General features: G+C 46.9%; 5 protein-coding genes across 8 annotated transcripts; 2 read left to right on the forward strand and 3 right to left on the reverse strand.

Moving 5' to 3' along the window:
- The first annotated feature begins 1,132 nt into the window (after positions 1–1,132).
- Positions 1,133–6,712, forward strand: LOC112896574 (probable WRKY transcription factor 32). 2 transcript variants are annotated; one of them, XM_025964591.1, is made up of 4 exons: positions 1,133–1,781; positions 3,397–4,052; positions 4,141–4,287; positions 6,004–6,712. In XM_025964591.1, exons 1-4 carry the CDS (start codon positions 1,227–1,229, stop codon positions 6,395–6,397), a joined length of 1,752 nt encoding a protein of 583 aa, XP_025820376.1. In that variant the 5' UTR covers positions 1,133–1,226; the 3' UTR covers positions 6,398–6,712. The 2 variants fall into 2 exon arrangements, with proteins under 2 accessions (XP_025820376.1, XP_025820377.1); XM_025964592.1 differs by having other exon boundaries at positions 3,403–4,052.
- A 105-nt stretch (positions 6,713–6,817) lies between these two features.
- LOC112896575 (photosynthetic NDH subunit of subcomplex B 1, chloroplastic) lies at positions 6,818–9,209 on the reverse strand. The gene is made up of 6 exons (XM_025964593.1): positions 8,469–9,209; positions 8,019–8,209; positions 7,650–7,907; positions 7,438–7,555; positions 7,232–7,317; positions 6,818–7,142 (listed from the first exon to the last, which is right to left on the reverse strand). The coding sequence occupies exons 1-6, from the start codon at positions 9,054–9,056 to the stop codon at positions 6,965–6,967; spliced, it is 1,419 nt and encodes a 472-aa protein (XP_025820378.1). The 5' UTR covers positions 9,057–9,209; the 3' UTR covers positions 6,818–6,964.
- Positions 9,210–21,000: 11,791 nt separating this feature from the next.
- On the forward strand, positions 21,001–24,501 carry LOC112896952 (transmembrane 9 superfamily member 9-like). Of its 2 annotated transcripts, XM_025965088.1 has the most exons (8): positions 21,001–21,266; positions 21,847–22,011; positions 22,100–22,209; positions 22,297–22,405; positions 22,489–22,601; positions 22,707–22,860; positions 23,000–23,712; positions 23,906–24,169. In XM_025965088.1, the coding sequence occupies exons 1-8, from the start codon at positions 21,150–21,152 to the stop codon at positions 23,946–23,948; spliced, it is 1,524 nt and encodes a 507-aa protein (XP_025820873.1). In that variant the 5' UTR covers positions 21,001–21,149; the 3' UTR covers positions 23,949–24,169. The 2 variants fall into 2 exon arrangements, with proteins under 2 accessions (XP_025820873.1, XP_025820872.1); XM_025965087.1 differs by having other exon boundaries at positions 21,007–21,266; positions 23,000–24,501.
- Positions 24,502–30,512: 6,011 nt separating this feature from the next.
- LOC112896953 (putative receptor-like protein kinase At1g80870) lies at positions 30,513–32,714 on the reverse strand. Its single transcript, XM_025965089.1, has one exon. It carries the CDS (start codon positions 32,712–32,714, stop codon positions 30,807–30,809), a length of 1,908 nt encoding a protein of 635 aa, XP_025820874.1. The 3' UTR covers positions 30,513–30,806.
- Positions 32,715–37,803: 5,089 nt separating this feature from the next.
- LOC112897589 (DNA replication complex GINS protein PSF3-like) lies at positions 37,804–41,912 on the reverse strand. 2 transcript variants are annotated; one of them, XM_025965933.1, is made up of 7 exons: positions 41,757–41,912; positions 41,515–41,559; positions 41,353–41,424; positions 40,915–41,018; positions 40,397–40,489; positions 38,454–38,593; positions 37,804–38,345 (listed from the first exon to the last, which is right to left on the reverse strand). In XM_025965933.1, the coding sequence occupies exons 2-7, from the start codon at positions 41,557–41,559 to the stop codon at positions 38,215–38,217; spliced, it is 585 nt and encodes a 194-aa protein (XP_025821718.1). In that variant the 5' UTR covers positions 41,757–41,912; the 3' UTR covers positions 37,804–38,214. The 2 variants fall into 2 exon arrangements, with proteins under 2 accessions (XP_025821718.1, XP_025821719.1); XM_025965934.1 differs by having other exon boundaries at positions 41,515–41,618; positions 41,757–41,777.
- Positions 41,913–70,229: the final 28,317 nt, after the last annotated feature.

Consider the following 70,229-nt stretch of genomic DNA (forward strand, 5'->3'; position numbering starts at 1 on the left):
AAATTGCCTTCCATTGCATCTCATATTTCACTTAGCTTCCCCGGACCCATGTCAAAAAATGCAAAAACGGACGAAATTGCCCTTGAGCACACTTGACCCCATCGACAAAGCTCGTAGGCCCCATCTCCAGTCCAGTTTTCCCTCCTGCCTCTCTTGTTCTTCCGGTCTCCTTCACTCTCTCACTAGTTCCTACCGAAATTGTAGATCGGGCACAAGCCGGCGAGCGGCACCATGGATGGCGAAGCGAAGGGCCGACAATGGGAAGGCTGTGGGCGCTCGAGCCGGTGGCGTGGAGGCCGCGGGGACCTAGGCCGGCGCCGCGGAGGCTACAGGCGCCATGGCTAGGGGCTCCTAGGCTAGCCTGATGGCCACCATGGATGGCAGGGTGAAGGGCCGGCGGCAATGAGGCCGCTTAGGCTGGTAGTGCGAAGGCCACGAGCAGTCAGGCCGGTGGCACAGAGGCTGTGGGCGCCATGGCCGAGGGCTTCCAAGCGATGGGTGACTTCCTGGATGGTAGCCCGATGGGTGTCATGGCCGGCGGAGTGAAGGACGCAAAGGCCGGCGGCACAGAGGCCGCGGACTGCCTTGGGCGGCGGCGCGCAAGTTATGGGGATCGGGGCCGGCGCCATGGCCGGGCCCTCCCTGACTTGCAGCCCAAATGGCTCCCTGGCTGGTGGGGGCCCCTGGCCTCCCCTCAAAAGACTGTTCCAACGGAAATTCTACTCCCGATTGACATAAAAAAAATAAGAAGAAAAATAGCTTCATATGGATTTGAGGGGCAAATCAGTCTTTTCATAATCAACCTCACGGCATCTATGTATCAAACTCACGGCAGTGTCATACGAGGAATAAAGATTAAATTTAGGATAGACAGCGAAATTTTTCAGAACTACGGAAAGAATTAACTCATCTTAATGTCAAATAAGGGAATTTTGTCGATCGGAGTGGCGGCGAATGCTTTTAACTGTTCGAGTCCTCGACGATGACCCCTTCTTCTGTAAATAACGGCCGTTACCCCGTCCGTGCCGTCCCCTTGTAACTGTAACGGCCGTCACTCCTCCGTCATCTCGCTCCCGCTCCGTTCTTCCACTCCACCCCCGGCTTTTACTACTCCCTCTCTGCTGCGGTCAATGTCAGTCAAAAAGCTCCCCCCCCTCTTCCCCTCCTCACCCACCTCTCGAACTCTTCGGCCCTCCAAACCCTAGCTTTTGCCCCACCTTCCCTCCATGGCCGACGGCGATCCGGAGCCGGCGCCGGCCAGAGAGAAGCCTTCAGCCCCGGCGGCGGCTGTCGAGGTGGAGGAGACGCGGCCGCCGCCGCCGGAGCCCCCCGGGGGTCTGGTCGACGAGAAGCGCCAGTCCAAGGAGGAGGCGGCCGCGGCCGAGGTGGAGACGCGCCCGCCGCCGGAGACCCCCGGGGCGCCGCCCGCTGAGAACCGGGAGAAAGAGGCGGAGGCAGAGGCGAAGGAGAGGAAAGAAGTGGAGAAGGGGATGGGGGATGAGACGACGGAGACGAAGGAGAAGCGGGGGGAGGAGGATAAGGGGAAGGGTGAGAAGCAGGGGAAGGAGAAGATGAAGGAGGAGGAGGCGAAGGAGAAGGAGGCGGCGAAGGAGAAGGCTGAGGCGAAGGGGAAGGTGAAGGTACATGCGGTGGTGAAGGTGGAGGGGACGGAGAAGGAGGTCAAGCCGACCCGGCGGCCGGCCGGGGCCAGCGCGGAGACGCCCATCCTCGCGGTGCCGGTGGTGGCCGTGCCGTGCTTCATAGCGCCTTCGGGTTTTGCAGTGCGTCTGCCTTTCCTCACTCTTTGAGAGTATATCTTTCTCTGTCGATAGGCCGTGGATGAAGTTTCTAAGCGCACATTTCTGAGCTGATTTGTTTGTCGACAAAGTGATACTTGATTCATATCCTAGTTAGACGATTAGAACTGATGTTAAACACAGTATATGATGTCACCTGTGATAGCCAGTGCTGGAAATGGTGCGAATTATTTTGGCCGCATATATGCAGTTTTAGGTATATGCTAGATTGGAACTACAGATGTCGTGGCAATACAATATAGAGGAGGATTGACACTGGTGCGATGCTGAGTGTAATATGCTGCAAGTCGTGCTTTAACTTTAATATGCAGCCGCGTACTGCTAGAGATCTTCTATTTGCTGTAGTTCTATTGCTTTACCATCTTCTGATATTGGTGCCCTTGTAGTTAATTCACGTGTGGTCAAACTGATACTTGGTCTGTGTTCTAGCCTTCGTACTGAATCAGAAGTATAATAAAATGTAGTAGTAACACGAGCAGTTTGGAGTTCGTAGTATCCATAGGTTCTTGTGCAGTTATTCTGATAGGCCTTGCAATTATATTGCAGTTCTGTAGTTAATAATTTATTCATGACAGTTCAGTGATATTCCTGCAACATATTTAGATTGAAGCCCTACATGGATTCAAGATTAACCCTTTACACTACAAGGTGTTAGGATTGTATAAGATGATAACAAAGCGACTGAATATGTTGCAATCTCACTCGACTGTGAATAAATTGTTAACTAGGGAGGACTATCTGTTGTTGAGGAGAACTAACAAAACACAAACTTAAGCAAACCCTCTAATTGGATTTTTCGCTTTAAAATTGTGATATTTACACATTAACATGCTTAGAAGAGTAATACAACTAAAAACTTTAACAGTTTCTGTAGGAGTTTGTAGTTTCTTCAAGTGTAACATAACAGCAAACCGGGCAGTGTTTTAAAAATTGGCTATACTCAACCATGTAAAACGAATGGCTGCCTCTCCCTTTTACTGTAAAATCAGCGGTTAGGCCAAACTATTTCCCATTATACCATACAATTACCTCTAAGTCGGTGGTTGGTCGATTACTGGTTACCGAATTTTTGGGACCTTGAATCCAGGCACTCCTTTTTTATATGAGCACCCAACTTTATATTATAGATGATATTCGAAGTTCTTATGCAAGGTAGTAGTATCTTTGTTATCCTACAATGCAATCTGCATGTCCTTTTCCTAGTAATTCTCCTTAAACATGAAGATGATACATGAGTTGAGTCCATGCATTTCAGATTACTGGGTCATCTTCTGTTTCATGTGGTAAAATGCTGGATTAATCTTGTTCAACATATCCCAATATCTTGAATTCTTTTGTGTGTGTGTGTGGATTAGTACTCGCTCATATTTGAGTTTGTCAGATCTCTGTCATTGATGGATTTGGTAATTAGGCTGTCTTACTTATAGCGTGCCACATAAGGCATTGCTAAATACACTGCTTGCTACTTGGTTGTCATGTCTTGTGCATGTTATCGTATTTTTCCTCCAGTTCTATATAGTGCTTTATTTTGGTGGATTACTTAGATTTTGTAAATTTTTCTCTCTTTTTTTAATCTTAGGGGCAGTTTGCAATGACACATCAAGCAGCTTTGGCAAGTGTAACAGCACAGGCACAAATGCACTTGCAATCCCCGACCACATCTACATGTTCAGAAGCGCCATCAAGTCCATTTTATATAACACCAAGATCTATAGTGCCGCTGCAGCAATCACCGTCAACTGAAGGAAATGTTTGTAGACAATTAGCAGACAAGCCATTTTCATCGGAGCCAAAATCACCCCACCTTGTAAATATGGTGGCTGATGGCTTCAACTGGAGGAAATATGGCCAGAAGCAGGTGAAAAGTAGTGAGAATTCCAGGAGCTACTATAGATGCACTAGTTCAGGTTGTTCAGCTAAAAAGAAGGTTGAGCATTGCCCTGATGGCCGTGTCGTGGAAATCATTTATAGAGGGGCTCATAATCATGAACCACCTCCAAAAACTAGATTTGCAAAAGAAAAGGTGACTCCTATTAGTGTTCCATCTGGAGGTGAAACGTTGAGACTTGTGAATACAGAAATTTTAGAATCCAGTACACCTACCTGTAAATCAGACCATTTTGCTGTCTCAGAAACCTGTGAGCAGCAGCTCTTTTGCTCGAGTGATTGCGAAGGTGATGCTGGTAACAAATCTGAAGATGAACATCCTAGTGCAGAACCCGTGCCGAAGCGAAGGTCATTATACTGTTGCACTATTTGCTTTGTTTATGTTTATGTTAATTAGTTTTTCTTACCTTTTGTTTCTGTTATGTTCTTTGAGCAGGGTGATTGAAACCACAGCACCTAACTTAACCCCAGTTCTCAGAACTGTTAGAGAGCAAAAGATTATTGTGCAGGCTGGAAAGATGAGTGATGGATACAGATGGCGCAAGTATGGACAGAAAATTGTTAAGGGAAATCCAAACCCCAGGTGGGAAGCCGCTCTTTATTGTTAGTGCAATAACAACAGTTACAGAGCAATTTTACACCATCCTATTTAAAATCAGTATTGTGTACTGTTAGTTTTTGAGGATCTTTACCCATTCTCTCTATGCTGCTGTTGTTAAGAATGCACGTGCCAATTGTTCCTGCAAATATCTTTCAACAAGCTTCAGGCTACTGTTATGGGTTAGATGCTGATGAAGTCTTAATCGTGTTAGTGATAAAGTTCTTTTATCTTCGTTACATGTTTTGTTGCCATCACCCATGTTCTTTTGAAATCATTGTAATGAGCAAGCTTTTTTTATTAGGATAAACTGTTATTTGATGTCCATAACTAATTAGTCTATGTAGGTACCATTTCATTTTATTCTTACTTGTTCTAAAATTACACAAACCTCCCTGTTATTGCACCTAAGAAAAGGGTATGTTCCTCCCTCTATATAATGCTTGGTCAGCTATCCCATTGACCAGGAATCGAGGAGTTGATCCCTTAACCCTTCATGCTATGTATATACTCCCTCTGTCCCAAAATAAGTGTAGTTTGAGAATTCAAAATTTGTCCCAAAATAAGTGTAGTTCTCGCTTTCCAATACAACTCTCTCTCTATCTCTCTCCTCTACCCCTCCTTAATTCTTGTGCCCAACTTCTAAAACTACACTTATTTTGGGACGGAGGGAGTACATATTAATATGATCATATGAGTTCTTCCACTTGCAATGTTCATCGAGTTTGGGTTCAACTAAAATATGAGGGTGGTTTTGTGTGGTAATTTAGAGGAATGGGTGTTTGTATATCAGCATTGAGCTGTGGAAATTGTTCTGCTAGATGGGCAGTGGAGACGCATTGGGAGCCAGGTGTTGGACCTCCATTGTGCACTCAATGTTCTGTATTACAACTTAAACTAAAAGTGATAGCACTCATCTCTGTTGGTTGGTGCTCCCTGTGGGTTTGTGGTTGAAAATAAGTCATTTAATTATTTGTTCCAATCTGTGCATTGTTTCTGTTGGTATGATCACATATGTCTTAAGTGTCCAATTTTCCCTGCTCATTTTTGTTAGTTGTCTTCTATAATAGCTTCCATATGAATATGTTACAGATGCATTTTCCTTGGTGATATGTTGTATAAAGTCTCACTATCATGATACAAGTAGTTGCCAATTGCCAACGAAAACTTGCCAAAGAATGAATGTAGAAATTCACTAACTGTACTGTGGCTCAAATACAAAATTTAGTAAACATCTGTCATGGCCATGCAGCAGTGAATGGATTGGATAGTGTGGGTTGTCACCAGCCATTCCTTGGCTGGTTTCTTGTCCATGGTGAGGGAGATGACACTGGCAAGGCGTTAAACAGTATGATTGGCCTTAAGCATGTATATAGCCTGACAAACTTAATCATCGAGCTACCCTAAACCTTTTCTTCCTACAAACTCTTAATATATCCCTAACCAAACAAGTCTCAACTAACTAATTGTGGACTGGCTGTAATGCGGTTGCCTCATGCTACGGATTCCTGTTGGCAATTGTTATTGGACATGACTAAGATACTTGTGATGGCATATGGCTATCAGTTTCATGTGCGCGAAACTAGTACATTAATTTTCAGTGCACATTCTTCCCCAAACCCCTGTTTATGATGTTCTGCCGATGTCCTGTTTTACTAGGTACTGTTTTAATTAAATTGCTCTCTGAACCAACCTATGCAGGAGTTATTATCGCTGCACACATGGTGGGTGTCCTGTCCGTAAGCATGTGGAAAAGGCACCAGATGATGTCAACAATATCGTTGTAACTTATGAAGGTAAACACAACCATGATGAACCATTTAGAAGCAACAGCATACCTGTGTCTGCTATCAGTCCACCAGTGGCAACCATTGAGCAACCCAACACATCAACCACAACATCAGATGAGAAACCCCCAACCATCACTCAGAAGGATGCCTACGGTGAGTCTGATAAGGAAACTACTTTGGAATTCGGAGGTGAGAAAGCACTTGAATCTGCACAAACACTGCTCAGCATCAAAACTAATTCCGAGGACATGAAGAACTCTGTCCTGAAAGAAACTTCTTCTGCAGTTCCTGTCCAAAACAGCTGAATTCTGCTGAGATAGGGTGATTCTATTGACGTATTAGCCTGTGATATTTGTTGGTTGTCTGTTATTGTGTTAGCTTGTGTATGAGGTGAGGGTTGGCGTTCGGCATTCTGTGGAGCACCGGGGGAAAATTTGAGGAAACATTTAGGCTCTGGAACCCATGACTGGTCGTGTACCTGTATAGATTTTCGATCCCTAGTGTGTATAGGTACTGTATTTCTTACCTGAGGCTAAGCAACAAAGAGACCCGATGACGTGTGGAGTTGTTCTTCAGAACATTGTGTGCTGTATTGTTCAAGTTCCATTTATTGCAGAGCTGATCTGAGATATGGTGATTTATTTATCGGTATGACACCAGAAGGCACATTGTGTATGGTATTTACAGTTGCAATCGCTGCAACATTCTGTGTGAAGTCCCTCTTATATCTTAGTAATCCATAAGCTGCATTTCATGCTGAAATCTGAATTGAAATTGCACGATGCACTGAATCATGTTGTGAGCGTTGTTGCTCATATACATTCTCTCTGAATTTCTATGTACAAAGCAATTTGAGATGATCTTGTCAGCAGCTACTTTGCCAATGCGAAGCTTGGAGCAGGCTCGAAGTCCTTCACCGCCTTCTTCACAGCCTCAACGTCGATGTCGATCAGCTTCCCTGTCGCTGACGTGATCACGGTGCAGCTGCCCTTGTCCTCCATGTACGGCAGGAACAGCCTCGCCTTCTCAGCCGAGGAGAACAGAGCCACACTGGAAGAAGAACAAAGACCAGAGCATGGCATGAGGAAGAGGAACCAAGAACTGCAGACACTGATAGATATGGTAAGTTTCCTCCTCACCATGGCTTGTCGCGTGCGTTGGCGAGCTGGACGGCTGCTGTGTTGGTTGCGACCACGCCGGCAGAGTCGTTGATGAGGCAGGTGAGCTTGACAGACAGTCGGACAAGGCATGGTAAGAACTCAAAGAGTCATCTCTGAAATGTTGTATTCCACAATGTATGAAGTTTTCATGGAGGGTGGACAGATGGGTCCATAACCTCCTATACCTGGCCTGGGGTGGTGAGGAACAGGATGTTGGTGTCCTCACCCACCTCCTCCTCAATCTCCTCCCTGTGCTTCTCATGGGGGATCACGAACAGAGGCTTCAGCCCCTTGTTGTCAGAGCTGCCAAAAAGATGGTGTGAGCACTCACTGGTCACTTCACATCACAGCTTCACAATTCCAGCCAAGGTATGACGACGGGAAGCGAACGGCGCACCTGATCTCCTTGGCTATCTGAGCCCAGTGCGCGAGGGGCAGGAGGCAGTCGTCGTCTCCCCTGGACTTCATGCTGGCGACGGAGTCGGAGGCGATGCCGTGGACGACGACGTACTTGCCCTTCTCGACGCCGGCGCTGTCGTACTTGCCCTCCACGTACGCCCGCAGCTTCTTGGAGATGGACACCCGCAGCGGCGGCGTCGGCTGCTGGGGCACGTTCTTCGCCGGCCGGCCGATCCACTCCAGCATCTCCTTGTACCTGACAGAGTCGTCCTGTTACTTGAATTTAAGTTTCAAAATTGGCACATATAACTTGTCTGAACATTCAGACGGCCGGGCATGGTCTTTGCGCTGCGAATGGTGATCTTACATGTGGTATCCGCCGTCGGAGAGGTTGGTGGTCGGCGCCTTGAACATCTCGGTTAGGAACAGCCCCGCGCCGACGCTGTTGACGTTGGGGTAAACGTAGCCGATCTTGTCGCGCGCCGACGACATGAAGAGGAAGAGCGAGTGCCCGATCCCGGCCAGCCTCGTGGACAAGATCAAATCATAGTACCTATTCTGCCAATTGCAAGTTTGCAGCAACAACGTCACGAGGTTCAGCCAATCAAAATGTCGGGACGAAGCTAAGAGCAGCACAAAGTGGACAGGTTTAGCAACTCAAATTTCAAAAAAGTTGTGCCTATTTTCCACAATCACTCATCGAATTCTGTCACTAGCTGATTATAATCGCAACAGAGGATTGAACCTTTCTCTGTTATTACAAACGCAATGGAGGAAGAGGACCCAATTGCAAGCCCAAGAAAAGCAGCAAGTGTACCTTGAGGATGCCGAGCTGGTGCGTGTACTCGGCTGGCTCCGGCCAGTCGTCGTCGGGGTCGTAGACGGTGGCGTACCTGACGTTCTTGCACATCTCGTAGACCTGCTTCCCCCTGGCCGACGTCACCACGTCGATGAGCACGCCGGGGTAGCGGTCCTTGAGCATCTGCACGACGGGGAAGAAGAGCACGTTCTCGTACACGCCGCCCGACACGACGCAGCAGGCGCGCCGCACGTCGCCGCGGACCTTGGACGCGAGGCTGTCCAGCTCCGGGTTGTACCCCTGCGGGAACCGGAGGAACCCGTAGGGGTTGGCCGGGTCCTCGGGCGGCCGCGGGTCCTCCTCCTGCTTCCCGCCGGCGAACATGCCCTGGTAGTCGAACTCCTCGTCGGGCCCGTCGTCGAATGGGTCCAGCCACGGGTTCTTCTTCTTCGCCGACCGCGCCACGACGCTGCCGCGGCGGTGGCGGTGGCTGGTGGAGGGGAGGAGGAGGAGGTGGTTGCAGCACGGCCGTGGCGTGGGGGGCTTCGCCGGTGCCCGCGCCACGGCATGGGTCGTCGCGGGCGTGGTGGCCATGGAAGTCGACATGGTTGGCGTCTGCTTGGCAGAGCTTGCTTCTTGCTCAGCTCACTTGCTCTTGCTCTTGAGCATGTTGATGTGTTGCTCCTAGCTAGCTTTGGATATTGTTGCTGCTTGTATCTGTCTGTGACTGTTTCTTTTCCGTTTTTTTTTTGGGTGAGGGAAGAGTGGAGGGAGAAGGGATTGGGTTTGAGCTTGGATGTGTGGACGAGGAGGGATAAAGTGCATGCTGATGCTGCCATGCATCCGGGCTTTGTTTTTTGTGCTCCTCTCTTTTGGCGTGTATCTCGGTTGGGTGCCGGGTGCCAGCTCAAAGCCAAGTGCATCCTTTTCAAAAAAACAAAGCCATGTGCATGAACCTTGCAACCCATCATGCGCTGCATGACATTGTAACATTGAGTGAAGGAATGAAACAAATTCTTCAAAGGCGAAGTTCTTGAAATATAGAGATAACACATTATCACAAATTTTTTACCTTAAATAAATATTGTTCCATCTTAATGAAAGCGTCCTAGCCCCACAGGAAAGATGATATGTTTAATATATATAAGTTGTATCTTCACAAACAAAATGTTTTAGCTTAAATAAAAGATATATATCTTTATGAGAAAATCGTTCTAGTTTGAATATCCGGGTTTAGTGATGCCATAATGCTCGTGTCAGATTCGGAGCCACGGGATTGCGCATTTGGTATAGACTTTCTAGAATATGGGACAGGGCACGTCCCATACCACATGCTCCATCCCATATCCCTGTTGTAACTACTCGGATACGAGCAGAACTAATCGAAACAGAAGAAAACTACCCGAGTAGGACTTATGAGCTCGTATCTAGTATCTGGCTAGGATTTTCATTTAACCCTGTCCCCCAGACTATATAAGGGCGGGCAGGAACCCCCTCGAAACACATCAACACCTAAGGCAATACTAACCAACACACAGGACGTAGGGTATTACGCATACTGCGGCGCGAACTCGTCTAAATCCTGTGTTCCTTGCACCTTCGAATTTCTGATCTCGGCGACACCCTACCTACAATCCATCACCTCGGGGTATCCCTCGATGGGCATGAGGTTAAACACTGACAGCTGACGCGCCAGGTAGGGGTATTCATCGAGCATCCACCGGAGAACTCGATGGATCTTTCGACTTCACCAGTGCTGTGCTCGACTTCACCAGTGTTGTACTCAAGGAGATGTCCGTTTTTGACGTGACTTCAACTCGTGCTGCACCAGGACTCTTCCAATCGGACTCAACCCGGTCAGAGGAGGGGTGTACCTGATTCCCGTTCGGGCTACGCAACGCGGCCGCCGTGTACCAAGAGGCCATGCGATTTGAGTCCCTCTCCGACTTAGAGGAGGACTTGGATTGTCTACTCAAGATCGAAGAAGGAGAAGCCACCGCACGTCGGGGGGCTCCCGTCTTCGACAATTTCTCAGACTTCGACAACAACGCTATGCCCTTATTAGGCAGTCACCACGCCCTTATTAGGTGGTCACCACGGTCCGAAAATCACATCAACCCTGTCGGGCAGGCTTGTGTTCCGGGAGGGCACGAAACCCCCCGAACTACATGACCTCAGCCCGTCATGCTCCGAAACTTACCCCGGCGAACTCTCGTTCCAAGAAGGCAGGCCCCTCACGTCTTCCGACGAGGAGGAAGGCCTATTTGCCCCAAAAACAGGAACCCATTCGCCGGATCGAGAGGCATTCATGGTCTGTATCTCAGAAATCCAGCACATGGAGGACGAAAGCCCAGAGCAAGTCCAGTTGAACGACTACTACATCAACGATGACGACTACTTCTCCGACACTCCTGATCATGATATGAACACAACGGATAACTTCAGCAGCAACAAGCTACCTGACCTTGCTTAGGACGCCACGAACGTCGTGAAGACAGAAGATGAGGACAATGCCCAAAGGCAATGTCGTAGGCTCAAGAACGCCAAGAGCGCAGAACGAAGGCAGCGCATCACGGAGCAGCAGCAGTCGCCGCTTGGCAATCTCTACGATTTTTCTATGACCGATCTCCACAACATCATCAACGTCGGCCGGGATGCTCGCAATATCATCATTTCCAGGCAACAAGAGCATGCAAAAAGTAGAAGCTTACAGCCCTACCAACTACCACATTCCTCAAGACTACTTGAGCTCAACCCGGAAACGCAAGTCGGGCACCCATAACGCAGTGATGGAACGTCCAACTCAAGGGAAGAAGAATCTCAGTTCACAAGAACGCTTCAAGAAATCCCTCCACAGTTTCTGACCATGGCATCCAAGTGCTATGCACTCCATGTTTGAATGCCTCCATCTTCGATGGGCAGTGGGAGCTCCACCACTCAGGAAGGCTGGGAAAAGAAACAACGAAGAAAGGTGACAAAGCTACTCGGTTGACAACACACGCGAAGACTAAGACCCGATTCGAGGCGGTTTCTCTAAGGATTTTTTTACGTAACCATTGTTTCAGGGATGAAATCCCTGAAACAAGGGGTTTTCAAATGTAAACCCAAAAATCCTATTTAAACCACTCTATCATGGAAGTATATGATTTAGTTTAGTAACTTTGTTTTTCACCCAAGACAAGGAGTGTCCGCTCTGCGTCAAGCACAATCACCCTGATGGCCAAGAAATCTTGAGTTCGTGCAACATTAAGACCCGTGACGGTTTTACCCTTACTGCTAGACGTACGAAGGCATTGCCCGGTGGAAAAATCATCAACTTTGGGAGTTTCAGCCACAAATAGTCTAGAAGGATCATTTGGGGGTTGCTACCACCAACTGCTGCAAGATTCCACAAGATCATGGAAAATTTCAATAACTGCTCCGAGTACTAGTCTCATCGCAGACAGTAGCTCCAGACGACTTCTGAAGGGGTTCACACACCCATAATCCCAGTAACACTCCGAGTATTGGTTCCTGACCAGTACTACGCACAACTTTCGTTACTAAGGGGGCATTACACCCATGATCCCAGTAGCACTCTGAGTACTGGTTCCAGACTAGTACTACGACGTGTAGCTTCAGTTACTTCAGTTACTGAAGGGGTACTTACACCCATAACTCCAGTAACAATCCGAGTACTCTGAGTACTGGTTTCCGACCAGTACTACGCGCAGCTTCCGTTACTGAAGGGGTACTTACACCCATAATTGAAAGTGCATTTGGCCCTCTAAGTGGGTTTTGGTGTTGATGACATGCATAATTAAGGAGCTAATATGTTTATCAAGCTATGGATAGGTTAAAATTTAATAAAATAAAATATTTGCGTAAAAAGACACCAATTTACTTAATAGACGGTGATGGAGCTTAAAAGAAGATCTTTATTTATTTTATATTTTGAATTTGAGTATAGGAGACACCGTACTATTAAGAGGGATACGAGAAGGTGACTTGAAGATGTTAAAGTGCTTAATTGAGATGCTAACTACCCAAGAGAGACACAAATCACACACTTGTGCATCTAGTTTTATCACTGTCTTAGTGTGTGTCAGAAGTTCCGACCATGGGTTGGAAGTTCCGCAGTTCCAACAGGGGGTCCTCAGCCGGTTATTTTAATTAGGGTCGGAAGATCCGACCCTGTGTTAGAAGTTCCGACAATCACTTAACCAGCTCACTAACGGCTAGTTTTTGGGCTTGGGTATTTATACCCCCTCAGCCCCTCCTTCATTTATTGCTGACCTACACAAGAAAAACACCTCCTTGAGCTTCCAAAACACTTCCCCAATCCCTCCAAGAGCTAATCTTTAAGTTGATTCGAGATAGGGCTTCGGTGAGAGCAAGATTGAGCTGCAAGACTTGAGCACTTGAATGAGAAGGTAGCCACGTTCATATCAAAGGCACTTGAAGCATCTTCATCGACTCGATTCATGTTTGTTACTCTTGAAGCTTACTTCTAAACTATTTGGTGTCGCCCGGTTGAGTGTCTTCTCGTGTGTGTGCGCCCCGAGAAGTTTTTATTATCCATCCTTTATGGATTACATAGTAAGTGACTCAATCCTCCTTTGTGGTTGATTGAGTGAGGTAAAGGGTTAGTGGAAGACCTGGCTCTTTGTGAGCTCCTCAATGGAGACGTAGCTTCCTTAGTTGGAGTTAACTTCAGGAACAAAGCTCTTGTGTCTTGTGCTATTGCATTTATTTAGTTCTTGTTGATCTAGAGTTTGTTTTGTGCCGATATACGTACTCGAGTTGTTGTGCTTGCAAAGATCACCTGCAGAAGTCTCCTAGTGTCGTTGTGCAACTTTTGGTTCAGCCAGGTTCTACAGTTTCAAGTTTAATTTTGAATTTCCCTTTTGTCGGAAGTTCCGATCCAGTGTCAGAAGTTCCGATCCTATACAATGTCGGAAGTTTCGATAGATTTAATTGTTGCGAAGAATTTTTTCAGGTTTTGCATATACACCTATTCAACCCGAGTACTGGTTCCAGACTAGTAGTACTACGCGTAGCTTCTATTACTGAAGGGGTACTTACACCCATAACTCCAGTAACGCTCCGAGTACTGGTTCCTGACTAGTACTACGCGCAGCTTCCGTTACTGAAGGGGTACTTACACACATAATCCCAGTAACACTCCTAGTACCGGTTCCAGACCAGTACTACGCTTAGCTTCCGTTACTGAAGGGGTACTCACACCCATAACTCCAGTGACGCTTCCGTTACTGAAGGGGTACTCACACCCATAACTCCAGTAATGCTCTGAGTACTGGTTCCCAACCAATACTATGCACAGCTTCTGTTATTGAAGGAGTACTTACACCCATAATCTCAGTAACACTCTGAGTACTGGTTCTAAACTAGTACTACGCGTAGCTTCCGTTACTGAAGGAGTACTGACGCCCGTAACTCCAGTAACACTCCAAGTACTGGTTCCCGACCAGTACTACGCGTAGCATCCATTATTGAAGGGATACTTACACCCATAATCCCAGTAACACTCCAAGTACTGTTCCAGACCGGTACTACGTGCAGCTTCCGTTACTGAAGGGATACTGACACCTATAACTCCAGTAACACACCGAGTACTGGTTCCCGATCAGTATTACACATAGCTTCCATTATTGAAGGGGTACTTACACCCATAACTCCAGTAACACTCCGAGTACTAGTTCTCAACTAGTATTACGCGCAGCTTTCGTTAATGAAGGGGTACTTACACCCATAACTCCAGTAACACTTCGAGTACTGGTTCCCAACCAGTACTACATGCAGCTTCTGCTGCTGAAGGGGTACTTACTCCCATGATTACAAAAACTCTCCAAATACCAGTCACTGACCAGATTTCAACACGACTCCGGCTCGTGCTGCGACGACAATCTCGACTACTCAGCCCAACTTCAACTCATGCCTCCACACCGCTACCGACCTCAAGTACTCGTTTGGACTAGAAACTAGTCAGAGTGGGCCTCACACCATCAACAATTAGTCGCAATCAACTCTAACTAGTCGGCTTCATCGATGGTCCGTCCACTGCAAAGCCAGTCAGGCTGCTCCCTTTTTGGTTCCAGATTTAGCAGCGACTTGGCCAACCCGCAGGCTTGGAGGCTGGCATAGCCGACCACTTGGTGTACCTACGGCGGCTCGTCTAGCTCCCATACTTGGGGGCTGGGCGCAACAAGACACTCAACATGCTTTCGGCGACTTGTTTGGCTCCTATGCTTGGGGGCTGGGCACCAAAAACTACTTGGAACACAACTTATGTGAAGATTGAAGGCCTAAAGGTAACCCTAGGTTATCGCGCGGTTAGATAACCAGTGGCGGCCTACAGGTCCTTTGGGATAAAATTTATTTCGAGCGATAATTTAAGGTTTCTTTTGGAAAGTTATTTGCTAAACCATTTTTTCAGGGATGCGATATCGAAAAAAGAGGTTTTCAAATTTCTGAACCAATTTAAAATCTTAACTTATTCTACAACGCATGCCACGGTTCTTTGGATCTTTTTTCCAAACCTTGGGATTTGGATTCAAGGTTCGGGGGCTATGGAACACATATCATCGACGACTTATTTTTTAAATTTTTGGAAGATAAGGATATAAGATTCAAAACTAATTTGACCCTCCGCCTGATTCTTCGATTCAATTTAAGCCTCGGGGGCTACTCCATGTAGAGTGCGAGTTTCATCGCACCCCATATAAAAGAAGACTTGAAAACTGCTCGGGGTTTGAGCACCTCACAGTCTCGATGCAGCCAAGGAAGTACTAGGAAGACACGTTTAAGACGAAGTTCGGCAGAACTCGAAGATGCCTTCAGAAGTACTCGGAAGCCTGCAGCACTCAAATACGAAAAACTCGGGGGCTTGTCAGACCCGGGATCACGGGACTGCGCACTTAGCATAGACTTTCTAGAATATGGGACGTGGCATGTCCCATACCATATAGCTGTTGTAACTATTAGGACATGAGTACAACTAGTCGGAACAGAAGGAAACTATCCGAGTAGTACTCGGGTAGGACTCCTGAGCTCCTATCTGGCTAGGATTTCCATGTAACCCTATCCCTCCAACTATATAAGCCGGCTAGGACCCCCTCGAAACACATCAACACCTAAGGCAATACACATCAACACACACAACGTAGGGTATTACGCATACTGCGGTCCGAACCTGTCTAAATCTTGTGTTTCTTGCACTTTCAAATTTCTGATCTCGGCGACACCCTACCTACGATCCCGAAAGTATCCCTCGGTGGGTTTAGAGGTTCTATCATCTCAGGGGTATTTCTCGGTGGGCTTGGCATATCTGACGCCCATTGCCGGTCTCTTTGTGCCTGTCCTCCGTCAAATTCAAGGGTCACGATGAGTTCGCAAACATCCAAACCACCGATGGAGGAAGCTAGTAGGGGCGCCACAGCACTAGGCGTTAGGCCGTTTTTGCTACGCTAATAGACTACTGTAGCAAGAAAGGCGTGCAGCCAGCCTATTACACCCACTATTGTGTGTCTGTCCTAGCTCCGCGCTTGATCCAAAACTTCTCCGACCCTAATTGGTCGCCTCGACGCTGGACTCACTTGAGGCTTCTGAATATGAAGAAGGTGCCTAAACATAAACATGGAGCACGAGTTGCCTTAGGGATCATGATGTCATAATTTGAGATCATCATATATTTGGCACAATCCATAAGTTAACCAAGCGGAGGCTTGTACTTGGAGCAAGTCTTGTATTGAATTTGCTTCCTAAGCATGATAGTTTACTAACTAGTAATCATGTGAACGAGTTTAGAAAGAAGCACCATTTGTTACTTTACGATTGAAGAAGAAAGGACTTCCATATGTATTTTAATTTTATTTCAAGCTATTTTGGCTCTTTCTTAATTTCAAAAAACAAACTAACTCCCTAATTTTGGATCACAGATACACAAAGATGTTACATTAAATTAAATTGAGCTGTTTACAAGTTGTTGGACTAATATGTACCCACCTTCCAAGTTGTTGTGTGGTGGGTGTGTAATTTACTCTTGCTAGAACATGTGGCGCGCTTTGCACGTTGTATCATAACTACAACAATAGAATTATAGAAATGAATGTGCATTTTCAACAAAGACATGGCCAAAAAGAGATACAACTATGCGACTTTATAAATCTGGAAAGAGGCATATAAAATTATGTACCTAAAATCTATTCCATTTCCATACAAGAACCTAAGTACATTCCACTTCATAGCATGGTGCATCAGCCAACACTCCAATTGTTGTTGATTTACTTACTACTCTCTCCGTTTCAAACTACAGATTATTTTGGTATTTCTAGGTGTATAGTTTTTTCCATGTATCTAGACGTAGTGTATATGTAGATTTCTAGCAAAAATTATGCACCTAGAAATATCAAAATAATCTATAATTTGGAACTAAGGGAGTAATAAACATTTGTAATTCATCAAAATTGACACTCACCCGTTTTCCATCCTATTTCTATATTTTTTCTGTAAATACAGAAAGTGGTGTGATAATGTACAAATATGAGCGGAACGGGATTTTTCGTCCGTTTTCATCCGTATCATAACACCAATCAATCACACGTCTAAAAACTATATAAAGATTTACTATAAATCTTAGTGATATATTGTGTACTACTGGAGGCCAAAAGTCTAAAATCTAATAAACAAGTTCATACCTATTGAAGAATACCAAACCATATATCATCAATAATTGCTAAAATATTATATAACTGCTACAAAAATTATATTTGAAAGTAGTAATAAGGCTAGTGTTAGTAATAGTAATGTACTTTTAAGAATATCTCTTTCAGCATCCGATGGATCTCATCTTTACCCTCAACAACATGCTCTTTGTTATCATCTACCACAAAAATGACACCTTGTAGGTATATTTAATTTGGATGTAGACCTGTAGTGCCTCCCAGCGGCATGAGAGAGGAAGTAGGAGAGAGAGTGAGGGCTCGTTTGGTTTGCTGCCCTACATCCCAGCCAAAATTTGGCTATAGCCAAATCTAGGCAATGGCAAAACATGGTAAAAAATTATGTTGTTTGGTTTGTAGCTATAACAAAATATGGTCAGTATCATGAAAAATGGTGTTTGGATGAAAGCCATGCCAAATATTACCACAACCATGAGAATGTCATGTAGAACCCACATGTCATCATATTTCTTCTTTATTGAAACATATTCATGTGTGATCTTGTTTTATAGATAAAATCATAAGAATATTATGGTGAAAACAAATTGAAAATCGGATATATAGTTTAGTAGATATTAGCAGCTTAAGTTCCATAATAAAAAAAATCGAACCACGGGCCACCAATGGATGCTTGACAACTCATATATGAAATAACAGCTATGCTGCCAAGCCACGAAGCGGGAGGCCGGAGCACCCTCTGACGCCACGCGTGAGCAGTCAGGCCGCGCCTGCGGGTGCATGAAGCGTGGAGAGGGGAGGAGAGGAGAGGAGAGCATGGCGGCGACGCTGATGGATACGCGTCCATTTTCACCAGTGAAGCACGGAGAGGAGAGCAAATGCGAGGGTCTTTTAATCATTCCGACTCCGATTGATATGGGCTGGGTCCATATTTTCTAACAGAATCATGAGGTCAGAATTTGAGATCATCATATATTTAGCACAAGCAATAGGCTAATCAAGCGGAGGCTTGTACTTGGCGCAAGACTTGTATTAAATTTGGTTCCCAAGCACGACCGTTAGCTAGCTAGTAATCATGTGAAGAAGTTTAGAAAGAAGCACAATTTGTTGCGCTACAATTGAAGAAGAAATGGCTTCCATGTGTCTTCTAATTTTAGGTTTGATCCTTTTCCGATTAACTTTGTAACTTGTTCTCTTACCATTTTCCTTTGCTAATGAATAGTACTAGGAAAATGCACAATATGGATAATAAGTTAGTCCCTGACACAAGCGCACTTGCCTTACTTTATTATCCAGGCCTTGTATTTGTTAGTATGTTTTATTTCTTGCAACTCTCTGGATATATAGGCCTTTTATTTGCTTCTCACAAATGGAGTAACCAACTTACTAAGCGCGCTGGACTGCATGATTCCTGAGAAGACCGAGTCGCTAGCTCGGTGCATATGCCGAGATCGACCAGCTCGCATTGCATTGCTAGCGCGCGACGCTTTTACGTGCGCCAATTTTTATATATGACGGATCGCAGAGGCACGCACGGCCCACGGCCGGCGATGTGTTGTGTGTACAGTACGGTGCAGTTGTAATCACGCATCTATGCATGTGCAGCGTCAAGTGTGATGATACAGAATCATGGGCTAGCACGTCCACCGGCCTTCACCGGGACGACGTGCAGCAGTGTCCTGCTTGCAGGGTTCGGCGACATCGGCGGACACAGATCCAGCCTCTCGGCCCTTTGTCCCACTGCAATCCCTCCCCGTCGGTGATCGGATTAGAGAAAGCTCGATCTATCCTCTCTGCTTGTTGGGATCTATCTGTTCAGGATCAATTTACGATCCAACTGCTTGTCACGGATCTTGAATTATCTTCTTCGTTCAGTACAACTCCATGAACATATCTTTTTTCATCAATAGTACGGGAAATGCTACCCCCAACACAACCAAAAAAAAACCGTTCTAGCGAACCTACGCAAAGGAGCGCCGATACATATTTGATTTCATATATATAAATTAGTTTTATTCTCTTAAGATAATTTTGACTTACAAATATAGATCTACTAGGTAAATATACACATGTGTTGCTACGGACAAGGACTGTATAAGTATCGGCTACGAGTTGCCCATGCGTTAGTTTGTAGAGGTTTATGTGATCGGGTCGTGAACAGAGGATTGGTCCGATTCAATACGGGATGGATCAAGACCCACGTGTCGACAGTAGAAGTTGGATCAAACAAAAAATTAAGGTGGAAACATTATGTGCTATAGAAATAGGTACCGATTTAGGATGCAGTGACAAAATAGATAAAAAAATTAATTTATTTTGGAAGGTAGGGAGTACAAAATTTTTAGCATGGCACTAATATACATTTCCGCTAATAGTAATAAGAAGAAGCCGGTATATGTTTTTTGTCCTTTTTTCCCAAGGTCGATACCCCTTTTCTTCTATCCACATTTGCCAAAGATAATGCATTGAGAAGGACAGTTGACTTCCCAACAACTAGTACGAAATTAAGAGGAAAACAAGCAAATTGAACCAACACAGCTTCTATTGCAGCAGGTCTCGCTTAACGGATATTTGGTTTGGAGAAATTAAGTCCTATGAGCCTAAAGCTCCAGTAGTTGTTAATCACCTTTCTACCTCTCATTAATATCCTGTAGATGAGAGAGACAATATAGTGAGAGGAAAGTGAGAATGTTTTGGTGGAGCCTATGGAAAATAAGTCTCATAACCATCCCTTAGAGGGATTTATGGGCATAACGTAAGCCTTCGTATTTGAATAAAAATATATTTATTAGGTGGTGAAGATTATAATAAATTCTCCAAACCAAACATCCCGTAAATTCCTGAAACCTTCAACCTTAATCTAGCTAGCCAGTACTCCAAGACGTACAACCGGACTCATTATTTGGAATCACACAATCAAAGTCAATGCATCGGGAAATGGTTGAACTGCAGCATTTGCATTCGGAAGCCGTCTCTGACGGACAGGCCGCAAATCCCCACTCACCTCACTGGAAGACCCTGGTCCCACCTGTCATCGAGACCATAATATCCCGTTCCCGTGGTCCCCGCGCCCATCGGAGTGGGTCGTCGCCGATCGCCACCGACAGAGACCGGATCCATGCTCACCGCGCGCTAAAGAGAAACTTCCACCCAGCCTCACCGGCAGGTGGACCCCGGATCTCCGGGCCCGCTTCTCAGTTGCTGGTGCTGGGTCGTGGCAGTGGCTCGCGCCGGCCGGCTTCCGGTCCGGTCGTGCCCGTGCGCGCTCCCCCACCACCGCAACAACGCGCGCGCACCAAACTCACCTTTTCTTCCGTGGCGCGCACTAACGCACCCGCTGACGTGCGGGCCCGCCTTGACCGCTTCGGGGGCAAGCGCGGGCCCCACCTACCCGAATCGTTTGGCACGAACGCAAGCAAAGCTCGTGTGTCACGTAGGTGAGACGTTCCAGTCCCTCTCTCTCTCGCCGCTGCTGGCTGCTACTCCGTACCAAGTACCAACCGGCGGCCGCGCAAGCACAGTCACTGAGCTGTGGGGCCGACGTGCTACCTGACATTGTGGCCCGCGTGTCAGCGTGTAAGTCTCTCCTCCAAGATTCGGTAGGCGCTGAATCTCGTGCTGCTCGCTGACAGATGGGACCAGCGAGAGCGCACCTGGCGGTAAGCCGAGATATCAAGTTTATCCGTTACCGCAACGTAGAAACACCGGACTAGCCACTGAGCAGTGGGGTCAGAAGGCGGGACTAACTAACGGGCCCACATGTCGGTGATGTGTCAGATGGTGGCTTTTACTTTTAGGCAGGCCGCGCGCCTCCGGGCCCGCGTGGGGGTGGCACCGCGCCCACCTCCATTAAACCATGAGCCATCACCACTCACCCCCGCACCTCGTCGCGCGCCGCAGCGGAAAAGCGCCATCTTCGTCGCCGCCGCGCCCGCCGCCTGCCTGTTGCTCCCTCCCCAACCGCGCCCGGGGGGGAAAGCCGCGAGCGCGCCGCCCCGCCGCGCCATTCCGCCCGGCCGCCATGGCGCCCCCGGCGTGGGCCGTCGCCCTCGCCCTCGCCGCACTCTGCCTCGCCGCGCTCGCGCCGCCCGCCGCGGGGTTCTACCTACCCGGCGTCGCGCCCAACGACTTCGAGAAGGTACGGCTCCCCCCCCCCCCCCGGTCGTTGCAGGCGTGCTTGCTGTGCTGTGCTGCTCGGAGCTCGGTGGCAAAGGAAAAGGACAGGATTTAATGCTGAAGGCTTGCATGCTTCTCTGGTGCTTGGCGTGAGGAAAGAAAGTTGTGTGGCTGGTAGAATCGTCGGATCAAATCCCTGGTCGCTGTCGGCATCATGCGTGAGTCTGCTCGCGTCTGGGTCCGGAGCATACGGCGGAGGGCGATCCAGGCGCGCGATGAGTCGCGACTCGCCTCAGGGGGCGCTCCGGGCAGAGCTGCAAAATTTTACATTCGCGATTGCCCAGTGCTGGGGTGACAACATCACCAAAGGAACGTATTGGGTTTTTAGATGTTTATTAACTGTTGGTCGTTGTCGGTGACGATTTTTTTGTTATGATTGTTCTGGAATTTAGTTTCCATTATTTTTTCTAGCATTTAACCTCTGCAGCTGTGGAGATCCTAGTTTTTCACCCTGGGATCGTGACAGTAGTAGCACTTCTTTTTTCCCTGTTAACCTGTAAGATTTTTTATACAGAATTATTTCTTCTGATCCATCTTTACAGAAAGATCCTCTCCTCGTGAAAGTCAACAAGCTGACTTCAATCAAGACCCAACTGCCCTACTCCTACTATTCTCTCCCGTTCTGCAAGCCCGATACAATAGTTGACAGTGCTGAAAACCTTGGTGAAGTTCTTCGTGGTGACCGCATTGAGAACTCTCCATATACGGTTTGTTCTATCACTATACATTGGTTTCATGGATCACTGTTTAACATATTAGGATTACTGCTAACTTTTTGTCATGTATCTTTTCCAGTTTGAAATGAGGGAGCCTCAGATGTGTCAAATCGTTTGCAAGATTTCTGTCGGGGAGAAAGAAGCAAAGCTTCTCAAGGAAAAGATTGAAGATGAGTACCGCGTCAACATGTATGTCAATAATTTAGCTTCTTCATTCTTGACCAATTGTTCATGTCCCTTAGTTGTTGTAAACATGAATATTCTCTAAATCAACAGGATTCTTGACAACCTACCTCTAGTTGTTCCTATTCAAAGAATGGATCAAGAAGATGCTTATTTCTATCAACTTGGATTCCATGTTGGAGCTAAAGGAAAATACTTGGGGGTAAGTAGCTATACCGCATTGATAAAATGTCATATAAACGTGAAGTTTACAACATGAACTTGAACATTTTATTTATTTGGCAGGGCAAGGATGAAAAGTACTTCATCCACAACCATTTGTCCTTTATAGTGAAATATCACAGGGACGAACAAAGGGATGTTTCCAGGATTGTGGCCTTTGAAGTGAAACCATACAGGTATATTTCAGTTGTTGATGTTTTAAACAGTTATGTTCTGAAGTATTTGAATGTTCACATCCTCGCAGTTGTTCCATTTAATCACAAAAATGATGTGTTCTGCAGTGTTAAGCATGAATATGAAGGGCAGTGGAATGATAAGAAGACCCACCTGACAACATGTGATCCTCATGCTCAACGTGTAATTACATCATCCGAATCTCCTCAGGAGGTTGAAGTTGGCAAGGACATCATATTTACTTACGATGTGGATTTCAAGGTCAGAATTGAATATACGCGAGATTTTTCTTGTACTCGGAACAAGTGATCATAGTAGCTGTAGTACTACCTAGTAAGCAATAAGTGAAACATGAATACCATGTGTTTTCTCATTTCTGAACTACTCTGTCAATTTTCAGGAGAGCAATATCAAGTGGGCATCTCGGTGGGACAGCTATTTGCTAATGACAGATGATCAGATCCACTGGTTCTCCATTGTGAATTCTCTCATGATCGTTCTCTTCCTTTCTGGAATGGTTGCAATGATCATGCTCCGTACCCTTTACCGGGATATCTCCAAATATAACCAGCTTGAGACTCAGGAAGAGGCCCAAGAAGAGACTGGATGGAAGCTTGTCCATGGTGATGTTTTCAGGCCTCCATCAAACTCTGACTTGCTCTGTGTGTATGTTGGCACCGGTGTCCAGTTCTTTGGCATGCTGCTTCTCACCATGGTATTTGCGGTTCTTGGCTTCCTTTCTCCATCAAATAGGGGTGGACTAATGACAGCTATGCTCCTGCTGTGGGTATTCATGGGGCTGCTTGCTGGCTACTCTTCTTCACGTCTCTACAAGTTGTTCAAGGGCTCAGAATGGAAGAACATTGCCTTGAGGACTGCCTTCACTTTCCCTGGCAGCGTGTTTGCTATTTTCTTCTTCTTGAATGCTCTTATCTGGGGGCAGAAGTCCTCAGGTGCTGTACCATTCACTACCATGTTTGCTCTTGTCCTCCTTTGGTTCGGTATCTCAGTGCCATTGGTTTTTGTTGGAAGCTTCCTTGGCTTCAAGAAACCTACCATTGAAGATCCTGTGAAGACAAACAAGATACCAAGGCAGATCCCTGAGCAGGCCTGGTACATGAACTCAATCTTTTCAATTCTGATCGGAGGGATCCTTCCCTTTGGAGCTGTGTTCATTGAGCTCTTCTTCATCCTTACGTCCATCTGGCTGCAACAGTTCTACTATATCTTTGGGTTCCTCTTCCTTGTCTTCCTGATCCTTATTGTCACATGTGCTGAGATCTCAATTGTGCTCTGCTATTTCCAGCTCTGCAGTGAGGATTACCTGTGGTGGTGGAGGTCATACTTGACATCGGGTTCCTCTGCTCTCTACCTGTTCTTGTATGCAACCTTCTATTTCTTCACAAAGCTAGAGATCACCAAGTTTGTCTCTGCCGTTCTGTACTTTGGCTACATGCTCATTGCCTCGTATGCCTTCTTTGCCTTGACTGGCACGATCGGGTTCTATGCTTGCTTCCTGTTCACAAGGCTGATTTACTCTTCCGTCAAGATTGAGTAAGGTGAAGTGATCTCTTTCCTAATTCTTTGTTGCCACAAAGGAAGACGGGTTCTGCGGATAAGAAATTCTACAGAACCCCTGAAATTAGCTGAGTGGCCTTTGGTTTTCAGTTCTCAAAGCTGGTAGTTATGATGAAGTGGTGATTCGTTATCATATAATTCAGGTATTATAGCTAGCGTAGTGATCTTTTTGTCTTCTCTATTTTGTTTTCTATTTTGGGCTGTGCCTTTGGACTACGAGGGTATATGCTTATCAAACGCTCCTTGCAGAGCGACCTGTATACGGATGCTGAGTAATCTATTTCTTGTTCATGTCAGAATCTAAGTACTTGTTGACTTCCAAAAGATACATCACAGTTAAAATGTTTGAATAGCTAGTGGTATTTTTTGGCATTGAATAGGTGCAGTGTACATAGATTACAATTTTTTATTTTAGCTGTACATCATAATTCCTTTGTTCTCATTTGTTCAAATGGATGGTTGTCGTACTTCAGAACTCACTCTATTCCTAACAGTTTGACTAAAGGGAATCGGGATTCCAACTAACACTCAAATGTTTTTCTTCCCAGTCCTCAATCGATTTTTTGTTATGTCCATCAGTTTCTTTTGGGCTATATTACTGGAGTGATCTATCTATAGTCACTCCCAGAAAGAATTCGGTCCTGAGTCGCGGGTTGGCCCCAGAGCAGGGTCTTAAAGGAGTTGGATTTTGGATTGGAGAATGGACGGGGTCGAGGTGTTGTTCGGCTGCACCGCTACTATTTGCTGGCCATGGGTTTGTTGGGCTGCTCCTTGGCGCACCTGGTCTGTCATGGCTGAAATCACGCACCAGGAGCCAGTTAACGAGCTTCCAGCCCATAATCTGACCGTAGAGAGCACTTGTTTATGTATAAATTATGGGTATCATAATTTAAACATTGCACTAAGAATACGCGCTAGAATGTATAAATCATGAACATTGAATTTGAAGTCTAAACAATGCAACAAACATACTCTATCCTAGAATATAAGGCGTGACCAAATTTGGCACGGTCTCCAATACTAACATTTGACTCTTAATATCCTTCATAATATAATGCTTATAACAATAAAATTATAGCCATATAAAATTACTTTTGAACACAAATATAATGATTTTATTTTTATAAGACAACGTTCATTATACAAGATTAATTGTAGATAAAAAATGTGAAGTTTGAAACTTGAATTATGTGTGCACCTTAGATTGGTTCTCGTAGGAATCGAGCTTGGCTCGTATCCGCGAACCTGGTTCAACACATGCGGAACCATGCGGATTGGTTGCCTGACTTTGTTTAGCCAAGCTGTCGTGAAATGCTGATTGGTTGGTTGCCTGTCCCATGTATGCGCTCAAGCCTTTTCCTCTCACGCCGTGTGCGCGCCTCGCACTGCTTGAGACAGGCCCATGAGAAACGCTAATTTTTGCTGCATCTGTAGAGCTAGGCTTGGGCGTGCATTTTGCATCACGAGGGCCAGGCTCTGGCGCTGCTCAAGCCAACTAATCATGCACAAGTCGTATCCTGGGACCTGACTAATGTAAAATCCAGCTAATAACCAATCATCTAGGAATGTAAATTGGTGACCCTTAGGTGCACCTCCAACCCTTTTTTTCAAATATTTGTGCTAATTTTTCAAATTAAATCCCTATTTTAGAGAAGTAGCATAAAATTTTGAACTAAAGAGAGTTGGAGGTGCATCTAAGGGGTCACCAATTTGCACCCCTACAATCACCCCTTTATATTATGGAATGGAGGGAGTATGCATTATTCAATCGATGTTGTCTAGTGTTCTCCTAATGTCTCCTAGGCGCTCCATTGTTTACTCATCACTACATTCAGTTTGAAGCTTTAAAAGGAGGAATATAAACATTTTAGTGGCACTCCGATATTGGGAAAAGTACTAGTGGCTTGAAAAAATTGTAATTTTCCATGTAAAATTGTGCTCCAATTTTTTGAATTTCGAGTCATGCAACAATGCGCTATGAAGAGGTTGGCCTTGTTGAGAAGCACCGTTTACACGTGGTCACCATCTAGGCTAGGCGACCGTTCCAAATTTCCTACTCTCTAACTATCCACTCAAGTGTTGTTTCATCCAATGAAGCTCGATATGAGATGTCTTTTCTTTTAGAAACACACTACATACATAACGCAAACTAACATCTACGAATATATGTAAGCAAATCTAACCCTATGAGCACCTCATATATGATATTTTATAATAAGCTAATTAGATAATAAATTTTTCCTAAACATCATTTATTTAAAACGGAGTAAGTAAACTTGTAAAAAAAATTGGCATGCTAAGTCAGGAGAGAAAACACATAGTGTTACTCTTTGTTTGAAGTCAATGTAGTTGTAGCATAACCACCAAACTGAACTCAAATGAAGGATAATAGTTGTGATTTGAACACACTAGACACATGGTCACTTAACAGTTTAACTCAACAGTCCACTATCAACTCGGTCAACTAATCGAAATAATCACTGAAAGTCCCGCACAATAATACAAGCATAAGAGAGTACTTGTATTTAAATTACAACACAGACTCTCTTACAGTAGGTACGGAATACAAATACATAAATAACAGAGTCTTGGTTCCTGTAAATATTTTCAAACTGTGCGTGAAAAATGCCCGTACATAGGTTGTAACTGCAAAGGGTCAAGCACTCCAAAACCCCGTTATCATGGATGACCAACCACCACGCATGAGCTGGCTAAGGGGCATCACATGCCTCATATATATCTTACCTGAAATACATGACAATTAGGCAATGATTAAACACTGCATTCACCCATGCTGTCCTGAACCGGATCCAGGCATATCGACAATTATTCTCTGACAGGCATCAAGTCTCGAGGCGATATGGCAATATGTATCAACCGGAAAAGAAAGAAGGGATTAAAAATGGCACGTAGGAGTAGTCTGGTTGCGGCTACTGTGTTTTTCTTTAAAGAAACACAAGTCAAATCACTGGCATGGATAAGGACAAAGGATATCATTCTCAAGAAGCAAGGCACTAGGATGGCTCATATATATATAGTTAGATTAATTTTATTTCAGGGACGTTATGTAGTTCAGTTGGTGAGAGACACAGGTATACAGTTGATGTTTGAGTTCCCTTTCATCTGGTGTCATTTTTTAAATGCAAAATTAGCTAGCTCTCGAAGTAGTCTCATCTTTATATGTTAATGCTACTACTGTAGGATAAAAAAGAATGTGTATATTTATACAAAAGATCAAGAGATAACAAACAGAGCTTTACATCAGTAGAAAGTGTACCCTAATTTTTTGGATAGCTAATTGCAGCAAAAGCTCTCCCTTTGATAAAATGGAAACACACGGTTTCAAAGTTGAGACATCGTCTGGCTCGGTAGATGAGGGACCATGAAACGCTTTCCCTTCTTTTCATGGCTACGAAACAAAATTCACTGTAAAATTGTGCATTTCACAGCCTTAAAGGTCAACCAGGTCCATCATGCTCCTAGACTGAACATGTGCTCTAGGACCCTGTCTTTTAACAAAATTTGACCGCCCTATCGTCAAGTCACACTGTCCTAGAAGCATTGACCAGTACACGGCACTCCTTCCTGTCTTTCTGCTGAAAGGATGAGACTGAACAAGAAGAATGGGTTTTCTATCAGTAAAAAATTATGACTCAAATTCGAGCCGAAGAAATCAAAATACTCTATGCATACGAAAACCACACCATGTTTATGAACTTATTTTGCTTCTTCTTGTTGTTGTTGTTTTGAAGAAAGTGAGATTCTATTGGTGCTTCATTTTAGAAACTTAGGCAATTTCGAGCACATTTTAATTCCAAAATTATGAAAATAATTCAGCAAAATTTCCATGGCTGGTGAGTGAAACATAGCATGCGCACGTGTTTATGTTAAAACTACTAAATAACACGAACAAGAAAATAATCAGAGTTGGTTTAGAATATACCCATAGCGGGACTAGTGCCGAAGGCACCAAGTGCGTCGTTACCATGATTGGACATTGTGTCGGTCAGGACTGTTCGATGTAGCCGAACTAATTCATTGCAGTGTAGATGGCCGTCGGGAAGTAGTCGGGGCCATCTTGATGTTCACTTGGGGAACACAGCTACGACCACCAGAAAGTAGACGAAGTAGTCGTTCAGCTACCGGGATGTAGACGTAGCAGCAGGAGGACGATGGCCACCAGGAAGTAGTCGTCAGGAGCGAGCAATCGCATGAAAATAGAGATCTCCTTGAGCAGGAGTATCTTAAGGTGTTCAGGTGTGTATGGAATGAGAGGAGGGACTGGATTATATAGGCGCAGAGGTGCCTCGGGTTCAATAAATCCGGACGCTCTAATACTTTTGATGAGAGCCAATTGCTGGTGCCATGAATCACTAGTAACTGCTAAGGTTTTATGTCAACACATCGCAACGGCCGGCCGAGCCGAGCCGAGCCGCGCCGCACCCTTGCCCGGCGCGGCAAGCGAGCGCGTGTGGCTCGCCAATTCCCTTTTACCGGATTCAAAAGCGGTGTACTCATAGTCCACCATTTAAGTCGGTTGAGATCCTCCTCAAACACTGTACAGGATTAAACACAAAACTAGCATTTGTTAGTGGGCTTTTAATTCTTTTTATTGTCAATGAATTAAGTGGGCCAAGACCGTAAATTCCAGCACTTCATGGGGTCTTTCACTCGTCGTGAAAATCAGGATGGTCAAATTCACAAAGATAAAGATATCAACATCTAGAACTGACAAGTATCTCACGCAAAGCAACCACGCACTAAGACAAATTGACAACCAACAAACGACTGCTGCCTCACCAGACTGAGAGATCATCAGCAGATACATGATCCACACAAATTGTCCATTGCAGAGACATGTCACGCCCCCTGAACCCAAATCAAACAAAACCCTAACCATAAACTAATGGAGAGGGACAACACTGGGAGCTGGAAAACCATGTGGGACAGAGAAAAACCATATCATGGGTAGGGCAGTGTGCCACAGCACAGCACTTTGAGTGCAAAACCCACAAGTGACCACACCTATCAGCAGCAACATTTCCAAAAGTAAACTAAAGTATTGTTCATGCTGCTAAATGCTAATTGAGGGCCATCCTGGTGGCCTGGGAGGGCTCAGTTAGTCAGTTGCACTTTGGAGTTTTGGACCACCCCACTAATGTATAGCCTTTGTGGAAGCTATGGAGTGTTAAGTATGATCTATGAAGCCCAAAAGGCGGAGCGCGGCTATATGCGTATGAACAAATTTTCTTCATAGCGACGCAGTTTGATGGGTCCGAAAGGAATATGGATGTATTACGCAACAAACTTTCAGATAAAAGATGTATGAAGAAATGGAAAAGAGTAAAGGTTAATGGTTTTAGTTTCCTTGAAATACCATGTGGAAGGTTCTTTGCTAGGTTCAGGTTTTTAGGAGTCCAGAGTATCAGATTTGGTACCGAGCAGGAGATTCGTTCAACTAACTTCATGTGGAATAGTATTCGCATGTGCGGTGGTGGATACTCCTGGCCTGATGAAAAATGGGTAACACCAACCAACCATGCAGCCGTGGTTGGTGAAAATGTTTGACTCCACAGGGGAGCAACTAGCAACCCATGGTAGTGGGGCACTATAGGCGTGCGGGAAACTTCTTTAACGACCTCGTCCTTTTGATACTTTTTGAAAATCCTTGTGTGAACTCACCCTGATTCTTGATGAGTCAGGCTGTAAAGAAACATCCATTTGATGCAGTAAAGGGGTAGATTCAATAGCATGGAAAAAGATGATCAAAAGTAATTTCAGAGTCAGGGATGCAAAACCTCCTGTGTGGTTGTTCAGAAATGATCATGGCAGTTGAAAACTCGTTGAGTTGTGCTCAAACACAAATTTTGGTGTTCAATCTTCTGCAAGATCGAACCGATCCAACTCTATTTTGTCCCCAATTATGTACAGTTGACCTTGTTGCTGGACATCATATTCTGCCAAAGATTGATAGAGACGCATCATATTTGACCAATTTTGTGGTGTACTAACATATTACGGAAGTGCTACGCAATGTGCTTCTGCTTCTCTGGTATCAGCAAACAGGGCTGAAAGCAACCTGATGCTCTGTCTTATTGGCTGCACAGCACACACTTCAAATACATGATTGACTCATTGCTCACCGCCATGGTTATCTTCTTGTACACTTCAGATATATGATTGTTCCTTCATCGGCCCTTTGGTTTCTATAAGGATTCATCTGTATTTTTATCGTTCTTCTAAAATGAAAGAACACTCATCATTGAAAAGAAAAAAAAGTTGCTAGATCAATGCAATCCTTAAATATTGTTGCCAATTGTCGCAAGCTATGTCAATTGTGTAAAAGAAGACGACAAGAACTCATTGTTATAAAATCAGGAGTAAGTCATCAACATGACACTGCAAGTTTCCAAGTCTTTGGCAAAGATATGAACAATTGGGTCCTAGAGGATTATGTTGATTTCTGCAAGATGCAGGATCGAATTTTGAAACTGGCATAGAATGATTTCAGTGTTAGTTTAGGGGAAGATGAATGGCTCCTATATACAAAAACAATCAACGCAACACCATGAATTTTGTCAATGCTCAATGATCTCCAAACGGCAAATTCGCAAGGAGCAGAGGTACCATCACTCGGCAGCATCGGGTTGTGCTGCCCTGCGCGACGACCGCGGGAACGGCCGCACGCGGGGCGACGGCGAGAACTCCACCGGCGCGGGCGGCAGCTCCATCTCGCCGTCCAGGATCTTGACAATGTCAGTGCTGTCCGGCCGGAGCTCTGGCTGCCGCTGCAGGCAGAGCAGCGCGAGCTGCACGCATTGCGTGGCCTGGTCCCTGTCGTAGCGGCCGTCCAGCCTCTCGTCCATGAGCTCGAGCACGTTCCCGGCGCGCGCCAGCTGGCGGCACCAGCTCACCAGGTTGGCTTTCTCCAGCTTCATCGGCGACGACAGGATGTGCAGCGGCCGCCTGCCGGACAGGATCACCAGCACGAGCACGCCGAAGCTGTACACGTCAGCCTTCTCGAGCAACTCGCTGCCGTGCTCGCACGGCCCGCCGCCCCACTCCGGCGCGACGTAGCACACCGTGCCGCGCATGCTCGTCGTGCTGCTCAGCTCCCGGCTGAGAAAGTCCCCGCCGCACCCGCTGTGGATGTCGCTGCCCACTGACCGGCCGCGCCGCCGGCTCCGCTTCCGGCTTCTTCGGAAGCTGAGGTCCAGAGCGCTCGGCTCGACATTGCTGTCGCCGTTGCCGGTGTTCATGCTGATCGAGCGGAGCCACGGCTTGCTGCCGCCGCGGCGCTTGTCGAAGCTGGGCCCCTTCTTGCTCATCTCCTCAAAGAACTCCTCTTTCCACCACTCCCTCATCTTTGTCGCCTCCTTCTTAGAGCCGTCGACATTGCCGTTGCAATCGGCGTTCTTCTTTTCCTCCGGCGAGGCTGACACGGCGTGTTCGTCCGTCCTGGAGGGCGAATTCTTGTGATCGTTGGCGTCGTTCTCATCGGCCCAATCCGGGTTCCGCTCCGGGCAGATTTGGCTGCCAATCCACTCGGCGACGTAATCCCTCGAGTCAAGCTCGCCGCTGCCGTCCTGCTTCCACCACCACTCCTTCCCCCAGGCGCTAGCCGGGCCAGACTCGTCCTTGGTATCCGTCTTGGCGCCGCCGGCAGCGGAGGTGGTGGAGAGGTGGTCGCCGGCCTCGCCGAGCTCCTGGCTCATGAAGTCGTCCCCAGCCGCGCCGGGCGCGGCGACGGCGTCGGGGGTCTTGAAGCGCGCGAGGCCGAAGTCGGCGAGCTTGGCGCAGAAGTCGGCGTCGAGGAGGACGTTGCTGGGCTTGAGGTCGCCGTGCACGACGGGCGGCCGGCACTCGGCGTGGAGGAACGCGAGCGCGCGCGCCACGTCGCGGATGACGGCGAGCCGCTTGGGCCAGTCCAGGAACTGCGCGTCGCGGGTGGCGGCGGCGTCACCGCCGCCTCCGAAGAGCGCGCCCTGGAGGGAACCCTGAGGCATGTATTCGAAGACGAGGAGGAGCGGGCGCTCGGCCGCGGCGGCGCCGCCGCAGGCGCCGGAGCCGGAGCCCGAGCCCGAGCTGGGGCAGTACCCAAGTAGCGAGACGAGGCGCGGGGAGTCCGGGAGCGATGCGAGGAGGTGGAGCTCGTGCGGCGACGCGCACGTCTTAACGGCGGCGAGCGAGGCGTCCGGGAAGGTGGCGAGGTAGACGGGCGAGGCGGCGCCGCGGCCGAGGAGGCGGGACGGGTGGAACCCGCCCGTGGCGCGGCGGAGCGCGCGGCGGGAGTAGCGGCGGAGCGGGCGCGCCGGGTCCGGCGGCGGGGAGAAGGGGAGCGTGGGATGCCGCCGGCGCCGGCGCCGGTGGAGGAGGACGAGGGCGAGCAGGAGCAGCAGCGCCGCCGCGACCGCCGCGGAGGCGGCGATGCCGGCGAGGAGGGCGCGGCGGAGGCGGTGGTGGTTCCCGGCGGGCACGGGAGGCGGCGGCGGCGCGGGCGGCGGGAGCGGCTGCTGGAGGAGGAGGCGGGAAGGCATGGCGGCGCGGAGGTGGAGGCGTGGGCGCGCGGGGCGGCGGCCGCGGCGTGGTGTCGTCTGCGCTGCGAGGAACTGATGGGGGGTCGCGTGTATTCAACTTGTCTAGAGCCGCGACGTCATGCTTCGTGTCTGTACGTCGTCTAGCCGTCTGACAATAGGAAACGGGAGCGCCTAATTCAAACAATATCCTGAAAACGGCATTGGTCGACGACGATCGAAGAGGAGATCCATTGAATTTTGCACCGGTTGATCAATTTGTGGGCTGGGCCGGACCAGGATCGAGCCACCTTCTCTTTTTTCTGTTGAAAAAATAAATGAAACTATAGTCAGGGCTGATTTGCTCGTGTCTATCATTAGCCAACTAAAGTTTACCTCAGGGCGAATTACAAGAGGTCTAGCAAATTGCAGTAGACAACGAAATAATGCAAGTCCTGAATCTGTAATCTTTCGGTGCTGCTCAAGGGCTGCTAATGGTGGAAACGTACACTCATGTATGTTGTCCTCGTTGTATAATTTGTTGATTGGCCTCAAGAGTATAATTATGCATCGGATCGATACATCTTCTATCAAGATTTTTTCTTTACCAAAATCAGTAGGGAGGCTCCTATCTATTTTTTATATAAGTATTTAATATAGATCTATTTTAATTTGCTTCCACGAGAAGTCGAGCTAAACCTATCATACGCTACTCATGTGGTCTATCCACTAGGTTAGAGGCTCCTATCACGATTGATTAGCTGTTATGGTGCCGTCGCCGCTTCATATCCCTAGTTAAGGTGTGTATACAAATATATTTATGTTCTGTTGAGTCTTATAAGACTCAGTTTGGGTATTTGAGTCTTATAAGACTCAGTTTGGGTATCATTATTGGAAGGTATATCATTGAATTAAGTTCAATGCCAAATCAGCTATGCTACTGAAATAGCCCATGATTCAAATTTCAGATGTATGGATGGCAATTAGCATTTAGGAATCCTAAAAAGCAGGCAAATTCGATTCTTGTTTGGATGAATACAAACATGGGATCCGTTCGGCATAACAGCTATAGCACTAATCCAATTGCAAGTATAACGACCTCTCCCTACCACTGATGCGCACGGTCCGTAGCAAGTATCACGTCGGGGTAGGAGGAGGCATGGCTGGGTAGGCGTAGACATTGGCTCCGAGGTTGATGGAGGGGTTGTCGGTACGGGAGACGTCATGGGGCGAGAGTCAGGGCGGAGCTTGGGGCCTTGGCCGCGGCAGCGGTGAAGAACATGGCCATGGCCAAAGCCACGAGCTGGAAAAGGTGCCATTGGAGTATGGAGTGCTGAAGAAGAAGAGGAAGGGCCGCCAGAGCTAAGGAAGAGAAGGAAGGGAGCGGCGGTGAGAAAGAAGAAAAGGAGACATCAACGCCGTGTCGGGAGAGCGGAGAGGGAGGTAGGAGCTTCTTTTTTTCGAGGGGGCAAGGGCAGACCTCATTATTGAAGATGAGAGGGAGCGTGGTTATGGTAAATACCGGTTGGTATTAGTGTTGATTTCCAATTCCGGATTGCAAACCATCCAAGCAGCTGTTAAGAGAAATTGATGACCAAGTAGTATATCTTCAAATATATTTTTTAAGAAAAATCTCCTATTCTTCCGGCTACCTTATAGTTAAAAGCTTGTTCGTCTACCTCGAGCAAATCTCAGCCATCCTCTCACGTCTATCCCTAGCCAAAACCGACATTCCGCGTGTCACACACTTCATTCACAAATCACAGCCGCCGCGTATCCAAACTAGTCCGATTCAAAGTCGTACTGCAAAACGACCAGCACAGCAGCCCAGATAAATAAACTTTTTCATCGTCGACGCGTTGCTCTCTCCGTACTCCACCCGCAATGTGTACACGCGACCGCCGCGGCTGGTTGACCGGCCGACGACCCATGGTGCTCGCGCGGCCGGTGGCTGGGCAGCGATCACGAGGCCCGAGTAGAGGAGAGGCGGCTGGAGACAAGGGAATAAAATAAAGGGCGTGGCCGACAACGACGTCCCGTGAACCATCCGGCCATCCCGGCAGCAGCGCCGTGACGGAGCTGGAGCCTCCCCGCCCGGAGGCCAGGGCATGGAGCCCCCCACCCCCACCTATGCTTCGGTCCACGAGATCTCTGCTCCCTCCCTCCGATGACCTGCCCTGACCACCTCCTCAGATCGATCCAGCCATTTAATTTGTTCCCACATGGTTGACACCACTCGGGCTACTAGCCTACTAGTATGCTACTGATGTCTCCGTTGGATTTTCTCCCATGTGGTACCGACATTTTGGGCGGTTGGATGACACGCTGCTGTTAACCTACGAGGAGGAAGGTTGGATTAACCTTCTTTGACAGATGATGGGATCCATTGAGCACTCTTTGATGGATAGATGCATGGCGGATCTACCTACCACATTCCCTGGGACTGGATTTGACGGGATGCTGCTGCCGGTCGCTCGCTGCCTGGAAAGGTAGTTTTCCACTCATGGCTAGCTTGGTGTACGGTTGGTCCTACCACCTCGTGGGCCCCGGGGGCCCCTGTAGGAGGCAAAAGGCAGTGGTATAAACAAGCAGTCCCAAAGAAAGCAGTAACCGGAAATCGTGTACTGTGCTGCTGCTGCCACATGTATGGGTCCATGAAATCGGCCCGGCGGTAAGGTTAACGACATTTAAAACATACAGGTAAATTTTAAGCCATTCAAAGATTCATACGTCCAACGGTCCAGGTATTCTGAATTTCTCACCGGAATGAAACAGTGTTCTTCTACCCATGTTTAGCAGAGGCCGGAGAAGGTACTTTTGATATGATGGGAAATCAGGAACAGGTGTAGTATACCAGTACTACCCAGGTACTATATACTACTACTCGACAGGAGCTGGTTTTGCAGGATCCGGAGTTCCGGACCCTACCCGGCGGGGCCCGCTAGTAATTTGTCCCAAAGACGGGGGACAGCGCAAGGCATGGCTGACAGCGCGGGGCCGGCAGGCGCAGGGGCATCGGAGGCGTGCGATGTGCAGTGGAGGTAGGAGTACGAGTACTGTTTGGTGCGTGGCAGAGTCATCTGGTTGCCTTGGCATTCTCTATGGGAGACCATTCATGGCCAGCATGTATGGCCGGACACCACCTAGATCAGATCGCCTCCTGCATGCACACTTTATGCTTTTATATCGTCTGTCATATTAGTTATTACCATGGCTTGGTATACCTATAAACTAGTACATTTTGGTCTCTTCTTTTCTTAAAGAAAAGAAAAGAAAAATAAGAGCATTCTTCACGATTAGATTCATGGGGAAATACTTTTGAAAGTTGACAATTTTTCACAGGGACCTGATATCTGGCTGCATACGTTGCTGAATCATTTGCCACGTGGTAATAATCTACAAGTTTGGCCACGACGCCTTAGCCCGTGGCTTGATATTCAGTCAGTTTGGCACGGGGTGCTACCAGAGCTAGCCATGTTAAATATGTTGTTCTTTTAAAAAAGTTCCAAAATATTTGTTCGAGAGAAAGGTCTAAAATGTAGAGAAACAAAATATTTTGACCGTGCCCTGCGACATGAAACTCATTTAACTCTAGTTGTTCCTTCCTTGGGTTCCGATCGAAATGCATCTGTTCGTTCGGTAGAAGCCATCATGCCGCGCGCGCGTGCGTACCGCGTACGCGTACTCAAAGGAACAGAACAGCGCTACGCGTACCACTGTACGAGTACGACTAGCATAGCATAGCATCACGCGCGTCGTCCGATACCATGGGTGGATGTGGATCCCCACCACCACCAGACCACACGTCGATCTCGGGCGTGGAACTGGTACGGTGGCTCGATCGCCCGGAGACGAGACGACAGCGGCGGCCGGGCAGAGGGTGGCGACAAGCGTTGCGGCAAGTAGGCGGAGCTAGCTAGCGCCATTCTGCTATCAGCGATGTGCATGCATGGCACGGTGGCTGGCCGGGGTGGGGTTGCCGCGCGCTGGATGAGCGCTGCTGCTGCCTGGCCCCGTGACCCGATCCCATTCATACACGCGCCTACTGTGCTGCGCGTCAGCTTCCTTCGGCTTCGTTCCTCCAGGCTGTAGCTGTAGTCTGTAGCGTGTTGTTGTCACATGCCGTCACTCGGCTCGGCGGCTGGCCCCTCAGCTCTCTTCATTTGGGCGCCGCGCTCCTCCTCCACCTTCACGAACACTCTCTTGCTCTCAATTCACATTCATATATGATACTCTGACCGATGGGCCGCCACGAATCCTCAGCACGAAATGCATGTTTGCGTCTGTGTAAAATGTCATGACAACGAAGGCGACAGAGAAAGGGACTGACAACGTAGCGTTTCTGTATGCTTGTGCTCGAAACAGAGTTCCTAATTCACACCCCGTGCATGTGCTCAAGCCGATAAAAGGTTCAAAGCTTCAAGTAGAAACAGGGATATAATCTTGTATTTTTTTCTGCTATATTAATAGAAATGCATTCATCGAGTGTTGTTCATTTTTTTTAAAAAAGCTTCGAGTAGAAACAGGACACCACGAGTCACATGCTGCATAAACCTACTGTTAATTCGCCACGAAAAGAAAAGAAAAAACTAGCAAAGCCAAGAGAGTTTATTTTTTACCTTTCATTTCTTTGTTTTACTAAATGGCTTTACCTTTCATTTCCAACACACCATAACCACGTAAAAGGCCTCTTGTAGGAGTCATGAGGCGCGTGTAAAATTTTACCAGGACTTAACTGGTTTATTCTACTTCACATTCAGAGATTGTCTGTCCATTTCCGGTGAGACATTTGTTCGTTGCGTGTAGCGGCGATCACAGCTTTTGCATTCTTGCATCTTAGAATTTACAAGTAAAAAAACAGGAAACGAAACCGTGTACAATGATTAAAGCATGAGTTACTAAATTAATAGGGACTTTCATACTGATTACTGAAAACCTTTACACTGTTGCCCATCTGGAACTATAGATTGCATTGCATCACAAGCTTTATATTATTTTCATGTATTTTTGCAAAGGTATCATGTATGACCATGCTCCAGAGCTCTTAAGTCTTATCCTGCAGCACACTTGACTGTTTCTCTAAACAAGTTGCCGTATCATTATTATCGACTCATTTTTCATCCCGGTCTCCTTCACTTTAATCATATGAAACTTATCCAAACTGTCTCCATACATAGTCAATCTTGAAACTGCAAAGCCTGCTAGATACCCAGTTAAGACTCCTACAGATTTGCTCCCTACAAACAAACTCCTGAAATTCCAACTGGAGATGGCGGATGTAGCAGCATTCAGTTTTCTTACTAAGCATGAACAGATCAGAGCTGCTGTCACCTGTCCTGTCTGGCTAAAGAGATGCACATCGAAGGTGCACCAGAATACAAGACAGGTGTGTGATAGAGGAAGTATTAAATTGCTGCTATCCTTCTCTTTCTATACACTAACAGCTCAAATCTGTGAACATACATGAACATATAAAGTAGACTGCTCAAGCACTCCATTCCATGGAGACCTTAAACCTGCAGGTTCAAGGAGTAGAAGTTCCATCAAGCAGCTTTGTCTTCCTCTTCCTGCCAAGGATGGAAGCCTTTTGCAACCTCACACCACCAGCACGCCATTTCTTGAAAGCAGCCATCGATTCCCTAGCAGATTCAAATACTTCACGAAAAATATAACTAGTCTGTCAGTGTATTGCAGCAAAATAGTTGGTTTTGTAATCTGTTGGCAATAGCACGAGGACAAGTACAACATGAGATGCTTGCTTACCACGAGTTTCTTCTTTGGTAAGGCGTGGGACAAACTTGGGCACTGTCATCATGGAAGAACTGTGGGATTTGCTTAGAACCTCTTTGTACCGACTGGTGAATGCATAGCGCAAGAACAGGCCAATGCTCTTGTCACTCACCCTGAAAATGTGAAAACAGAGAGTAGGCAAAAGAAAATCTTGAGACCCTTTTTTTGGGAGTCTAACAAAATCTCCTGAACCAAAAGGAGGCACTGATATCCCAATTCAAATGGCTCATCGAGGGAATATACTACCCATTTTCATTTGACAACCAAAAATTTATCCTATCCAGGCGTTAGCACTAGTATTAAGTTTGAATCCATGGTTTCAACATTCCATAACAGTTCTAACATCCATAAAAATTGATGGAAAAACACCAAGGGCAACCTGACTAGGGGTCCATGAATGCCAGATCATGATAGCATAACTAACACGTGTCTGTAAAAAGCTACATTACATCATGGGAAAGGGGAACAACTAAAATTGCTTGAGGTTTCAGACTGCCAGAATTAGTTGAGAAGTATACATGTGGTGTATTTTAAAACTGTACTAGTAATAACTTGTGGCATCAAGGCACATTTGTTAGGTTACGACAAAATTCTGTCCAATGGCGGTTGAGCAATGGGCCAGTGGACCAGTTGTATCAATCATAGAATCGGCAGTGAACTAGTTTGCACCACATAGAACCAACAGTACAGAGGGACTGGTGGTAACAATAATAAAATCAACAGTGAACCATTTTCCATCATGTAGAATTGAACTGAAAATATACTGTCTCTGAAGCGAAATACAGCAGATTGCTAGGTAACTGAAATAGATATTCGACTACAAATTAATTGCTTTTCAATTCCAGGACCAAAGTACATTGCCTTTGTAAGAATACAAGCGAGCATGTCCTTGTCGGGGGAATAGATTGATATAATCGTTTAAAACGGTCCAGCATTATAGGGAACATAACAAAATGCTAGTACTGTCATATTTCTACAAAATACAGTATAGTCTCAAATCAACATGAAAGAAAGAACAAGACGAAAGGACCATGCTTTTTTAAGAAATGCAAGCGAACATGTCCTTTTTTGGGAAATAGATTTATATAATCAATTAAACAGTCAAACATAACAAAATGCTAGTATGCTGACAAATAAAATACAGTCAAAGGTAAGCTGACCCCCAAACGTTCTCAATGCATAGAGGTTTCCAGTGTCCTAACTTTGCAGCACCAAAGAACTCCCAACAGTTTCAGTTTGGTCAAAGCCTCCTGACTTCCTGTCATGGCTGGGTACGAACACCACCATTGTTAGGAGGGTGATTCATCACCCTTAATATTTCACTACCCAATCTGATTCAAGCCTCAAAGCCACTTTCTTCGGTGATCCCTCCATCATGCCATGTCAGTTGTCTTTTTTACCTTAATGAAACACTTCAACAGTTCTGGAATTCGTCACTTTTTTCCCATTAGGAGCTTTTGTGGTTAGAAAAAAAGCCAGAAGCATCGCACTTGAGGTTGAAGCCATAGAGGTATTCTGAAGAATCATGTAGTGTAAAAGCAAAAATTTTCCCAAGACATGAACAATGCTACTTGAATAAAACAGATCATCACGTTTCCACAGATTCCTAAGGAATTTATAAATGAACCCTAAGAACATTAAAATTGGGAGCAAAGATACTGAAATCACATTTGTTCAGAGCCTGCACTACCGACTCACCCAAAAGCCTAAGGTGATGACAGAAGGTAGCAATTCAATTGACTTATGTCTAATCCACTTGTACGTCAACAAAAAGGTCAAAATTATGTAAAGCAAAGATACTGAAATCACATTCTAAGAAGAAAATTATAAAACAGTTCAATCAAAAGAACATGTAAATAAATGAGATAACCATGAAATCTGATGGTATGCATTACTGAAGTGGTGAGGAAACTCACAATGGGACAATCTTGCATCCTAGCTCATAAAAGTAGGGGCAACGAACCCTCAAGTCCACACAGGCCGCATCAGCTTGGATCTCTTTTCGAGTTCTGTAGTATTAGATAAGATATTGAGACAGAACTAGTCAAGTTTTCAAAGAGAATACAGCAGAACCTGTGTTTCATACTCTACTTTCAATTGCCAAAACTCATCCATTCAGCAAAAATATAATTCTTGGGAGCATTCAGTGTAATTGAAAAATGGTTTCCCCTTAGTAAGATTCATATCTTTAACAAATTTGTTAATTATGTTATAAAAGAAAGGTTTGCAAATATTACTGTTTACTGTGGAAAACTACAGTAGGCTGCAATGGAGGCAAGAAGAAACTGATCCTATCATTTAGTTGTTTGACATGAAATTTCATGTATGCTTCTCAAAAGAAATAAAAAGAATACTCCATGCGCTTTCGTATTTGCTGTTGCTCTAATAATTTTTGTGTATGCAGTAATGCAACAACAGAGACCGAAGAAACTACTTCTGTGTGAAGCATGGAGGCGGATTTATTGACACAGCTTGTTCCAGAGACAGCAGCCCATGTGCAAGCCAAAATGGGAGCTCTACCTTGGCACCCTTCTCTACCTGGATATAGAAAGGGAAAGACTAAGATCCTCTTTTATAGAAGATAATCATCCCTATTAGTATTTTTGTAAAATTCGTCCACAATGCAAAGCATCCAATTCCCATTTGGGGCTCATGACAAATACTGCAGCCAGGACAAGAATGAAGAAAATACCCAGCATTCCAAGTCAGTTTAACCAAGTCAAAGAGTACATAAGAAGCCTCTCAGCTAACCATTATTAAACAACTGCATAGGACATAAGAGGATTGCTCCACATATCTAAGCAGGTTTATATAGTTATATACCCTAGCACTAGAGGCATCCACAAATAAAATTCAACAGGCAGACACTTACACAGTTACTTTCAGCGCCAGGATCTAGCAGGCCGACACCATTTGCAGTGACATGGAAAACAACTGAAATAGGCTGCAGGAGAGCAGAAACATATACTCAGCACATATATACACATAAGCATCATGCAGGAAGAGAAGATAAAATACAGGCATCCGGAATCACCTCATCCTCCATGAGGATGTCATCGATGTCGTAGTAACCCGGCATCTGACGAGGAGCACAGCAGGGGCGGACCCAGCATAGGACATGGGTGTACACATGTACACCCGATAATTTTTGCAAACGAAATCGAAGTTAGTAGGTAATATATTGTAACTGGATTCAGATCCGAATACAAATATTTTTGTTAGGGTTTGGGGTGTTACGTCTCGCACAGCAGAAGGAAAGAGAAGGGGCGGGCATACCTGGAGGATGCTCGTCGCCGGCAAAGGCTGGGCGAAGACGTGACAAATGGCGCCGCCGCTCGCCCAGCCGTCGCCGCCAGGGAAGGAAGAGCAAGGAGGACAGAGTCCGAGAGAAGGGAAAGGTTTAAGAAACAGAGGGAGGAGATGAGCCCAGAGCGGGAGGACTGTCAATGAGCCGAGCTCGAGCGAGCCTGCCAGCTCAAGCTGAAGCATTCCGAGCCGAGGTCGATATGAGCCCAAAATGTTCCTAAGTCTTAACGAAACTTTATTACAAGGCAGCGGCATTGATGATAGATGAGGAGATATGTATATAAAAGGTAGATTTAATTCGATAAATAAATGAAAAAGAAGCATATATAAATATTTAGCTTTATTATTTTACATCTATTTTTAGCTTATGCAGCACAACAACTCGCTAGCTATCCGAACGTTCTACCGCTAACTATATTATTTTAACTTTGGACGGTTGGAAATTCAATAGACATAGCAGGATGTATGCATATACCATAAAAATAAAAATACTCTAGCTCAGTATTGAGCTTTTCTGGGAGCCCTATTAAGGATAGAGGTGAATCGTAAATGTTCAGTAGGTTACCAGTATAAATCAGTTAGTCGTGATAGGTTTTATTTCTTTACCTCTCTTTCTCCTTTTATACTCCTATCTTTTCTTTTTAAAATAATAGATGAGGTAATAAAATTAGTTGATTATCTTTTTAATAATGCTCCTTTTAGCTAATAAAATATGTTATACCAATTAAATTGGGCTTTCCTCTAATCATTAGCGTATTTGGCCAATTTTTCAATATTGGCTATTGATCCAAATCTTATACAGGTACACATAAGATGAAACTTTAGTGAACACAAAATAACATTTCGTACAAATATTAATAATCAAATTTCCGATAAGCAAAAGGCCATGTATCTACAAAACATATATCTAACAAACAAGTTAGGAAACTGTCTATCTTCTCCAACTCTACTTTAGACGGGGACTTACGAAATACGACTAAGAAAAATAATGATACAATGTTCAGCAACCGTCAGATTTAGTGCTTATAATAGATGATGTTTCGACTTATAGTATCGAAAATATTAAAAAGCCTGGCATCCTATGATCAACCATTTGGAACATTTTTACCATACTGTTTTGCAACAAAATGAATGTGTTTTTAAAATGGAGTATAGAAAGTTATACTATATCAACTTTTATGATACAATTTTGTTAAGTATTGGCTCCTAAAGTTTCAAATAATATCTCTACCTATTTCTAAAGAGCGGATTGTTTCCTTAGTTTGTTATTGATTTTAGTCATTAAATTTCTCATTTGATACATAATTGAAAGTGGACGGAGTTCACGTCTAAATTGTAGTCTCCTCCGACATGGAATGGAGACCGCCTTATCTTCTTTATAGACAAATGATTAGAAAGAGATGAAGGGAAAGGGCATGAGCAGGATGAAGTAGAGTGCCCCATCGACACGGAGGCGGCCTTCGCGAGGTAACCATGCATTGCAAGGTAACCACGCAAGAAAGCCGGTGACGATACCGGCGAGCAAACAATTGGCGAGCGAGTAAAATGCACTAGGGCTCCTTAAACTTGTTAGAGTGTGTCGAGTAGGTCCATCAACTTCGAAAGTGCAGATTGAACACCCTAATCTATTTAAGTGTGACACTAGAGGTCCAAAATGCCTCTGACCAGCGTTGACCGCCTACATGGATCACCATGTCCGATCCTACGTGGTCTTGGCAGTTGTAGGAGCGGGGCATATATGCAAACTACCCCCTCCCCCTTCCCCAAACTTGAGACCCATCCCTACACTTTGTTCCCGCTCGTTCGTCTTTATCGCCGCCGAGGCGGAAGGGGGGCGATTAGGGCTCCAATGATCGTGCTACTAGGATCCAGCTCTCCAGCTCTGTCGTGATGCCTATGTTGGGTTGCAATATGGCTATTTTGGTTGCAACATGGATCAATTGCATCTACATATGGTCGTTGACAGGTGGTTGCATTTGGAATGGTGCAATAGGTTCTTGCATCCTTTTGGAAGTGGTGTTGCAATATAGTGGTTTCACAATGCACATAGAAAAACTGATGCAACCTCGATATGATTGCAAGCACGGATACTGCGACCAACAGAATTGTTGCGTGAGTTACTATTGCAATGAAACATGTGGCTGCAATATGACAATACTGCCATGAACAAACTTGTCACAAATTAGCTTTTGATGACGACGATGATCAGGGCACCAAGTTAGAGTACTTTGACATTCATTTGAGATGCCTTGTTCTTTTCTGTCAAGTACTTAAGCCTTTTGCCATGCATTATGCCGTGTAGTTCCGCTGAGTTGAACCCCAAGCTCCCATGACAGAGGGACAAAGGTCGAGTAGCACCTCATAGCCTCGAGGCAGCCTGGAAGGTACTTGAGAAGCCATATTGTCACACCCGATTTATAAAGAACATAAATCGAGCAATCATATATGCGCCAGGATCAAGTCACGCATATATACAACAGAATCATCAACATATCACAACACATATCACGAATAACATTAATATAAATCGTAAATGAATTATTTTATTACAACCGAATCAAGAATCGGTTCAAGAGTTGCGGAAGCGTAAAAGAGATACATGAAAAGCTGGGCGCCACAGGGACGTCGACTGGGAGACAAACGCCTAGAAGTCGTCGAAGCCGCTGACGTAATCTTCCACGTTGCCGGGCACTGAGCAGCAGTCGAAGATATCCGAAATAGAACAGAAGAGTAGAGAGGCAAGTGTGAGTACAAACTAGTACTCAACAAGTATAACACAAACGATGAGGCTCTAGGCTGGCCGACTCAACTGCATTAGCTTTTAGTCTTACCAAAATTTTATTAAAGCTAATTACTACAAGTGGATGAATTACCATAAACCCAAATTTCATAAGAAATTAGTTAGTATTAATTAAGAACTACTGAGAACCAACCAAACCAAAACCACCCGGGGAATCTCCCTAATCAAAGGTTGATAACCCCACTAATCAGACGGAGGATCTGGGCCGCTCATGACTGTGAGCACAGCTGATATATCAGTTTTACACTCTCGAGAGGTTGCACAACTTTACCCACAAGTCGTGAGCTATGCTAGTTGTTCATCACACTTCCTTAGGTGAGATGGCTAGCAAGCACACTACGAGACCGTTACAAAGGATCACGTTGGTAAGGTGTAACCGCTAAGGATTCTGGATCAGCGACGATGGGGCCCACCTCCGGGGTACAAGACACACAGCACAGACCAAGCCGGAGGAGCAGGGACCATTGAAGCTTACCACCCCTCTTGCCCACGCAGGTAAGTTACTCCCGAACCAACACGACCTAATTAGTAAGTCAAGACCGTCCCATTCCAGTCTTGTGGTTGCGCGGTTGTCCCAGGTTGTCGCTCTATGAACCGGTCCTTATGGAGAGTGGCCAACCAAGCACTAAGCACCGTGCTGGCCCCCTAAACCATGTTTCTACAACAACATATTTTTAAGGACGCACAAACCACTCAAGCACACAGCACAGAGGGTCGGCTCCAGAATTAAGTTGCATAAGATCATTAACAAATTAATTAGAAAGTACCAAGTGTGTTATAGCGCAGCAACCTAGCACAACTAACCAAAATGCAACCCAAAGGATATATATAAAAGATATAAAGTGGCTAGGAAAGTCCTTATAGGCACACAGTATTAAAATGCAGTATAAAATTGTATTAAAAAGTGATAGGAGGTTTATGTTATACTTGCCTTCCTCGTACTCTCCCGGCTGCTGCTCGAACTGCTCGGAAGATGGCTGCTCCTGGTACTCGTCCAAAGGCTCCGCGTCTACTCACGATCATCAAGCATAGTCCACACATACACACATGTACAAACAATAGCAAACTATAAGAAAACAATACACCAATACAATAGAACAGCACACAAAACTAGCCTAGAACTATTCTACGCGTTACAACGATCGCGTGGACATAAAGAACACCTAAAACAAAGCTAAGACGCGAAAACTACGCTTAAAACAAGATCCAGGGACCTATTTGTAAGAAAACTAGAGGTTCTAAGGGGATCTGCGCAAAACCGAGGGACCTATACGCAAATAAACCCTAGACACCGGGGCTAGCTGGCTAAAAACCCTAGGCTGGACGGCGGGCACTAAATCCCGGAAGCTCAGGGGCCTAAAAGCATAAAACAGGACCTAACCGTAATTATTTTTGAACTACAGGTGGACTGCGGGTTGATTTCAGAAAAACCCGAGGGCTCTTTAGCAAAAAGACTGGCTGAAGCGGTACGTTTTAATCTGGATCGTTGGATCATGATCTGGCGGCTCGGATTAGATCTGACTCGCGAAGGGGTACGCGCGACTCTCCCCCGTCGGATCCAGATCCGACGCTCCCGACTCTCTCTTCTCTCGGATCTAATGCAGCGCGCCGGATCTAAGATGGATGGCTCAGATTCAAAACAAGGGGCGAACCGGTACGCGCGATTTGGGTCCCTCGGATCTTGATCTCACGGCTCAGATCCACCTCGAGCTCGATCTAATCTCACGCGCTCCCCACCGATCGGACGGCTCAGGGAAAAGGGGAAGGAGGGGGCGGCGCTGCGACGCCGGCGACCCAAGTCCGCGGCGGCGCGGCTCGGGACTCGCCGGAGCTCGGCGTTCCCGCCGCTCCGGGGGCCAAAACAACTCGAGCTCGGGTCGGGCGTGATCAGCGCGACATGCGTGATCCACCTGGGGCCAAAGTGAGACACAGGAGGGGCTCTAGCGACGAGCACGACGGTGGGGGCGGGTCGGTGCGGCGGCGCCACGGCGGCGCGCGCGCGTTCCGGCCTCGGGTGCGATCTACGGCCTACAACAACCGGCGCAAAAGGAGCAGGGGTTGGAAGAGGTGCTCACCAAGGGGTTGTGGAGGTCGGGACTGCAGCGGAATGGGGAAGTCGACGACGACCGGCGGAGGAAACGGGGCGGCGCTCGTGGGCAGGCGGCAGCGGAGAGGCTCGGGGTCCCTTGGCCGCGCGGATTGGTCGGGGGGGTTCCTGCGGAGGTAACCAGGGGGTCAGGTCAGCCCGAGCCCGGCCGGCGACAAGTGAATTGGAGCGGCGACACAGCTCACCGGTGGCGGTTCTTCGCGGAATCCCGACGATGCACAGGACCGGGGTGAAATTGCGGGGCTCAGAAAGATTCCAGATGGTGAGATGAGGCAAGCGCGGGGTTTGCCGGGGTCTGTGGCCCGCCGGAGCAGCGGCCCGACGGCAAGGCAGAGAAGGCGACACTGCGGTACAAAGGGAGCGGCGGCGCTGGGGTTTAGCTGGCGATAAGGGCTAGGGTTCTAGGTACCAGGGCGCAGGGGTTCCCCTTTTGTGGGGCGGCGGAGGGCACACTGGCGTGCGGGCCCGAGACGAGGGAGCTCGCCGGAAGTTTCGGGGGCCGTTGCGCCGGAGAAGAAAGTGGAGAGGGGAAGAGAAAGCGCTGACACGCGGGGCCGGCCTGGCAGAGAGAGAAAAGAGAGGAGGGCGCGCCTGGGCTGGGGAACGGGAGGGCTGGGCCGGCGCGGCCCAAGCAGGGAGGGGAGAGAGGAGGGGAAAAGAGGGAGAGGGAAAGGAAGTGGGCCGGGCTGAGAGAAGGTTGGGCTGCCTTCTTTTATTCCTTCTCCTTTTTCTTTTTCTATACTCTAACCATTCAAACCATTCCATTTGAATTCAAATAAATTTGAATTCAAACCCAACACAAATAAAACAATGCACCAGCATGAATGCACAAGCAAGTTGACCCTACAATTAATTTTATTTTCTTGTGTTATAAATTGCTTTAAATGCCACAAAAATTAAAGAAAAACCTGGAAATTTCATTTGAGCCAAAATAAATTCTTTAAAATTTAAGGAGATTACCTTAGGGTGTTACACATATCCAAGATGAAATTCAGAATGAAGAACTCGGAGATGACTGTAGAAGTACTCAGAAGACTACACTACAATACTCGGCTATGAAGAGCTCGGGGGGCTTCTCAGATCCGAAGCCACGGGACTGCTAAGATGGTCTAGATGTTTCTAGAATAAGGGCGGGCCATGTCCCTATTGATGATCCTTAAATGCTAAATTCGACCATCAACCATACTCAAAAATAAAGAAAAACTATACCCCTTACTCACATATTTTTATTTTATAATAACCTAGTTCCACATGTATTGGCGAATAAGTATTTTTAAGGACATAAGTCTGCAATTAGAGAGAAACAAGTAAGAAACACAGGCGAAGTACACAGAAGATCCCATCCTGCAAACACCTAAAGATGAGAGAGCCCACCTGGCAGAGCAAACCATCTTACGAGGACGCGAATCACCAAGAATAATTATAAGGGCATGTTGTGTATTTTAGAGATAGTGAATAAATCCGCAAGCGCACAGATACTGTTGTAACTTTCACCTCAGAGTATTCCAAGAGTATCAAATCCAGGGGAACGTGTGAGAGACTTCTGTAGGGTCGTGTCCACCCTAAGTTCATCAATAGATCACTAACGTTTGAGGTATACAGAACGGAGCCTCTTTTCCTTCTGCCCAGCTCCCCGAAAACAACGTTCGACTTGCATGAACTGAAGGCAGGCAAGAAGGCATTAAATGGCTTTACTGTTGATGGCTCTTAAGTACCATTTTTAGACCGTCAACTCCTGCATAAACACCGGAAAGACAAGCATCAACCTATTGGTGGGGTTTATTACTAACCATTTGCACAAGTGTTGGCAAATATTTGTTTGCAGCTCAATTAGAGGAGAAAACACTCCTGAAAAGCAAGGAAACACACCCCTCAATCCAAAGCAAAAGGCATCGACCAATCAAATCGCGCTGTTCAACCTCACATTGATCAATGGGCCCACCAGAGCAAGCAACTATCTTAGGACAGCGCCAAGCTGTGACACTCTAGGTGTCTAAAAGACTAAATAAAGATTCACCGTATGAAATCAATCACAAAAGAGCAACAGAAGTATGAAACAACCTATCAAATCTACCTTTCAAGCAAATGAATATGTTTATATGTATATATGCATAAATATTTAAACTCTTGCAAATAAACCCTTGTAACTTTCAAAGTTGATCACAACTAACTCTAAAAATTTAATGGCATATCTGTCATATCAAGAGCAACAAAAGTCTAGTTGAACTCAAAGGCTAACAATGCAAAAAATTCACATAAAATGATGTGTCATTTAAATACTTATTTTTGGAAATTCAAAATAACTTTTTATACATTGCTCAAATGAATATAGTCATAAAAGAGAAAACATATATCTTGAAAAGTTGAACAAAAATGGTATGCAAATGTATTTTATTTGACCTTAGGAAGAATGAGTTTTAGCTTCTTTTTCACCCAGACCCCGCTGTTTTTGTTTCCTGCACATAAGTCCCATCATCTTCTCCCTCCTCTCTCCTCCCCCCTGCCCTGTCCCATCGCCGGCAGGCCAGCTGGCCAGCGCAGCTGAGCCCGCTCGGGCATGTGGACCCTCCACGCTCTGGAAATCTTCCACAGACCCCCAAAATCTCGCGCTACTCCCTCAAGAAGCCTCCATGCGGCGACATTCCTTTGCCGCGGGCGCTGCTGGCGCCACGGCGAGCCCCGCCGGCGCCAGCAAGGCAGCTGCGCCCCCATTTTTACCCCTTGGTCGGGCCTTCCCTGCGGCTCAAGCCCAGGCCACCATTCTCCCCCTTGTGCCTATAAAAGCCCCACCAAAGGCCCCTGAGCTCGTCGCCCCCAACACCAACTCCGGCGAGCAGTCATCTGCGCATGGACGCACCACTCTGTCCCCACATTGCCCAAACCAACCCTCCCACCACCTTCTCCACCTCAACCTGAAGCTGCACAGCCGGTCCCTGCGCCATCTTCCTCACCTGACCGCCGCCACCACCATCCGCACCCACCGCCGGCTCTGTGCCACAGTCGGCAAGCCACCTCGGTCCACCCCTTCCCCACCTAAGGCCTCAAATAGGTGCAGTTTGTTCCCCTCTTGCATCTCCCACCTTCACCCCTCACCACTGGCAACCCTAGCTGCTGGATTTTGGCCGGTAGTCGCCGTTCCCTGTGCAAAGGACCCTTTTTCTTGGATTTCAATCTTTCCGAGAAGCTTTCTGTAAATCTCACGGACTCATTTGTAAACCTAAAACTAGAACTTTGAAAACCAATCTATTAACTTTCAAGATGCAAAACAACTCACAGAAAAATCCTAAGAACACAAACTAAGATGTTCTGGACTCCTTAAGTTAAGATCTACAACTTGGTAAAAGGATCTTGAATTGTTTCCACATAATTTTAGCTGTGGATTTAAATCAAGTTTAAATATCTTTTAATTGTTCCAAGAGTTTCAGAAAAGAACTGCTTGTCAGACCCGGGGCCAAGGGACTGTGTACATAACGTAGTTTAAACAGGCTTAAGAGATAAAGTCCGTCTTATCTCTTATTTATCTCATTTATCTCTTATTTGTTCCATATGAATAGGAGATAAAGCTAGTCGGTACAGAAGGAATCTACTCGAGTTGTATTCGGTTACGATTCCTTATCTAGTATTGGGCTAGGATTCTTGTAACCCTGACCTCCCGGATATATAAGGGGGGCAGGGACCCATTCAAAACACAACTTCTACACCCAAGGGAATACAAACCACCATACAGGACGTAGGTATTATGCACCTCGCGGCCCGAACCTGTCTAAATCTTGTGTTCCTTGCACCTTCGAGTTCCTGATCTCGGTGTCTCCTCACCTAAACTTACCACCTTGGGTATACCCCTCGCTGGGCAGCCGGTAAAACACCGACAGCTGGCGTGCCAGGTAGGGGAACGCATCAAAGATCCACCAACGAACTCGATGGCATCGTTTCAGTTCACCAGGTCAGTTCCCTCTCAGGGCACGACATTTGTTTTTGTCTCGTGGGTTTGCATCACAGATGGTGCAGGCAGTTTTCGTCGATTTCTCGTCGACATGAAGCCAAAAACCTCCGCGGCGGGTTCTCGCAGCAACCTTGACAAGTTTGTTGATGATCTCGACGACTTGTCGATCCATGCATTCACTGCGAGAACCGAGGTGGAGTCTGCTTCCGGTGCGACTTCATCCGGCGCTGCGGCGACTTTCCTTGGGTTGGACTCGTTTCAATCTAAGGATTTGCATAGCCGGTCACGACTCAGTTCATGCAATTTGGCCACTGATCTCCAGGAGGCCGACATCTTCGAGTCCCTCTCTGCATTAGAAAAGGACTTGGATTCTCTGCTCCAACTTGGAGGGCTCGAAACCACCGCTTGTCGGGGGCCTCCGGGTTATATCGGTGCCAGTGATCTGATGATCACTTCCACTTTGGTGGGGCGTTTCGTGCATTGGAAGGGCATGAAACCTTTTGATCTACTCGAGGCTGAGGATCGACTTGTTGCCCATCTCGAACCTTTGCCTTTTCAGGAGGGCAGGCCGCTAGCCACCGTGGTGGAGGGGTCGACTGAACTGGTCGACGAAAGCTCTGAGGAGCTCATCTCCCGCCAGGTGCTGATGGCGAAAGAAGGCGACGACCATGGTGATCTGCCCATCGACGAGCTTGATGCGGTCTCCGAAGATGAAGCCACAGCCAACACCGGCGACGAAGATGACGCCGGTCGTGAGGCGCGGAGGACTCGAAACAGGGCTCCGAAGGAGGGTCAATGAGCGCATGTGATCCATGCATCACGAACTTGACGCCGAATTCGCTGCCGTAAGTGAGCGGGGCTTCAGGACTCCGGTGGCCAACATCGCCAGGGTTACAGCCATACTCGAGCGCAGTAACGATCCGAACGTGCGTCAAGCACTTCGCTACGCCCAAAGGGCCTGGATCCAGCTTGATCAGCAAAACCTGGCATCTACTCTCAGGGAGGAGCGCGTGGGCGAAAGCCGAAGCCAGGCTCACAGCCGAACTGCAGGCGGCCGTCCTCGACCTCCGCGCAACAACAACCACAATGCTCGCGGGAGTCAGGCTCCTGGCGGGAGGCAGCAGCCACCTCCAGGAGGTAACCCGTGACAGGCCAATCATCGGCCTCCTCCAGAAGACCTGCGCCAGCATATCAATGAGGGCCACGATGCGCGGTCCGTGATCGATTCCAGGCGCAAAGTGCGCGAAGAAGTCGAGACGGAAGGTACTGATTGCAGCGATCGTTTTCCAGCTTTCTCCGCACGATTCAACAGCTACAAATACCCTGAGAGCTTCAAGCCAATCGGCATCGCCAAGTATGATGGTAAGCAAGCTCCTCAGCAATGGCTACGTTGCTACTCCACCGCCATTAAAGTAGCAGGGGGCTCCAACATCACCAAAGTCGTCTACTTCCCGATGGCCTTGGACCCCGCACCACTCACGTGGTTGGAGAGCCTCAGCAACAACTCGATCGACTCCTGGGAGCGGCTCAAGAAGGTCTTCATCGACAACTTCCAGGGGGCGATCACTCGTGTAGGTACTCGGCATGATCTTGCCCAATGTAAGCAGGAACGTAACGAGCTTCTACGGTCCTATACACGCTGATTCTTTGATGTCCGCGCCACCATCGCGAATATTTTGGAGGAGGACATCATTGACTACTTCTAGAATGGCATCACCGATCCAGGCATCTACAGGGACTTCGGGCGGAACAGGCTGAAGACTGTTGCGGGTCTGCGTGACATGATGCACGACTGGTCCGAACAAGAGGAGAAGATGCGGGAGCGGTTCCCGACGCGCCAAGATGGCAATCTGAGGCGTCCTCATGACAACCGCAACAACAAAAGCCAGCGGGACTATTCGGGTCCACCCCGAAAGCGCAAGCCAGATGATCTCATCGTGGCTGTGGATCGTCCCTCGCGAGGTAGGAAGTCGACGACGCAGGAGGAGTTCGAGAAGCTCCTGCAAAAGAAATGCCCGTGGCATCTATGACATCTCAGGTATATGGGAGCCAGACATAGTGCATTGAGTGTAGGATGTGCTCTTGTATGCTATTTAAGGGCAAGATTTTAGGGTGTTTTCTGTAATTTTAGAAAAATATAGGGCTTAAGGTGCAAAATGTGTGTGAGGGTGGATAATTTTGAAATATAGGAAGGGCTGATTTGCAATGATGCTTTTACTTTTAAACCACTGTAAAAAGTGAAAACAAACTAGGGAGCTTTTTGAAATGTAAAATTCAAATAGGTTTTAAAAGAAATTTGACTAGTTGTATGGTTTTTAAAATAACTTTGAAACCTCAACTCTCCTGAAGTTGAACCCTAAAGCAAAGTTGTAGAACGTTTTATTCTCTACACTTTTGGTTTTTGGAGCATTTTCATTTGAGCTCTGGTTTGAAAGTTATTCAAGCATTATAGTGAGCTCCCTGAACTTATGTACATTTACAACCGGGTCCTCGTCGTCCACCTCCAGCTCCCCTGTTTCCCCCGTGAGCTCCTGCCGCCGGCCTCTTTACTCCGGCAAGCTGCCCGGCCGCCACCTGCCCCCTCGCCGCCCTCCAGCATCACCTCCACCTTCCAGCACATCGCCCCGCCGCTTGCCAGGCCTTGGTGGCCACCTTCCCGAGCTGCCACACCATTCCCGAGCTCCCCGCGGCCGCCACGACGTCGCCGGCGTCCAGCACCTGCTCGCCGCCCTCCAAAGCTCCCCCAGGTGCATAAATAGCTCCGTGGCATCCTGCTCGAGCTCCTTTACCACCTCCCTGAGCTCAATTCCGCCCCGGTCCCCTTCTCCCGCGCATCGCCGCCATCTACCATTGCGCCGCCGTTCGGCATCGGCAGCTTGATCCCGAGCCTCCCCTCCCCGACTTCTTGCTCCACCAGCACCACATCACCCTCCTGAAGCTCATAGTGCCGGCCGTTTTCCATTTCCCCCACCAGAAAGCCCTGCCCACGAGCACGCCGCCGTTCCTCCGCCGCCGCAGCTCGACCTCGTCGCCGTCCCACTGCTCCGCCGTCCCCCAGCCCCTGCCAAGTAGAGCAACAGCAGCACATCAACCTCACGAAGTTCTCCAGGCACTTGTCGTCCACTCCCCGACCCTCCGGCCACCGGAACGCCGTTCCCAAGCTTCCAGCCGCCGCCGCCGCCTCTGTCCGCTGTCGCGCCGCCGCCACAGTGCCTCCCCAGCCCAACTCCGGTCACTCCTGAGTCCGCCGTAAGCTCCTGAGCATTTCCCCTCCCTTTGCCCTCGCCGCTGACGAGCTATCTCGCTGGAATTGGTCGCCGGTGATCTACCCCGAGAGGAAAACCGGCCAGGCCCCTGATTGCTTTGTTTTAGAACTTTCCAGGGGCCTTTTTGTGAAGAATCAGTACTTTTTTTTCCAATTCAAATTCACCCAGCTTTGAAAATTCATAGGGAATTGTATAAAAATCCAAAAATGGCAAAACCAGTTCTGTTGTGTTCATAAAAATGAGATCTGCAACTTTTGTTACTAAAGTATAGTTTGAAATCAATTATTTTTGAAGTTATTTAAATGTTTTCAAAAAAAGGATCTTTTGTGTATAACTTATGTGATTTAATTTTATTTCCTGTAGTTCTTAGCTACTAGTTAACTTAAGTAGTGTTTACTATTGTGTGAAAAATTCAAGACCAGTACAATTTTGTAATTTGAGTAATTTCAAATTTGGTCAAATTAAGTTCAAATCAAGATAGGTTTAATTAAGTAAGTTTTTAAATAAAATCATGCTTATATATCTTTATGTTAGAATCTTATGGCCTTAATATGACTGCTAAAAATATTTGAAGAATTTTTATCCATGTTTGAATCAAGTTTTAAATTTAAACTTTAATTTTGAATGCAATTCAAATTGCTTTAGGAAATATTAGCCAAAAATTAGGAAAAATTTATGGTAGGCTTATTTATCATTAATAAACCCACTTAGATAAAATTTGAGGTTACTTTCCATATAAGTTCAAATAACTAAGCTTTGGGTATAATTAATGCTAAATGTGTTTAAACCTATGATTAGGAATAACTTGCCTTAGCTTTGTGATACTTAAGGACAAATACTTAGCTGCTTAATGAGTTTGTCAATTTGTTGTTGATGATGGGTGTGTGTTGATTTGTTGAATTACAACTTTATCGTGAAGGAAAGGCTTAACATGTTTGTCACTAAGCATCACTCCTTGCATATCATGTAGACTCGTCGATACTTGAAGACGGAGACTACGAGTTGATCTTGGAACCCGAACCCGGGCTATCTGAAGACTCCGTCCAAGTTACTAAGGAAGTGACTGAAGCCCCGAACCAAGGTTCGGAAGTTTTTAACTCGTCTGACCCTAGCTTCGCTTCCGAAGGCAAGCCCCGGAGATAACCCACTATTTTATTTACACTGCAATTTATATCTATTTATATATTTTTTTATGCATTAAGTTCTTAGGAATTGCTTGGAACCCTAGTTGCATAATTCCCGAAACCAATGTACTGAACACTAGAACTTGAGTCCGACTAGCTTTTATGCTAATAGGACCGGTAGAAGTCGGGTGATTCCCTGTCACTCGCGCGATATAGGAGTTGTAATGTTTACATTTCTGTTATCACTATAAGGATGACGGACGGGAGTTTTGTGAGGTATCATGGTTGTGATGATACCCCGTCTGTGTTGTTGAACTTGATAAGGTCGCAGTGTGTGGTAGCGGTGGTTAAGCGTTTGAAAGTACTAGCCACATGCCACGAAATATGGTAAGCGGTAAGCCTAGTAACCAATCGGCCCGAGGAGTGGACATACCCCCCACCACATGTATTTGGTTCTTTTGGTTACTTGGTTCGACGTGTAGGAATACGTGTTGCTGGGCAACCAGGAGTACGGGTTTTGTAGTCGCGCTACAGACATACGTCCTGCACTTTGGAAGTGCGTATGGTCCTGCAGTCACTTGTGGTGGCTCTGATCCACGAGTCGGAATGAAAGGCAAACGGTTGCTTCGGAACGACCCTGTGGTGTTCCAAGCGTGTGAGTTAGGTTTATCCTTGCAAGGTTGAATTCAATTCAGAATTGTCCGCTTCTCACGAAGATTGAGACTGCTTGATTCCTTTACCACATAGAGTAACAAGAGAAATGTTATGATTATCAAAGATGATGTTTGGTTAAAGATTTTGCCATGCTTGAGTAGTTATAGGTGCTTACCTAGAATGAATAATCAACTAGAACCTGAAAGCTAAAAATTGAAATTAAGGACCTACTCTTTGTTGCTTTTCAGCTGAAAACTCTACCCAAAACCTGAAAAGCCTGCATAAGTCTAGATATATGGCTAAGTATACCATGAGCGGGTAAGTCTTGCTGAGTATTAGCATACTCAACCTTGCTTTGTAACTATCTACTTCAGGTAATCCCCCTGATGAGCCAGCTTTCATTACACCGTGGCCATATCCCCTGCCTGATGGTTGGTCCGTGGAGTGGGATCTGTCCCCGGCCAACACAGATTCCACCGAGTGATATCGTGCTAGGGCTAGCATGATATCCATAATAACGACGTGTACAATGTCCGTGTTTTCAAACTCCGCTGCTGTGACCTAACACTTAAACTGTTTTGTAATAATGTCCCTTCTTTGGGAAACTAATGTTGCTTTTATGCACTAATGTAATATACCTACCTGTGATGTAAAATGTAATGGCTTTTATATCACTGGACTCGCCTTCGTGCGAGGTACCTTGATGGATCCTGCTTTCGGTGGTTTATCGGGACGTTACCCGACAGGCTAAGGGATTATACCGTTTGAAGCATGTTGGAGCCCTCGGGAGTGGACTCGCGTACTTGAGCCGGTATAATTCAGGTTGGTTCTGCCACAGCATCCAGGTGCCAATCATGCGGCAATTGATTGTTACCACCTCCGGAGAACTTTCAACAATTCAGGCGGTGGCAAGAAGAACAAGAAGCCCATGGACAAAGAACCCGAAGACGATGACCAAGGGGACCAAGGGCGCAACCCGAAGTTCCAGGATGCTTCGAAGACCGTCAACATCATCTTCGGGGTGATGGAGACTTTGGTTCCTAGCGGGAACGAAAATTGCTTCTCTCGGAGATCATGTCTGTCGAGCCGGCGGCACCACGACCACTCCTCTGGTCGGAGGTGCCCATCTCGTTCTCCCGCAATGACCAGTGGACCAGCTTTTTAGAGCCCGGTAAGTTCCCCCTAGTTTTGGACCCAGTGGTGGCAGAAATCAGGCTCACCAAGGTGCTCATCGATGGTGGGAGTGGTCTCAACCTCATCTTCACCACCACTTTGAGGAAAATGGGCCTGGACTTCACAGACATGCTGGTTCCAAGCAAATCTCCTTTCTACGGGATTGTCCCAGGTAATGCCACGCACCCACTTGGCACGATGGTTCTTCCAGTTACTTTCGGCACGAGGGAGAATTACCGCACCGAGTTCATTAAATTCGAAGTTGCTAACTTTGAATCTTCTTGTCATGCTATAGGTCGCCCGGCACTCGCCAAATTCATGGCGGTGCCGCATTATGTTTATCTGCTTCTTAAGATGCCAGGATAAAGTGGGGTACTCACTCTCCGAAGCGACCTGAAGAAGTCATATGATTGCAACCAGGAGGCAATACAATATGCTTCGACTACGCGTGCGCCAGATGCTTCAGGGGAAGTACTCGCGGCCGCGCAGCAACTCTCTCAAGCCGAGCTGGAGATCCCTTCAAGAAAGGCCAGCAAGTTGAGCATCCAGTCGACTGGTGACATGGCCCTCAAGTCGATCCAACTCTAGGAGGGTGACTCATCTAAGACCGCTGTCATCGGTGCGGGCTTAGATTAAAAATAGGAACTCGCGCTCGTCAGTTTCCTTTGGGCTAATCGAGACATATTCGCGTGGAAACCAGCAGATATGCCAGGGGTGCCCAGGGAGCTGATCGAGCATAGTCTGAATGTACACCCAAAGGCCGTGCTCAAAAAGCAATGCCTTCGAAGATTTGCTCACGAAAAGCGTGAGTCAATTAAACGGGAAATAGCTAAACTCCTCGTGGCTGGCTTCATTAAAGAAGTGATCCATCCAGAGTGGGTAGCTAACCCCATCCTTGTAAAGAAAAAGAATAATGAATGGAGAATATGTGTTGACTACACCGATCTCAACAAGCATTGCCGAAAAGATCATTTCGGGCTACCGCGCATCGATCAAATCATCGACTTGACGGCGGTGTGTACTCCTTTGTTTCCTTGATTGTTATTCAGGATATTACCAGATTGCGCTCAAGGAGGAGGATCAAATCAAGACCGCGTTCATCACCCCGTATGGGACATATGCTTACAAAACTATGTCCTTCGGGTTAAAAAATGCAGGAGCAACCTATCAGCGCGCGATCCAGATGTGCTTTGCGGATCAGCTGCATTGGAACGTTGAAGCCTACGTGGATGATGTGGTCATCAAGACCAGGAATCCCGACGGCCTGATTGCAGACTTGGAAGAGACGTTTAGCAGCCTACGCAGATTTCGGTAGAAGCTCAACCCAACTAAATGTATTTTCGGAGTACAATTAGGGAGATTGCTCGGGTTCATCATCAGCAACCGGGGAATTGAAGCCAACCCTATGAAGATTTCGGCTATCACTAATATGGAGGCTCCGGCCATAATGAAAGATGTGCAGAAGCTAACAGGCTGTATGGTAGCCCTGAACAGGCTCATCTCCCGGCTCGGGGAGAGAGGACTATCCTTCTTCAAGCTTCTGAAGCGCCAAGACAAGTTCCAATAGATGGAGGAGGCCGAGCGAGCCTTTCAAGACCTGAAGCATCACCTTCAGTCCCCTCCGGTCCTTACAACACGATTGCCAGGAGAAGATCTACTACTCTATATTGCGGCAACAACTCATGTTGTCAGCAGTGCTATTGTAGTCGAGCGAGGCAAAGAAGGCCATGCATTTGGAGTGCAGAGGCCTGTATATTTCGTCAGCGAGGTACTCTCCGAATCCAAGGTACGATACCCAGCAGTCCAGAAACTTTTATATGCAATTTTGATTTCATCCAGAAAATTGCGCCACTACTTCGACGAGTATAAGATCACTGTGATTACGGATTTCCCGTTGGTGGATATTCTCCATAATCAAGATGCCATGGGAAGTATATCAAAGTGGACAGTGGAGCTAGTGGCTTTGTCTATCGACTTTAAGCCACGCACTGCAATCAAGTCTCAAGCTCTAGTCGATTTTATGGATGAGTGGAGAGAGAATCAAGTCCCGACCCCAGCCGACAAGCCAGAGCATTGGACCATGTACTTCGATGGGTCTCTTAAGCTCGACGGCGGCGGCGCTGGAGTCCTGTTTATTTCTCCACGGGGGAAACAGCTGAAGTATGTTCTCTAGATCCTTTGGGAGGTATCAAACAATGAAGCCGAGTATGAAGCCTTGCTTCACGGGCTACGTTTGGCAATATCACTGGGCATCAAGCGACTACTCGTATATGGCGATTCACTTCTTGTGGTTCAGCAAGTCAACAAAGAGTGAGACTACAATAAGGAGATGATGGACGCTTATGTACAAGAAGTTCGCAAGCTGGAAAACAAGTTTTCCGATCTGGAGGTTCATCATATGTTATGGGAGCATAATGTTGGCGCAGATATACTATCCAAGCTGGGGTCTACTCGTGCACAGGTTTCAGTGGGAATCTTTGTCCAGGAGTTAAAGCAGCCATCCATCAAGTCTTCACCTCAGGTAACCACCGATGAGGGTCCTCAACAGCCTGATCGGGGGGTTATGTTGCTTGGTGAGGATTGAAGAGAGGCTTACATCGATTTCATCAGGGATCAAAGGCTACCGGCAGGGATGGACGCAAGGAGCGCAGAGGCAGCTCGTGTCATGCACATAAGCAAGGGGTTCGTCCTAGTCGACAGAAAGCTCTAACAACGTGGTGCTCGATCAGGCGTTCTAATGAAGTGGGTCACGAAAGAAGATGGCTACGACATACTGCAGGAGATAATGAGGGTGTTTGTGGCAACCACGCAGCTTCAAGAATGTTGGTGGGGAAAGCATACAGAGCTGGTTTCTGGTGGCCCACCGTAGTTTCCGATGCTGAGGATCTTGTGCGGAGGTGCCAAAACTGCCAATTCTTCGGCAAACAGTCTCACGTTCCAGCCCACAGTCTCATCACCATACCACCATCCTGGCCGTTTGCTTGTTGGAGCCTCGATATGATTGGGCCCTTCACAACGGCGCCTGGCGGCTGCACCTATGTGTTGGTGGCTATCGACAAGTTTACCAAGTGGATCGAGTATAAGCCGATACCCAAACTCATACCAGATCGAGTTGTTGATTTCATCTCTGATATTGTGACAGTTCATGTACTGGTAAGCTAGGCACATTATGTGTTAGTGTGAAGTATGTGCTTGTTAGTGTAAAGCTTTTGTGTGTTTATGTGAAGCTTTTAAAAACTTAAATACAAGTAAAAGGGGTATTTTTATAATTACGGAAAAACTAGGGTTGTTTTTGCAAAATATAATTGGATAGGAGGTAACTTCAAAATAAGTGAAGGGTGGTTTTGCAAACACGTTTTTCTTACTTTACCCCCTATAAAAAATGTATTTAACCAAAAGTTTCATTTGAAATGTATGTTTTGAATGGTGTGAAATTTGAGTAAAGTTGTGAAAATAAGGGTATTTATGTAATTTCACAAAAATACAAGTCCTTTTATGCAAGTAGTTGAATTGTAAAAGTAACTTTCAAAGTTACTAAGGGCTAAAGTGTAAAAAGGTGCAAGTCATCATGACATGTCATAAATGCTTGTAATGATGTCAAGTCATCATGACATGTCATAAATGCTTACAATTAAATCAAGTCATCATGACATGTCATAAATTCTTGCATTTAGGTCCTAAATGTTATGAAATTTACACCCTTTAGGACAAAAACATTATAATTTTGATTTTAGTCCAAGGTTTTAAATTAACACTTCATTCTTTGAGTTTTTGAATTTAAACTCTAAAACAAAGTTGTAGGATTTGAAAAGTTGCACAACTTTTATTTTAAACACTTTTTCATTTGAACTCTAGAATAGTAGTTAAATTCTTCTTTACACCTAGGTCCCTGTATTTTCTGAATTTGTGCACAGGCCCTTGGAAAAATTCCCTTTCTTCTTCCTCTCTGTTTTCTCTCTGCTCTGTCGCCGCCGCTATCGCCTGTGCCGTGCCCTTATCCTCCTCCTCCTCCTCCTCCTATTTAAGCCCGTAAACACCTCCTTTGCTCTCTTGCTCTCGCCCTCCTCTTCCTTTCCTTCCTTCTTCTGCTTCTTCGAACAGAACCACCCGCTGCCATGGCCGCCGCCGCCCCTGTTCGCCGTGGGCAGCCATCATCAGCCCCTCCTCGCTCTCCTCGACCCCCTGCCGAGCTTCTCCACTTCCTACCGGTGCTCCCCGACCCCACCCCAGCGCAAACCCCTCACCAGACCGTCCCACTAACGTTCGCCGTCGACCTTCCTCCGCCACCGCTTCGGCCTCCCCGTCGACCCGGCCGTCCAGCAGCTCCCACCCCTCGCCGATAACTCCAGCAGTACCACATCATCTCGAGGAAGCTCCTGGACCACCTCACCGAGCCTCTTCAACCCCTAGCATGCTGGAACATCACCGCCGTGACCAAGCCCGACTGCCGCCGGCCCTCCTCCGGCCACCCCGGCTTCAACCGAGTCCATCCAAAGGTAGCTCTCATGTCCCTCATGCTCCCCCACCTCTCCCTTGCCGCCAGAAAGCACCCCATCACCGGAATCGAGCTCCCTGAGCTTTCTCTGTTCCAAAAATCGCGACCAGGGACTCCACACAACAATAGGAAGAATTCCAGGGGCCTATCTGCACAACCCATGACTCATATGAATAGTGTCGCGCTGGACCTTCTTGAAATTTCTGGCTGAAACTTTGGAAAATCATAGTAAATCATAGAAAAATCAGAAAAATGTCAAACCAATTGGGTTTGAGTCCCTGGGTTAAATACTGCAAATTTTGTGTTATGATCATGAGATGAATCTATGTATTTTGTGCCGTGATTTAATTAGTAGAAGATGGATGCTTTAGTTAGATCTTTTGATTCACAGCTGTGCTATAGCTGAACTTTGGAACATAAGTTGTGCATGTCTTGAATAGCTCTGTGTAAAATTTCCAGGGCCAGATCCATTATTTAGCTATAATGTTTGAGTATTTTTGATGTATGTTGATGAAAATCTCATAAATTAATTCTAGATGTATCTGTTCATGTTTGTAGCTCAAAATTTAAACTTAGCATTCTTTCAACATGTTTAGTTCATGATAAAATTTTGAGAGTCAAAAATCTAGTGTAATTGAAGTTATGAATATAGGCTTAGATTCAAAGGAAATTCATGAACAATAGTTCTGGTTTATGAATAATTATGATAATATACTGGAATATTACTCTTATATAGTAGAACATGTCCATAAATTTTGAACCCTAGATCTAGTATAGAACTACAGTTATAAATGTATCTTAATCATTTAATGTGTGTTTTTTTTTAATTTTGTGGCATAGTTCCTGTTTAAATAAAATCCTTATAAATTTACAATAAATGTAATTAGACTAAAGCAATGTTTAGTAATTTTTATAGCCATAGTTTTAAAGTGCATTGCTCTATAAAATTCATTTAAGTTTTACATGTTGTTTATTTAAATCATTTATTTTGATTAATCTGTTGCATAAAGATGTTAAGTGTAATTAGTTTGTTTGCTTAAGATAACCAAATATACTACCTAATGTATTTAGTTTAGATGTTTAGGGTAATCAACCCTGTTACCTAATGTAACTAAACAATTTAGATAATACCCGATAAATGAATGCCCAGTAAAAGAGTGAATAACATGTTTGATAAATAGAATGTCTTTCGTGTTGCATTGTTGATAAGTTTGGTAGTATTAGTCCATATTTTTATGATAGAGATGTACGATGTTTAGTTAATCCTTTCACAATGTCCCTGCCATCAAGACATTGTCCTTGTCTTGATTGCAGTCTCCTTAAGGTTCTTTTCTTATAAGGATCCTTGTTAGTTCGTGTGTATCTGCTGCTTAGCTAATACATCTCTGTAGCTATGCTTCAGCATCAGCTATTAGCTCAGCCGCTAAGCATCCGTTTCAATTGAATCTATGATGTTTCCTTGTAACGGCTGTCAGCCGATGCAATTCATTTGATATGCTTCTACCATCGGCTGGTTAGCCGATACGGTTGTTATTTTTCTAATATCGGCTACTGCCGATACAATTCTTTTGTTCTATCCTACATCGGCTGCACATAGTCGATGTATCGAGATGCACACACGATCTTAGGGTTCCTGCTATCAGCTAATCCAAGCCAATTCTGGTCGTTTTCTATAACGGCCAGATATAACCAATCCATTTTAGTTACCATTCTCTGTCAGCACACTTATACCAGCCGATTTATCGACTGAGATATTGGCCACACACCCCTTTAGCTATATACCCATAGGACATACACCTATCGGCCAAATGCCTTTTGGCTACGCACCCGTAGGACACCCATCGGCTGTACGTCACTCGATTGTTGTACTGACGTAATCAAGCCGATGCAAGCACACCTAGTTACCTAGGATAACACTTAAGCACATCTCAGTTAGGCACAGTCAGTGCAAAATAGGACAATCAGCTACACGGCTGATATGCCCCAGTAGATCACTTGCACTAATCGACTAGCATGCCGATTCACAGATCGACTAGAACACGTACACAAATTGGCTCAGCTGATGTTCACACAATCAACTAGTTTTGTTAAAGCATAGGTCGGCTATGCCGATACTGTAACAACTGGTTTGGGGTGTACCGAAAATGTACCCGACATGATAGGAGCTCCATCCGGAAGTTCTGCAAGGGTAGTGAAGTTGATTTGTCCTTGTCGGACTTGCATCATCGGCTTCTTACCCTTGTTCCGGTCATTCTGACTAGAACTCTGCCCTTGATTAGGCTTCTTGGGCTGCGGACAATCTCTGATGAAGAGATCCGCACTCCCGCAATTGAAACCTTGATGGGTACTGCTTCTCTATTGGACTTGTTGAACATTTGGCCGTGGGCCAATTGGTTGTGGTTGTTGCAGAGGTACAAGAGGTTGATACTCTTCTTGTTGTTGAAATGGTTTGAAAACCAGTCCACCAAACGGAAATTCCATTGGGGTGCTCTAGGCTGTGCATCCTGAATAATCTGATACTGCGAGGATTGAACGCTCGCGGGTCCAGTGGAAATCCTTCGCTTCTTTTCGGCACGGTGTGCCGTAATACAATCCTCCTGAGTCAGTGCCATGTTGACCAACTCGCTGAAAGTATTCGCCTTGATAAGATTCAGATGTTCCTTGAGCTTAGTATTCAAACCCCGACGAAAACGATCTTGCTTCTTGGCATCATTATCAGCATGGTAGCCCGCATACTGACACAGGTGATTAAAAGCCTGTGCATACTGCAGTACAGTGCGGGTGCCTTGAGTAAGTGCCAAGAACTCATTCAGTTTCCGTTCCACCAGCCCTTCAGGTATATGATGTGCCCTAAAGGCATTCCGGAATTCTTCCCAGGAGATAACATGGCCATCAGTTTGCATAGCACAGTAATTATCCCACCAGATACGGGCAGCTCCGTGCAATTGTTGGGCAGCAAAATGAGCCTTGTTGGAGTCCGCACATGGAATCGTAAGAAGAGCAAACTTAGATTCAATGGTGCGGAGCCAAGCATCGGCATCCAAGGGCTCCTCCGCTTTGCTGAACAGCGGGGGCTGAGTACTGAGGAAATCCTGATAAGTTGCTACCAGAGTGAAGCGTCCCCCCATCAGGGAAGACTTAAAAGTGTCGATTTATCAGTCCCAGGAGGCTGATAACACTTTTTATTACATCAGATGGTACATCACCGTACAACTCTACGCGGTAATGGGCAGTGAAGCGCCACTATCGCGAGGATTACAACCAGAACCCACACAACTACACTAGCTACGAACAAAGGGTCATCAGAGTCTTGCGCCATGCGGAATCCAACGGTGGCCTCAACCACAGGCAAGACTGGGTGCAGGACGAAACCCTACTCGTTGTCTTCGGGGTTGTAGTCTGGGTCTTCCACTGTAAAAGTAAGAGAGGGGTGAGTACAAACGTACTCAGCAAGTCCAATCATACCCACGGAGGGGGGGTATAACAGTAATCATATGCACAGGACAATCCAAGGACAGGTCATGGTTCATTTGTGAAAAACTCAACTGTATGCAAGGGTTCGTTTAAAAACGATTTCCAAAACGAGTTTTCTGGCACCAAAAACACACGATGTTGATCCACACAGGATCCAAGTTTTAAACTGCTACCGGACTCCCCGTCCGCCGTAGCACACGGCACAACTGCCGGACACTTTCCAAACAACTCACACCAGCCCATCCATTCCCAGAGATAAACACTAGTTATGTGACCACACCGTAACCTGCCCAATACCGTGGGCACGGCTATTCGAATAGATTTTAACTCTGCAGAGGTGTGCAACTTTACCCACAGGTGGGGTACCACAGCACGAACACCTTAGTGCCGGTGCAGATCCCAACAAAGCCATTACCCACCTTAGCTAGACCTGACTTGCCACCACGGGCTCCATCAAGGGGTCATTCGACCTATCTCCGAGGTTTAACCGGGGCATAAGTCACACAGAGCTTATCCCTTCTCCTTGATTACCCGTTGCTCTCAGCTCTCCTGATGGCTATCAGGCTAACTAGTGGGGTTTATGCTAAGCCGTTGCCCATACAACGGTCAAGTGGTTCGCACGACAAGAAGCTAGGTGAGATGTCACATCAACTCGGTCCTTAGGGGTGACAGGATGGATATCTCCCTTCCTCGCTCAACCACATAGGTACGAGCACACCAACGGCAATTCACACAGAAATGCCATCCATCCCGTCCGACTCGTTTCTCAAATCCACACTTTACCCTTTCCCACACACACGCATTTTCTTTATAAAATCAGGCGATCAAGGTATGGTTGTCTCAAGTAAGGGTGGCTATCCTACCATGTTTTCAACACGCAAAACCATGCAATTTTATAAAACAGGCCACTGGGTTGTGTTTATAAAAACTTAGGACAGAAACATGCATCAAAGGGCGGAATTGAACTTGCCATCGTCAAACTCTTGCGGGAGGTCCTGATCGTAGCACTGCCCCTCGGGTTCGGGGTCGCAGTACTCGTCCTCGTTTGCTTGGTCACGCTCGGGACCTTCCTCGTTCACTCCGTGTCCTACGACGCAAACAAACAGACACACAATCAAGCACAAGAATTAAAAGCTTTCATCGTTAAGCTCGAATCGAAAATAGTTTGGTTATGGAGTTAGGGGTGATATCTCTGGGTGGTTTCTTAATGACATGGCCGGAACTCTACTAGAAATGGCGTGGTAAAGTTTCGGGTCAATCGGAGGTCGTTTCACACATAAAATGACGCGCTAAAGCGGGTTTTAGGGCTTAAACGGGGGTCCAGGGACTTGTTCGTAATTAACTAAAAGGGAGTAAGGGCTTATTCGCTAATCCTAGAAATACCCTGTGCATGCTAAAAAGTATCCAATATATCTTGGTTTATGTATCGAGGGTTCAATCTGGAATAACGGAAAAGGTGAGGCTTCTTTTCGTAAAAGGGAGTGAATGGGGGGGGGGGGGGGGTTCTTTGAGGAAAACAGGGATAGGGAGGGGGTTATGGGCATAATGCCCTTTCTTCCTCCTCTCCCATTGACAGGGAACAGGGGAGGGAAGGGGGAGGTCCGGCGCCGGCCAAATTCCGGCGGCCGGGGCCCGGGGCGGCTCGGGGTTGAGGGGGAGAAGGGAGAGGGGACAGTGGGGAGTCGATTCCCCCACTCACCACGGGCTGGGGTGGAGCAGGGAGGTGTGCCCACGAGAGCGGCGGCGGCGGCGCAAGGCGGCTCGGCGCGGCGGCGGTGGAGGCTAGGAGGGGAGGGGCCAAGCGTGCGGTGGCGTTTGTGGGGAGCTGGGGGTGCCCCTCGGCCCCTTTTATAGGCGGCCGGGGCGGTGGGCGGTGGTGGCCGGTGAGGGGGGGCCGGCGGGCGGCGCGGAGCACCTTAATGGTGCCCGTGTCGCGGAGCGGCGGCGCGGTCGGCGAGGCCCGAGCGACGCGACGGCTCGGCACAAGCGCAGGCACAGTGCGGCACGAGCAGGGCGTCAGCGGCAGGGGCACAGCGAGCGCGCGCAGGGGAGAGGGCCGCGGCTGCGAGTGTCACGGCGTGCGCACGTGGGGCGGTGGCTGGGCAGCGGGCGGCGCGACGTCACGGCCGTCCGGTCGACGAGCGGTGCGGGCAGCTGTGCCGCGCGTGGGCTTGCACAGGGAGACGGGCGGCGGAGAAAACGGGCGCCAGCGGCGGGCGGCGCGGCCACGCGCAAGGGAGAACGCGCGCGTGAACGGGCGGGCGCGCGTGTGCGCGGGTGGCGCGACACGGCGCGGGCCAGGGGGGCGCGGCGTGGCGACGGGCGGCGCGGCGCGACGCACGGCCACGCGCGGCGCGTGCGCGCGTGCCGTGGCGTGGCCGGGGCAGAGCCGGCGTGGCTCGGGGAGCTCGGGAGCAGGAGAAGGGAGGGAGAACAGGAAAGAAGGAAGGAGAAAAAGGAAAGGGAGGAAAGAAGAAAAAAAAGGAAAAGAAAGAAAAGGGAAGGAAAGGAAAGAAAAAGAGAAAAGGAATGGGGAGAAAAAGAGAAAGGAAAAAGAGGGAGGGAGGGGTGCCGGCGCCGGTCGCGGCGGTGACCGCGGCCGGTCGGCCACGCGCGGAGAAGCGCGTAGTGCGAGGAGAACAGCGAGGGGAAAAGGAAGACGCGTCGGCGTCAATCGCGGCCGCAGCCGCGGCTGGTCGGCCACGCGCGCGCGGGATTCGCGCGCTGCGCGAGATAGGACTTGCGCTGGCGCTGTTTGCGGAAGGCGGTCGCGCGCGGTCGCCGTGATACGGTGGTGAGGGTTAAGGCGGTGCGCGCGAGCGTTGTGCGGCACAGGGCGAGGGGGGGGGGAAACGTAATTGGCTTGCGTCGGCTGTCAAGATGGCGGGGGAAAGGTAGAGGATTAGAGCTAGGGTTCGACGAATAAGTTGTTGATCGGAATGTTTTAACGCATGTTTTAAATTGGTAAATTTTCAGGGTGTCACAAACCTACCCCACTTAGATGAATCTCGTCCTCGAGATTCGGCTGGCTCCTAAACAGATGGGGGAATTCCTTCTTTAGGGCCTCCTCGCGCTCCCAAGTTGCTTCCTCTACCCCATGTCTGCTCCATTGAACTCTGCATATCCGTACTTCGGAGTTTCTGGTCCTCCTAGTGACAGTATCCAGAATTTTGACCGGTATTTCCTGGTATCGCAGATCCGGCTGTAGGTCTATTGTTTCTACTGGCACATGTTCTCCCTCGGGCACTCTCAAACACCTTCTTAATTGCGAGACATGAAATACTGGGTGTATGTCCGACATTTCTTCTGGTAATTCCAGTCAGTATGCTACTGCTCCGACTTTCTTCAGAACTCAATACGGTCCAATGTATCGAGGGGCCAATTTCCCTTGTACCTGAAATCTTCGTGTTCCTCGAATGGGTGAAACTTTGAGATAGACAAATTCTCCCGGATTGAAACTTATTTCTCGCCTTCTCTTATCTGCGTAGCTCTTTTGTCGGGATTGAGCCGCCTTCAACTTCTCGCGGATTTCCGCTACTTTTTCTTCTGCTTCCTTTATTAGTGCGGGCCCTACTAGCGCACGTTCTCCAACTTCCGACCACATCAAGGGAGTTTTGCATTTTCTTCCATAGAGGGCTTCGAACGGCGACATGCCCAAGCTGGCTTGGTAACTATTATTGTACGAAAATTCTGCATAAGGCAGACTTTGCTCCCAATCATTTCCATAGGTCAAGACACATGCTCTCAGCATATCTTCCATAATCTGGTTCACCCTTTCGGTTTGACCATCCGTCTATGGGTGGTATGCGGAGCTAAAGTCTAGCTTAGTACCCATAGCTTTATGCAGGCTTTTCCAAAACCTAGACGTAAATTGGGTCCCCCTATCTGAGACAATTCTGCTAGGCACTCCATGTAACTTTACTATGTTCTCCACATAAAGCTTTGCCAGCTTTTCTCCACCGTAAGTGGTTCGTACAGGTATGAAATGAGCCGACTTAGTGAGTCGATCCACTATTACCCATATGGAATCGTGTCCTTTCTGTGTTCTGGGCAGTCCCACTACAAAGTCCATGCCTATCTCATCCCATTTCCAAACTGGAATGGGTAGGGGTTGCAATAATCCTGCCGGCTTTTGATGTTCGGCCTTGATCCTTTGGCAAGTATCACACTGCGCCACAAATCGCGCAATATCCGCTTTCATTCCATTCCACCAATATTTTTGTCTTATGTCCATATACATTTTAGTGGATCCTGGGTGGATGGAGTAGGCCGAGTTATGGGCTTCGTCCATGATTATCTGCCGGAAGTCTCCTTCCTGGGGCACACAAATCCTATTCTCGTACCACAACGTTCCCTTATCATCTACTCTGAAGCCCGGCGCTTTGTTTTCTCCAGTTTGTTTGCAGATCTTCATTAACTCTTGATCCGATTGTTGGGCCTCCCTAATCCCATCATCTAGTGTCGATTGGACGTTTAGCACTTGGCTGGAACCTCGTGGAACAATGTGCACATTTAATCGTGCCATTTCCTCGCGCAGATTGTCGTCCTTGGGTCCATAGGGTTTCCGGCTTAAGGCGTCAGCTACCACGTTCGCCTTTCCGGGGTGATAATGGATTTCCAAATTGTAGTCCTTAACCAACTCCAACCATCTCCTTTGCCTTAGGTTTAAATCTGGTTGGGTGAATATATACTTCAAACTCTTGTGGTCGGTGTAAACCTCACACTTATTTCCAATTAGGTAGTGTCTCCAAATCTTAAGGGCATGCACTACGGCTGCCAATTCCAAATCATGGGTCGGGTAATTCTGCTCATGAGTCCTGAGTTGGCGGGAAGCGTATGCAACGACCTTCCCTTCTTGCATCAGTACACATCCTAATCCTTGTCGGGATGCGTCACAGTAAATGACAAAATCCCGATGAATGTCCGGTAGGGTCAGCACTGGAGCAGTTGTCAGCCTTTGTTTCAACTCTTGAAAACTTCTTTCACAACTTTCTGTCCAGGCGAACTTCTTCTCCTTCTTAAGAAGTTCCGTCATGGGTCGGGCTATCTTGGAGAATCCCTCAATAAATCTCCGATAGTACCCAGCTAATCCCAGAAAGCTTCTGATTTCACTAACGTTAGTCGGTCGCCGCCAGTTGGAGACTGCTTCGACCTTTTCTGGGTCCACTGCTACACCTTCCGCGGTTAAAATGTGACCAAGGAAAGCTACTCTCTTCAGCCAAAATTCACACTTGCTGAACTTGGCATATAACCTATGTGCCCTCAGCTTTTCCAATACTACCCGCAGATGTTGTTCATGTTCCTGAATACTCTTGGAGTAGATAAGTATGTCGTCGATAAAGACCACGACAAACTTATCTAGCTCGTCCATGAATATCTTATTCATGAGGTTCATAAAATAGGCAGG

Source organism: Panicum hallii, chromosome 6 (assembly GCF_002211085.1).
Source record: "Panicum hallii strain FIL2 chromosome 6, PHallii_v3.1, whole genome shotgun sequence".
Classification (NCBI taxonomy): Eukaryota; Viridiplantae; Streptophyta; class Magnoliopsida; order Poales; family Poaceae; genus Panicum; species Panicum hallii.

Coding starts and splice junctions, on each gene's coding strand:
- LOC112897589 (XM_025965933.1), bottom strand. CDS start 41,559: ATGCCGGGTTACTACGACATCGATGACATCCTCATGGAGGATGAG. Junction 41,425..41,514: donor ACATCCTCATGGAGGATGAG/GTGATTCCGGAT, acceptor GCTCTCCTGCAG/CCTATTTCAGTTGTTTTCCA. Junction 41,019..41,352: donor CTGGCGCTGAAAGTAACTGT/GTAAGTGTCTGC, acceptor TTCTATATCCAG/GTAGAGAAGGGTGCCAAGGT.
- LOC112896574 (XM_025964591.1), top strand. CDS start 1,227: ATGGCCGACGGCGATCCGGAGCCGGCGCCGGCCAGAGAGAAGCCTTCA. Junction 1,782..3,396: donor TAGCGCCTTCGGGTTTTGCA/GTGCGTCTGCCT, acceptor TTTTAATCTTAG/GGGCAGTTTGCAATGACACA. Junction 4,288..6,003: donor AAGGGAAATCCAAACCCCAG/GTGGGAAGCCGC, acceptor CAACCTATGCAG/GAGTTATTATCGCTGCACAC.
- LOC112896575 (XM_025964593.1), bottom strand. CDS start 9,056: ATGTCGACTTCCATGGCCACCACGCCCGCGACGACCCATGCCGTGGCG. Junction 7,908..8,018: donor TCCGACGGCGGATACCACAT/GTAAGATCACCA, acceptor CGACTCTGTCAG/GTACAAGGAGATGCTGGAGT. Junction 7,143..7,231: donor AACGCACGCGACAAGCCATG/GTGAGGAGGAAA, acceptor TTCTTCTTCCAG/TGTGGCTCTGTTCTCCTCGG.
- LOC112896953 (XM_025965089.1), bottom strand. CDS start 32,714: ATGCCTTCCCGCCTCCTCCTCCAGCAGCCGCTCCCGCCGCCCGCGCCG.
- LOC112896952 (XM_025965087.1), top strand. CDS start 21,150: ATGGCGCCCCCGGCGTGGGCCGTCGCCCTCGCCCTCGCCGCACTCTGC. Junction 22,012..22,099: donor TTGAGAACTCTCCATATACG/GTTTGTTCTATC, acceptor TATCTTTTCCAG/TTTGAAATGAGGGAGCCTCA. Junction 22,861..22,999: donor CTTACGATGTGGATTTCAAG/GTCAGAATTGAA, acceptor GTCAATTTTCAG/GAGAGCAATATCAAGTGGGC.